At 47.8% G+C, this 72,089-nt stretch overlaps 1 pseudogene; it reads left to right on the top strand.

The window, feature by feature from the left end:
* Positions 1 to 19,900: 19,900 nt before the first annotated feature.
* Positions 19,901 to 38,358, top strand: LOC123039156 (U-box domain-containing protein 18-like; annotated as a pseudogene).
* Positions 38,359 to 72,089: the final 33,731 nt, after the last annotated feature.

Below are 72,089 nucleotides of genomic sequence, written 5' to 3'. Positions count from 1 at the left end.
ATAGCGGAAATACAGAGCGTTCTTTACATGCGGAAGAATATGTGGCGGCTCTAGCAGCCAAACACTGAACGGCCTCTCCAACCAGAATAAATGATCGGCCGTTAAGACCACGGACACGGTTAGACGAGTCCGGTGCACCACCTGTTGTAACAGCCCAGATAAACCTGAGCTTGGGACGATGGATATACCCCCATAGGTGGCGCTAGGGGCTGCACGCATGTAAAAAAGCCCATAGTTCAGCTTGACCCTATTAATACAATAACAGATTGCATCTTCAGTTCAGAATAACCAATTTCTCGCACGAAGTCTTTCACCTAAGATTTTCCTTTTTTCAGATGATCATCGTGCTACAGCCTTCCAGGATACTACACAACGGAGATAAAGGCGCAAACGTGCAGCAGGGCCCCGCTCAAAGGTTTCTTTTTAGATTAAGACCCTGCGTAAACCTTTTTTAATGTCTCTTGTTGCTTCTTCCCCTCTGAACACTTAACACAACCGGGAGGGACACTAGCATTATTGGCATTTCGTCACGCTAGACTAATGCATGTACCTGGATGCTCAGGGCTCATTATCGAGGGCATTACTCAGCCTAGTATATGTTGTAAAGTCCGAATACCTTAGGGAGTGTTCAGCGTCGCGAGTTTGGCCTTATATGCATCAGCTCCGAATCATGTCTTTGGTCAAATGTTGGGTTTGCCCGGCTCCCGTGTTTTGCTACCTTACGTTCCGCTCTATCGGCTAAGATGGCACCGGGAGAACTACTATGATTGTACCCTGGTTCATCTGGATGAGCACCTCAGTAGAGAAAGCCGAAAACTAACTATCATGATATAGCGTGAGACTGGTCAAGCACTCAATGACTCAGCGGAATCTTCGCGATTCCTCCGCATTAACGAAGGACCGGTTTCCCGGTCATGTACAAACGTGCACCATATTCGGATGAACACGGGAGTACCAGGGGCTATATAGTAGCCCCACCATCAAACTCCTATGGCTAAGTGAAAGTGTTAAAGCTATATAGTCCGATTGCATGGTTCGCCGCGCTATCACCTCCTTAATGGACCAAGATGTTGGATCAAGTGTGATTACGCGCTTTTTCGAACACCCCCGCATTATATGCGTGGGGGCTGAAGCCGACGAGTGCAGACTTTTAGGTTATACATATACATAAATGGCCGCACAGGAGGCACTACAATACTTTCGGGCAAAAGTATAAACACAGCCTTTATAATCAAAATAGCATTGTTTTTACAATACATGTCACTCGAACATGGTACTCTTCGAGCACTGAGCCTCTATTAAACGGGCGCCCTCCAGGACTTCTTCAAAATAGTGCTTAGCCGGGTCCTGGCCTCCCGTCGGACCCCGGGTCGCAACAGTGGTGGCCTCCATCCCTGCCCAATATGTTTTAACACGGTCAAGAGCCATCTGTGCGCCCTCTATGCACGCTGACCTCTTCACAGCGTCGATATGTGACACAGCACCAAGGAATTGTTTCACCAAACCAAAATAATTGCCCGGCCTTGGTCCCTTCGGCCAAAGATGATCCACGACAGACCTCATAGCAAGCCCGGACAACCTATGAGGCTCGGCCCATGCGGCCATCTTTTCATTCGACCGCGGCGGACGCGTCGGGGCACTGAACTGCGACCAGAACAACCTTTCTACCTCATGATCTTTCCAATCTTTGTAAAACTCAGTCGCATCAGCAGCACTCTTTGCCAAGTCCGCATACGCGTCTGCAGCACTCCATAACTGATCCAGAGGGGCATACTTCGGATCTCCGAACTTCATCCGCAACAAAAAGGGCCTCCCAGCCGTGATACCTCCGGCTTCACGAAGCTCCTCCCTTATCCCTCTAATTTTAGAGCGAGTTTCCTTGGCTACCTCCAAGGCCTTCTTCAGGTCAGCCACTTTCACTTGGCTTTCCTTTTCAAGGAGCTCATGGCGGCCGGCGGCATCTTTCAGCTCAACAGCCATCTTGGCTATTTTTTCTTCGCTCTGGCGATGAGCAGCATGTTCGGCTCTTAACTCTTTGACCGCCTTCAGGGCGGCCGCATCACTTATTCTGGCTTGTTCCTTGGATCGGGCAAGTTCCGCCCGAAGGGTCTCCACGGCGGCAGCTCCATCTGCAGTCATAGCATATTATAGATACTAGCATCATGCTCCTCTTAATATTTGCTGATAAGCCGAAAATACATACCATGTGCCTCGTTAAGCCGCTTGTTCACAAGCGCGATGTCGGCATCTGCCACGTCAAGCTGCTGCTTCAGTTCGGCAAAATCAGCAGTCCGGTCAGCCGCCGGACCCTCAGCCGCCTGCACATGGAAGCAGCGCGATCATTACCTGGGACTATGATCCTCTGTTTGCCACCTCTGGATGGCAACCAGAGTCTCAGGGGCTACTATCTATACAGAGCACACCTAGCGTGTGCGGTACCGTCAAAAATACATATATTATTTTACGTACCTCAGAGCCTCTTAGCAGGCTCATAAAAACTTCATTCAAACCGCTTTTGGCGGATGAAATCCTCTCAACCACCGTACCCATTAAGGTACGATGCGCCTCTGAGATAGCCGCTCGCTCCAGAAGACCCATCAGTGTGTCCGGTCGTGTGCCGGACAATCCTGGACTCTTTCTGTTGCCCTCCTTGGGAGTCGAATACTCTGGACTTCGGGCAGCCGGAGTATTAACTTCTGGCCTTGGCGGATCAGGAGAAATCCTTTGTAACGACACCTCGGGGTCGTCCGCCCCATGTGGTGGGGAGGCAGGAGGAGGCGTTTTGCTCTCCATCATCTCCGGAAGAAGATCCCCTGAAGACAAACTCTGTGGAGAAGGGCTATGAGCCGGACTACAAGATATATGTCTCGGTTATTATTCTTAGAGATAAAACAGGATATATTTACCAAAGTACTTTTTACTTACAGCTCGGTTGAGGGTTGGCCCCCTTGCGGGCGCTGTGTGGTAAGGACGCCCTCTGGGGCAAGGCCCCCTGGCGAGGGTTTCTTCCCTCATTTGGAAACCTCTGTTTCCATGTCTTCAGAGGCGGCCCTTTTCTTCCCGTGAGGAGAGGGTATTTTAGATTCACCTCCCCGATTATCCTCCTTCGCGGAGGCACTTACTCCCCCGATTTGGATGTGTAAAGTATGAAGCCCGCCTGTGGCTTCTCTATTCCTCCCCTCATCTTCTCCTGATGGCACCTGATACGGTGCGCGCTCAAGCATCCTGGTTAATAAAGGATCCGGCGATCCTTCGGGAAGGGGGGCCGAACACCTGATCCTCTCCGCCTTTCTTATCCAGTCCTGGCAGAGAGCAATTTTTCAGAATGATGTTGTAACAAACATAAAGGACGGCATGTTCGGTAGCGGAATTACTTACTTGGGTATCCGGACGGTTGCAGTTGAGACCCGCATCCTCGGTGGTGTCCGGACACTTTATTCGTGATCCGAAGAACAATCCATACATCTCTTTGAGCGTCACGCCGAAGAATTGTTGAATAGTTCGCGGTCCTTCCGGGTTGAACTCCCACATACGGAGAGATCGACGTTGGCATGGCAGGACCCGACGAACCAGCATTACTTGCATTACCTTGACAAGACTGACATCCCTCTTAAGGAGGTCTCGGATGCGGCTTTGCAGTGTCAGCACGTCGTTAACTAGCCCCCAGTCCAGCCCCTTGTTGACCCATGATGCCAGTTGAGGCGGAGGGCCCGAGCGGAACGCTGGAGTGGCCGCCCACTTTGTACCTCGGGGAGCTGTGATGTAAAACCACTCCCGTTGCCATAAGTCGGAAACCTCCGTGAAGGAACCCTTTGGCCATGGGGCGTCGGCGCCTTTGCTTATTATAGCGCCTCCGCACTCTGCGTAACGCCCACCAATCATCTTCGGCCTCACATTGAAGGTCTTGAGCCATAGGCCGAAGTGGGGGGTGATGCGGAGGAAGGCTTCACACACGACGATAAACGACGAGATGTGAAGGATGGAATCCGGAGCTAGATCATGGAAATCTAGCCCGTAATAGAACATGAGCCCTCTCACAAAGGGATCAAGACTAAAACCTAGGCCTTAGAGGAAGTGGGAAATAAAAACGACACTCTCGTTGGGTTCGGGAGTGGGGATGACCTGCCCTTGAGCAGGCAGCCTGTGCGGGATTTCGGCGGAGAGATACCTAGCCTTCCTAAGGTTCTTGATGTCCTCCTCTGTGACAGAGGAGGCCATCCATCGGCCTTGAAGGTTGGATCCGGACATGGTTGAAGGTCCGAAGCGCTTAGCTTGAGCCTTGGGTGTTAGAACTTGAGGTGGGGGAAGGGAAGGATCGAGCATGGGAAGAAAAGGACAGGCCTTGGCCCCTTTATAAAGAGGACGAATATCAAGCGTCCCCCGCGTGGCCGTTTGGAACTTGCCTAAAATCGAGGAGTCATATTAACATGCGAGGTTGGGTTACCCACACCTGTATTGATGAGAATCCCGTGATAAGGGGAACACGATCTCTGCTTTGACAAGACATGCCAATAAAACCGCCTCGCAACACGTGCAGTGGCAGGCTGGGACAAACGGTTCGTAATGACCGGGCCGCGGCGTGATGTCTCGCTATGAAGGGTTGTCAGTAGATTAGATTTGTGGAATGTTGTGCTCCCTACGGTGGTATGTGGAATTTGTTTTGCAGAGCCAGACACGATCCTTGTGTTCAAAATCTTCTATGGAGTATTCGGAGAAGGAACCCGCCTTGCAATGCCGAAGACAATCTGTGCGCCGGACTCATCGTCATTGAAGCCTTGTTCAGGGGCTACTGAGGGAGTCCTGGATTAAGGGGTCCTCGGACAGCCAGACTATATACTTTGGCCGGATTGTTGGACTATGAAGATACAAGATTGAAGACTTCGTCCCGTGTCCGGATGGAACTCTCCTTTGCGTGGAAGGCAAGATTGGCAATTCGGATATGTAGATCTCCTTCTCTGTAACCGACTCTGTGTAACCCTAGCCCCCTCCATGTCTATAAGCCGGAGGGTTTAGTCCGTAGGACAACAACAATCATAATCATAGGCTAGCTTCTAGGGTTTAGCCTCTACGATCTCGTGGTAGATCAACTCTTGTAATACTCATATCATCAAGATCAATCAAGCGGGAAGTAGGGTATTACCTCCATCGAGAGGGCCCGAACCTAGGTAAACATCGTGTCCCCCGCCTCCTATTACCATTAGCCTTATACGCATAGTTCGGGACCCCCTACCCGAGATCCACCGGTTTTGACACCGACAGGGACCGAGAGCCGTATCGGTGTGACTGAACTGATTCGGGTTTCTAGGAATGGCTATGTCAAGTGAATGCGCCGGATAGATCAAATTGGTGGGGCCGAGTTTGACTTTAGGTTTTGGACAAATGTGGAAATGAGAAAGTGGTTCAGGGCTTTGGAGCATATCACTAACCATTTTCAGCAAGCAAGCCATTAAGCAACACCTCACCCCCTTTTAATAGTATTGGCTTTCCTATGGACTCAATGTGATCTTGGATCACTAAAATAGAAATGAAGTATCTCGAGCCTTTGCCAATCTTTGTCCTTAGAATTTTGAGGGGTCCACATCTCTAGTCCATGCCATGCCAATCATTGAACTTTCTGAAACATTTAACTTGAATGGCTATTAGTTCAATGAGCTATATGTTATGAATTACCAAAACCACCCGGGTATTAGTTGCACTTTCAAATGGAGATGGTGTAGTTAGCTAGGAGCATTAAAGAGAGAGAAAGAGAGGTAGAAGAAAGAGAATAATAGGGAGGAGAAGTGGTGAGGAAGAATCAAAGTGAGGGAAGGAGGAGGTGGGAGCTAGGGGAAAGTGAAAGGAAGAGAGGATGGGGGAGCGGAGGGGGTAGGAAAAAGGTGGTTGTTGCGCCTTAGCAGCAGCGAGGGTCGGGAAAATGCATTGCTCCTAAAATCGTAGCAGCAACGCGCTCCTACAACACGCGCTACTACTATGTGGGGCCCGCCATGTGGAACGGTTCAAACTTAGCAGTAGCGCTTCATACGTCTCCGTCGTATCTACTTTTCCTAACACTTTTCCTCTTGTTTTGGACTCTAATTTGCATGATTTGAATGAAACTAACTCGGACTAACGATGTTTTCAGCAGAACTACCATGGTGTTGTTTTTGTGCAGAAATAGAAGTTCTCGGAATGGAACAAACTTTTTGGAGAATTATTTCATAATAAAAGAGAAATAGTGGAGCCAAGAGCCACCAGAGGGGGGCACCTGGGTGGGCACAACCCACCAAGGCGCGCCCAGGTGGGTTGTCCCCACCTGGTGGCCCCACAGACCCTGAAACCGATGCTATAAAATCACATTTTTCCAGAAAAAAATCAGGGAGAAAGAATTATCGCGTTTCACAAGACGGAGCCGCCGCCACCTCCTGTTCTTCATCGAGAGGCCAGATCTGGAGTCTGATTGGGGCTCCGAAGAGGGGGATCTTCGATTTTCATCATCACCAACCCTTCTCTGTCGCCGATTCCATGACCCTCCCCATCGGGAGTGAGTAATTCCTTCGTAGGCTCGCTGGTCGGTGAGGAGTTAGATGAGATTCATCATGTAATCGAGTTAGTTTTGTCAGGGTTTGATCCCTAGTATCCACTATGTTCTAAGATTGATGTTGTTATGACTTCGCCATGCTTAATGCTTGTCACTTTGGGCCCAGATGCCATGATTTCAGGTCTGAACAGTTTATGTTATCATCATTATATCTGTGGTCTAGATCCGATCTTGCAAGTTATAGTCACCTACTACGTGTTATGGTCCGGCAACCCCGGTGTGAGAATAGTCGGGACACTTCCCGGTGATGACCGTAGTTTGAGGAGTTCCTGTATTCACGTTGTGTTAATACTTTGTTCTGGTTCTCTATTAAAAGGAGGCCTTAATATCCCTTAGTTTCCAATAGGACCCCGCTACCACGGGAGGGTAGGACAGAAGATGTCATGCAAGTTCTTTCCATAAACACGTACAACTATTTACGAAATACATGACTACATTATATTTATGAACTGGAGCTAGTGCTGCATCTCCCTAGGTTATGACTATTACATGACGAATATCATCCAACAAATTACCGACCCAATGCCTATGATTTTCCTACATATTGTTCTTGCTAAGTTACTACTGTTACTATTGTTGTTGCTACTACTATCAAAACTATCATACTACTTTGCTACTGATCACTTTGCTGCAGATAATTAATCTCCAGGTGTGGTAGAATTGACAACTCAGCTGCTAATACTTGCAAATATTCTTTGGCTCCCCTTGTGTCGAGTCTATAAATTTGGGTTGAATACTCTACCCTCAAAAACTGTTGTGATCCCCTATACTTGTGGGTTATCAAGACCTTTTTCTGGCGCCGTTGCTAGGGAGCATAGCTATATTTGTTGAGTCACTTGGGATTATTATCAAATTATCACTATGAAGAATCTGAAGGGCGCTAAGACTAAGATTTTTCCCTCTAAGACGAGGGGAGGTAAGGAACTGCCATCCAGCTCCACTTTAGATTCACCTTCTTTTATAAGTAAACTTGCAACATTACCACATGCTAATAATTCTGATAAGTCGCAAGTTTTTGATGATGCTACTTCTACTATGAATGGTACTCTTGATGATACTAGTACCTTGCTTGATGATGATGTGCCACTAGGTGAATTTCTTGATGAACAAATCGCTAGGTAAGACAGCATGAGATTGTTGAAACTGATGAAGAGCTTGGAACTGAAAATCTTGAAACATCTATTAGAACTAGCCCTCCTAGATATGAATTGCCAAGGGTACTGAAAGGTTATGCTGTGAATGAGGAGGCGACTAGAGATATTCTTGCTTGTAAGGATAGAGATGATCTAGAAAAATTATTATGCAAGTATAAAGAAAAAAGTTTGAATGCAAGAATGAAATGTGATCCTCAGTTTGCTACTTCACCTATCTTTGTTGACAATGAGGATTATGAATTCTCTCTCGACCCAGAGTTGATTACTTTGGTTGAATCTGATCATTTCCATGGTTATGAAACTGAAGCTGTTGTGGCACGTCTTACTAAGTTGAATGACATAGCCACCCTTTTTGCTCATGATGAGAAAATTTGCTATTATTATATTCTCAAATTATTTCCATTCTCATTAAAGGGTGATGCTAAAGCTTGGTACAATACTGTTGCTCCTGGTTGTGTGCGTAGTCCCCAGGACATGATTTATTACTTCTCTAAAAATATATTTTCCTACTCATAAGAAACAAGTTGCCTTACAGGAAGTATTTAACTTTGTGCAAATTGAAGAAGAGAGTCTCCCATAAGCTTGGGGGAGGCTTCTCCAATTGCTTAATGCCTTGCCTAATCATCCTCTTAAAAAATGAAATACTTGATATCATCTATAATGGACTAACCGATGCTTCTAGGGATTTCCTAGATAGTTGTGCCAGTTGTAGTTTCAAGGAACAAACTATTGGGCAAGCTGAAGAATTATTGAATAACATATTGAAAAATTAAGATGATTGGACTCTTCCTGAAGCACCGCCTAAACCCACTCCGAAGAAGAGGGGTATCTTATATCTCAGTCCTAAAGATATGCAAGAGGCAAAGAAATCTATGAGAGAAAAAAGTATTAAAGCAGAGGACGTCAAAAATTTACCACCTATTGAAGAAATACATGGACTTGATACACCACCACCACCTAAGGTGGTAGAGGTAAATTCTTTAATGAAATTCAATGATAGCGATAATCCTCATAATAAACATCCTAGTCAATGCCTTTATGAGTTTGATAATTACATTAGAAAGGAAGATCACTTCAACACAAATGTTATGAAACAATTGAAATACAACTCTTATATGATTGCTTGCTTAAGTGACTTGTTATTTAGAATCTCAAATGATGTTAGAGGTGTAGGAAAGCATGCCTCTATGGTTCAAACTCAATTAGAACAAGTTGCTAAATTTCAAAGAGAGTTGCTTGATGAAATGAACAATAATATAAGTGACTTTGCTGTTAGAGTAGCAACTAGAGGAGGTAAAATGACTCAGGAACCACTTTATCCTGAGGGACACCCAAAGAGAATTGAACAATATTCTCAAAGAATTAACACTGATGCACATACTCCTCCTGAAAAGGAGAAGAAGAAGAAAAATGATAGGACTTTTCATGCCTCTAGTGAACCCAAAGTAGAAAAACCTTCTAATAATGATAATGAAGTTTCTATCTCTGATGCTGAAACTCAATCTGGTAGTGAACACTCACCTTCTGATAATGAAACATATAATGATGAGGTTCATGAAGACACTCAACCAAATAATAAAGAACCAGACAATGATGTTGAGATAGAACCAATTGTTGATCTTGATAACCCACAACCCAAGAATAAAAGATATGATAAAGGAGACTTTGTTGCTAGAAAACACGGTAAGGAAAGAGAACCATGGGTTCAAAAACCTATGCCCTTTCCACCTAAGTCAACTAAAAAGAAAGATGATGAAGAATTTGAATGCTTTGCTGAAATGCTGAGGCCAGTCTTTTTGCGTACTCGCTTGACTGGTATCTTAAAAATGCCTCCTTACGCAAAGTACATGAAAGACATCATCACCAATCAGAGAAAAATACCGGAAGCTGAAATCTCCACCATGCTTGCTAATTATACTTTTAAAGATGGAGTACTTAAAAAACTTGGAGATCCGGGAATAGCAACTATACCTTGCTCCATCAAAAGAAACTATGTGAAAACTCCTTTATGTGATTTGGGAGCTGGTGTTAGGGTTATGCCTTTCTCTTTATATAAAAGACTTGATTTGAATAAACTCACACCTACTAAAATATCTTTGCAAATGGCTGACGAATCAACTGCCATACCTATCGGTATTTGTGAGGATGTGCCCGTTGTTGTTGCTAATGTTACTATTTTGACTGACTTTGTTATACTTGAGATGTCTGAGGACGACAACATGTCGATCATCATTGGTAGACCTTTCTTGAATACAGCAGGGGCTGTTATTGATTGCAACAAAATCAAGGTCACTTTTCATATCAATGGTAATGAGCATACGATGCACTTCTCGAAGAAACAATTCCAAGTGAATGGTATCAATGTTATTGAAAAATCTCCGACAATCACCATTGGAAGTTTTCAGTGACCTCTACCTACTGTTAAAAATAAATATGAAATGCTTATTGTTGGGGACATTCGTATCCCCGTTGAGGTAACTTAGTGATTTACGAAAGTTCTTCAGTTTCATGCTAATCGAAAGTGGTTGTTAGTAAGACTTCATCAATCTTATTAATGAATCATTTTTGAGAGGTATGAAGTTGATGAATTTAGTGAGCACTACCTTCTGTCCCTACCTTTTTTCTGTTTTTATTAGTTAAATAAAATAAAATGCCATGCTTTTCTCTTTCCTGATTTTTTCATGCAATAAAAAGATCACCAGAAAATAAAAGTTCTCAGAATGCTCTGAAATTTTAATACGATTTTTTTCTGAATATTTAAGAATTTTTTGTGTAAATAATACGAGAGGGAGGTGCACCAGGTGGGCACAACCCATCTGGGTGCGCCAGGACCCCCAGGCGTGCCCTGGTGGGTTGTGGTCCCCACGTGGGCCCCCTCACTTACCTCTTCTTCCCACATCACCACTTATCTCTAGAAAAAAATCACCATTGCTCTCTCTCTCTCGTGTTCTTGCTCTCGAAACTGCGGATTTCGATCTCCTTGCTCAAAGCTTCGTTTCTGAAACTGTTTTGGGGGATTGTTGCTTGGTATGTGACTCCTCCATTGGTCCAATTAGTTTTTGCTTTAGTGGTTTATATTTTGAATAATTAGTTACTCTTGGTGCTGCTGTAGATAAACTTGCATGTTGAATTCTTAGAGTTCTGAGTAGTTTGAATGCTTTACATGGCCTCTATGCATGCCTATGAGTAGTTACTATCATTCTTATAAGATTTTGTTGAAAAAAAATTGTGACCCAAAATTTTCAGAAAATTGTATGCAAATATGATGAACCTCTTTGGAAGGAGTTCTTAGAGGAGGAGGTCCTCGGAGGCATCTTCTAGTAGTAGCTCCATTCGTCGATCTTATGTTGAACCAAGTGAAAATTCCATTCGAGATGTTGCCACCAAATCATGTTTATGGCCATGCAATGACTATATGGTGTGTGTGGGCATTAAAGACGGATTTGAGCAATATGTTCACAATGTCGAGCTCGGTCCCTACATTGCAGATAAGTGCGACCAACACCTCAGCCTCACTGAAACATTTACCAAAGAATTTAAATTCCATCCTCGTGAATCAGAGTCTCATTTAAGTATATGGCAATTCATTTAATATACCTCTGGAGACATTTTCTGATCACTGCACAATTCCATTTTGGGGTTCATTAGACAAACCACCAAGGTCGTAGTTTGAGATATTCTTAACTAGCCTTTGCTATGGTGAGACTAGAGGAGTGACTCAAGATAGAATAAAGAGCATTCACTTTCCCGCAATCCAATACTTTGCTCTATTTAATGGAAAATGCCTTGTAGGAAAATAAGATTGTAGTACACTTTGTGCTCTAGGAACTTGAGCCTCATCCGCACCACTCTCAGCGGTGACAAAACCTATAACCTTGGAGCGATAGTGACACGTAGATTGCAACACAACGCTGGTAGTGGATATTTTTCTGGTGGAATTAACGCCACATGCTTAGCAAGGGAGCTGGGTGTTTCACCTTAGCCTTATGACCCCATCCTACCCACACAGTACCTTAACTTCAATGCTATGAAACGGCATAAGATCCTTAGTGGTGAACCCCATAATTTTACTTATAACTTGTTGTTTAATAAAAGTTCCATTGTGTACACCTTTTTGCCTGCACCTGCTCTCTTTGATGTTCACAGCAAGGGAAGATACTATGTTCTTGAGAGCGAGGCCCGAGCGCATAATGCGACAGTTGTGGCTACATGGAGGGCTGAAGCATCCGCACCGAGAGCCTCCGTGAGATATCACTCCGACCATTATGCAGGACACTGACAAATTACCAAGTTAGGCCAAAAGCCTAAGCTTGGGGGAGTACGTATTCCCACCGATATTACTTTCATGTTCAGACATTTCATTCCAGTTGTCGGTGTTCACACTTTTTCATTGTATTACCCATACTAGATTTGTTTTTTCGCCTTCTTCTTGTGTGTTTGAAAAACTTTGAGAAAATACAAAAATAATTCCTGCATCATTTTGATTTTTATTTATAGTGTAGTTAGTTGTAGTATTTAAAAGAAAACTAAAAAAGATTTCCTTGTTCTTTTTTTGCTTGTTGGGAACTTTCCCGTGTAAATAGTTTTTCTCGTTTTTCTTCTCCCTTTTATTTACTCGTTCAAGAAAAACCAAAAACTCCAAAAATATTTCAGTGTGCTTCTCTGAAGTTTTTTTCTTTCTATTGAGCCATACCGAGGAGAAAACCACGATGAAAATGTTGAGTGGTTCTCATATGCATTAGTGTTGATCTAATAAGGAGCTCATATTACCTTGTCTTCTCCTTTTGAATAAAATGTTTGCAGATTCCAGCTTAGTCCACGTCACTCTTGCACTATTATTATTCTCACATTGTTCGGTCGTGCAAGTGGAAGTAATAATGACGATATTTGATGAACTGGCTATGGCAGAGAGAAACGGATATGAACTTGACTTGTTCTATTTTTGTAAATATGTTTAACCTAGTGTCCATGATTCAACCTATTATGATCAAACATGTTTGCAATGACAATTAGAAATTATAGTTTCTCATGCCATGCATAAGTAGCTAGGAGTGGATAATGATTTATCTTGGATGTCAACATTGCATTAAAAAGATTGTGATGTAGTATGATGATATGGTATCCTCCTCTGAATGTTTGAGTGGCTTGACTTGCCACATGTTCATGCATGTAGTTGAATCAAAACCAACATAGCTATGTTCATGGTGTCCATTTCCTACTCATGCCAATATCCTCTGAATTGTTTTCACTCTCTAGTTGGCCACTTCTCGACCTAATTGCTAGCCTTCGCTGTACTAAGCGGGAATTGTGCCTGTGCATCAAAACCATGGAACCCAAGTTATTCTAGATGAGTCCACCATACCTACATATATGCGGTATTACCCTGCCATCCTAAGTAAATTTGCGTGTGCCACCTCTAAAAACTTCAAATAAATATCCTTTTTGTGTGCCTGGATTGTTCATAGAGTGACAGGAGGTAGTCAGTATCTTCCATGCTAAGAGGGTTATTCTCACGATGAGTGTTTATTCACTCATCCTTGCACGAGAGGGGCGGTAATAGGGATTCCCAGTCCCGAATTCAAATCGCAAATAATTAAACAAAACTCCCCCGCGACTATTGTTGGTATGGACGACACCCGTTGTTTCGGACAAGCCGTGGAGTGTGACTGTTGGTGGAGGGGGAGTAAACCTTTACTTTTATCGCTTCGGAACCGCCACTAATGTGTTTAGCATGAAAGATACCGATAACTAATGGTCACAAAGTAAACAAGAAGGGTGCATTTCTCAAAATTTCATTTGCCTCTATTTTAAAAACTTGAGCTCTGGCACCGCTGCAAATCACTGCTTCCCCCTACGAAGGGGCTATCTATTTACTTCTATGTTGTGTCATCGCCTTCTCAAATAAGCGCCAGAACCTGAGAGCACTATTGTCATCCCCCTGCCTTGTGTGTAGCTAATGTTGGGTGAATCATGACTGGATCTTTTCTACCATGAATTACAATGTTTAGTCGTTGCTTGAACTTTGGAGGTGCTCTACATTTATGTTTTGCGGTCTCAAAAAGGGCTAGCGAGATACCACTATTGTCATATTATATCATGGTTGTTTTAACAACGTGTTGTTGTTTGAGATATCTTATTACTGTTTGCTAGTTAATTATTGATATGAGTTAATATAATTTCTAAGAGTTATTGCCGACATGGTTAGTTATAATCTTGGCTGAAAACCTGGGTGCTACTTAAGCTTATTTATGTAAACAAGAGCAAAAGAGTTCATAAAAGTTTTTCTTTTTCACTTTCAGTTTATCAACTGAATTGCTTGAGGACAAGCAAATGTTTAAGCTTGGGGAAGTTGATACGTCTCCGTCATATCTACTTTTCCTAACACTTTTCCTCTTGTTTTGGACTCTAATTTACATGATTTGAATGAAACTAACCCGGACTGGCGATGTTTTCAGTAGAACTACCATGGTGTAGTTTTTGTGCAGAAATAAAAGTTCTCAAAATGGAACCAAACTTTTTGGAGAATTATTTCATAATAAAAGAGAAATACTGGAGCTAAGAACCACCGAAGGGGGGCACCTGGATGGGCATAACCCACGAGGGAGTGCCCCCCCCCCCCTCCAGGCGCACCCAGGTGAGTTGTCCCCACCTGGTGGCCCCGCAGACCCTGAAACCGATGCTATAAATCACATTTTTCCAGAAAAAAATCAGGGAGAAAGAATTATCGTGTTTCACGAGACGGAGCCGCCGCCACCTCCTGTTCTTCACCGGGATGCCCGATCTGGAGTCCGTTTGGGCCTTCGGAGAGGGGGATCTTCGATCTTCATCATCACCAACCCTTTTTCCATCACCAATTCCATGATGCTCCCACCGGGAGTGAGTAATTCCTTCGTAGGCTCGCTGGTCGATGAGGAGTTGGATGAGATTCATCATGTAATCGAGTTAGTTTTGTTAGGGCTTGATCCCTAGTATCCATTATGTTCTGAGATTGATGTTGCTATGATTTTGCCATGCTTAATGCTTGTCACTTTAGGCCCGGGTGCCATGATTTCAGATCTGAACGTTTATGTTTCATCATTATATCTATGTTCTAGATCCGATCTTGCAAGTTATAGTCACCTACTATGTGTTATGATCTGGCAACCTCGGGGTGACAATAGTCGGGACACTTCCCGGTGATGACCGTAGTTTGAGGAGTTCATGTATTCACCATGTGTTAATACTTTGCTTCAGTTTTCTATTAAAAGGAGGCATTAATATCCCTTAGTTTCCAATAGGACCCAGCTGCCACCGGAGGGTAGGACAAAAGATGTCATGCAAGTTCTTTCCATAAGCACGTACAACTATTTACGAAATACATGCCTACATTATATTTATGAACTGGAACTAGTGCCGCATCACCCTAGTTTATGACTGTTACATGATGAATATCATCTAACAAATTACCGATCCAATGCCTACGACTTTCCTACATATTCTTCTTGCTAAGTTATTATTGTTACTATTGCTATTGCTACTACTATCAAAACTATCATACTACTTTGCTACTGATCACTTTGCTGCAGATAATTAATCTCTAGGTGTGGTTGAATTGACAACTCTGCTGCAAATACTTGCAAATATCCTTTGGTTCCCCATGTGTCGAGTCTATAAATTTGGGTTGAATACTCTATCCTCGAAAACTGTTGCGATCCCATATACTTGTGGGTTATCAGCGCTTGCCCCCCAAAACTCGCTACTACTATATACTTAGCAGTAGCGCGTGTTTTGGAAGGTCGCTACTACTATACCTAGCTTGTCGGCAACGGTGTGGCAATTTTATTAGTAGCACGTTTTCCTGGAGTCACGCTATTGCTATGTAAATAGCAGTAGCGCCCTTAGTGACCACACGCTACTGTTAAGTAGTAGTAGCGCCTCATTTTAACACGCTCAACTGATAAGTCTCCAAGTATAAGCTTTTCCCTAGCAGTGTAAAGATAAAACGACGCGATTTGGCCATATTGATTAATCTTATTTTGTCTACATTATGTCATTTTGCTTAATGCATTACTATATTCATATGAACTTAATACTTTGAGATGCATGCTGGCTAGCGGTATTGGGGTAGAGTAATAATAGTAGACATCAGTATGTTTAATGGTCTACTTGTCATGGATGTAATACCTATATAATGATTATGCCTTGGATGATCTTTGTAATTATGTGCAAGTCTGTCAATTGCTCAATGGTAATTTGTTTATCTTTCACTATTATGCTTTTGAGAGAGAGGTCTCTAGTGAACCTATGCCACCCGCGTCCGTTCTCCATATATTTACAAGTCCCTACAATTGCTATCAGCATACTATTATTATTCTAGTTACTATCATCCTTGTTATCTTTACTACTATTTGCTTTTAACATTGTGGCTAGCAAGAACAAGGGGAGTGACGACCCCCCTTGCCTATTGGGTGTAAGCAATTTTGTGTGTGTATGTGTTGCTAACGTTGCACATGTGTTGCCTCCTGCTGGTTCGAGAAACCTTGGTTCTTAATTGCAAGAAATACTTTCTGTTATTGTGCTACATCACCCTTCCTCTTCGGGAAAATCCAACAACCCTTGCGGGAGTAGGAGTGTTCACGTCAGAGCAATAGAGTTTTTTAGTCGGACCTATCGATGCATCTGAAAGTTTATACTTTTACTCACTTCGGAACTACCAAGCGAATCCAGTCGGAGTCCAACCTATTTATACCCTCACATTTCCCAGTAATTCACTTGAAGCAAACTTCATTCCCATCATATGTCCCGAGAGAGAATTACATCTTTTGCTTGAGGTGACATGTGTGGTGAGTCTGGATGTGTGCATGTTGAGAGAGAATATAAATTGCATTTCACATGCATGTCAAGATAAATAATCAGTGAGGTGATGAGGTGGCATATGTGGTGAGGTGACATGTATGCATTTTGAGAGAATTGAGATAGTGGGGATCGGCTATTTAGGTATATAGGATTGGGGCGACCCATCTCATGATCCATCGCCCGTTTCCCTTTGTGATTGCACCAGTTTGCACAAAAGTTGTGTCTCACTTATTGCTGCACCTAGCGCTAATCTTTTTCTTAAGACAGTACATATGAAGACGCTCATACATAACGCATATACCTGGTGCTAACTCTTTAATAATACAGTACAAATGCAGACGTTCATATATACACATATACTCAGTGCCAACTTTTTTTTAATACAATACAGACGCAAACGCTCAGCGCTAACCTTTTAGGTAAGCTTACGTGTTGTTTTGGGAAGGTCCATCAGTTTTCTTCCTTCTCTTTTTTTCTGCGTCTTTCTATACTAGTTAATTGGTTCTCTTTTTCTTATTTGTTTCTCTTTTCCTTTTTGAGTCTTTCTTTTTCTAAGTACACATTGATATTCTTGAAAATAAAGAATATTTTTCTAATGCATGCTAAACAATTTTCAGGTACACGTAAATATTTTCCAAGTACAATTTGAATATGTTTGGAATACATTTTAAACATTTTTTTCTATTACGAACATTTTTAATCCTCCTGGTTTCAGTGTATCTTTTTTCAACGGTGAATTTTTTCTACATTTTAATGAGCATTTTAAACTGACTTACTTTACTTCATACAGTTGCATCAAAATGTTGGAGCTTCGGACAAGGGAGTCACCGAGTAGGCCAGCCCGTCAAAGAAATTGTAGCCAGTCACTCTACTATAGTGAGCAGTTGTTTTGTAGTGCTCGTCTTTTTTCTATTTTTCAGTTCATTATTATATTAAAATGTGAATATTTAAAAAATGTGAGCAATATTTGAAATTCAAACATTTGATTGAAAATTATGAACACTTTTCCTGAAATTGAGAATATTTTTTTGAAACTTGTGAACAATTCTAAGAATCCAACCATATTTTTAAACATAAACAATTTTTAAAATCATGAACCATTTTTAGGATGTGAACATTTTTTAAAAATCCCATTTTTAAAATTTTGAACACACTTTGAATAACAAACATTGTTTTTGGAGAACCTGAACATTTTTAGAAAATTTGACCAATTTTTAAAATTGTGACCATTTTTTGGAAGATACTAACCTTTATTGAAATTTCTGAATATTTTAAAAAAAGATCTGAAGAATGTTTATGACTAGGAACAATTCGATCATATTTTTACAAGTTGAACAAAACTTAAATTGGCATCTTTTTTGAAACTTTTTGGACACTTCCTAAAATTGGTATATTCTAAAATAACATCTGAGCATTTAAAAAACATTTTTTAATAAAATTGAACAATTTAAAAGAAGTCAAAAACCATAAAAGGTATAGCAGAAACCCAAACATAACCTTGTAGAAGGTCCCCAAAATCAGGATAAAACGGATCGGAAGAAGTTGTGGAACCAGGATCATCGACGGGATACCTACATTAGCTAAGGAAAACGTTTGCAGCCGGCAAGCTGGCCCAAACTTGGGTCGGTCCCCTCGCTAGCCATGCATGCACTTCAGGGCACAGGCGTCAGACCGGCTCCTCGGTTACCGCCCTCCTCTTATCTCATCTCTTCAGGACGAACGAGATCCACTCATTGTTCCTCGCCACGAACAACATCTCTTCCGCATGGGGCTCAGCCACCCCCCCCCCCCGCCCCCACTTCCTTCATTTGTGCTTCCCTCTGCCACCGGCGATAGGCGATGCCGACCGACCATGGCTGCCGCCCTTTTTCTTCTTCTTTCTATCCCGTGATGCGCGTGGACACCACCACTTCCTCTTTCCCCTTTGACGAAGGGAAACACGACTTCGGCGAGATACGCGCACGACTGCGGCGAGCTGTGCCTGTGGCAGCGGTGAGCTGGAACCTGAGACAAAGATGCTGCAATGATCTTAGTGGCGAGTTGGAACCGCGCTGTGGGATGCTGCAATGGCACCCCCGACGAGCTGGAATAGGCAACCGTCCCCATGCCATGATCCGGCATGTCGTGCTGCAACCGGCCATAGAGGAGTTGTAAACGCCAGTGTGGCATGTTGCAACATGTGTTGAGAATTGCTACCACGAGCATGCCGCGCACGAGCATGGATCCGAGGATGCTGGAACCAGCAATCTTTTTTGTTGGAACAAGCCATTTTTTGCTGCGGGCGGCCTTTCTTCCTCCGCTGCAACGGGCTCAACGAGCAATATGCTACGCCCAGTGATTCAGTTTGCTGGAACCCAGTGTTTTTTTTGCTGGAACCAAATTTCTTCATGAGTTGCGGTGACGAGGAGCGTTTTTTATTTTTTTTATTGCATTTGTGTTTTTTGCTGGAACCAACTCTTGATTTTGCTGGAACCGCCTGAAGCAGAGCTGGAATCATTCCTTTTTAGAAATTGATTTTTGTTGCAATCATCCAGCCGGCAAGCGGCGGACCCTGCGAGCCGGTGGCCATGGAGCTTCGAGCGGAAGGCCGTGGGAGGGCGACGAGCAAGCATGAGGGCAACGAGGGAAGTGACGCGAGGAGGAAGAAGGAGGCGCGGGGGGGGGATCATGCGGTCTGGAACGCACAAATCGTGTGGGTGTGCGGCGACCGGCCAAAACTTTGGGCCGGCGCGCCGGCGCTTATCAGCACCCGCGTGCTAAACGGGCCGGACAAGTCAGGTCCCTTGTCCACTTGCTCTGTTGGGCGTGGCGACAATTTGCCGCACAGAGCGGCAAATAGGATTTGCCTTCCCGGTGCCCAGCGCCTTTTCGCACTCGTTTTTTTTTCTTTTGTAGAATGCTCGTGGCCAGGTTTTTGTTTGATATATCATCCGATTAACCTGATCTCTAGCCGGCCGCGCCTTTCTACGCCTGCGTGCAGCTCATACACACAAGCGTCGCACCTACGCATGCTCGCCCCTGGACCACCCGCTCCCGCTCCCACTCCAGGTAGTTGTGGTACGGCGTGCCAAGTCGCTACACTTCAACCACCGATACATGTATACATAAGAGAAAAATTCACTACAGGTCCTCATACTCGTCGCATTGGCCGCATTAGTCCTCGTACTTACAAATACCCAAAATACAGTCCTAGAACTTGTCTCAGGTGGTCATCTACGGTCCAAAATACATTTTTCTTCTACGTACGTGATGATTTGGCGGTTGACTGGCGCGTCCACGCGGGCTTTGGCCGCCGGCTCATCACTAGACGCCCTGGGCCGATCGATTCGGGGGAATGCGGGGGTGTTTTTGCAAAATTGTTGAATTTACGTTCTGCCCATCGCGCGACGCCGCCGTCCGGCTGCTGCTGCTCCTCCCGCGCTATCCCCGAGGACATAGGCCTCTTCCGCACCTTGGGGCCGCCGACCTCAGCGACAACGCATTCCACGGCGAGCACCCGGTCTCCATGGCCGGCCTCGCCTCGCACGTGCATAGTGAGCTTGACGATGTTGTGTGTGCTGATGACACTACTAGGAAAAGGGCTATAGATGATATGTCCATGTACTCGTAGACGAGGAGCTTGGTCTCCGCTCGGGAGAGGGAGCACAGGAGCTTGACGATGATGTGTGTGCTGATGACACTACTAGATCTATGTATGTTTGTGGTGTTGCATATGTTTGTGGTGCATATATGTTTGTGTTTGCAGGTAGCAGTATTTGAAATGCAATAGTTGCCAATATTTTGCCGGAATGTTGATTCATTTCCGCTTCAGCGAGAATTTTGGCACTATGCATTCTTTTTGGTCCTATTTTTAGGGAAAGTCATGCCAAATTTTTTCTTGGTTCTAAAATATCGTTTTGCTCTACCCCGCACGCGACCATGGTCCGCACGATGACCGAAGGCATCGTGAATAGGTTTTTGAGCTCCGTGAAGGCCGAGATGCTTCAAAAGAACGAGACGGAGATAAGATGTCCATGTCGAAGATGCAAGCTGAAGAGCCTTATTGTGGACCCAGATTCCGGGCAGGTGCGGGACCACCTGCTCTTGCGTGGTTTCATGGATGGCTATCAGTGGCAAGGTGATGAAGATGACTATGAAGTCGTCCATGGGGGCCAGGCAACAAATTAGGAAGGGCAACAAGACAACCACCGTGGCTCGGGCGGGCGAGAAGGCGAAGAATCTGCAGGACATGATCACGACGGTGATGTTGTACACAATAATCATGTAGAAGATGCAGGACATGATGATGAGGAAGATGTCGGAGCAGATGAAGGGCATGATCATGAAGATGAAGATGCCGGAGCAGACAACGATGGACCATCGATGGGCTGGGTGCAGGACCCTCATATTCAAGAGCTGCTTCTCAAGCAGACGGATAACGCAAGAGCTGCCACCCGAGAGAAAGCCAAGCTGGATCAACTGGAGATAGACGCGGTTACTCCATTGTATGAAGGATGCAGGCCCGAGGATACCCGCCTGAAAGTAACGCTCATGGCTCTGGAGATGAAGGTAAAACACAAAATTACCAACGCATGCTTCGACAAGAACATGTCATTCTGGCACAAACGTCTTCCCAAGGGGAACAAGTGTCCGACCAGTTTCGAGGAGGCGAAGAAAATCGTGTGTCCTCTGGATTTACCGCACGTGAAATACCATGTGTGCATGAACAATTGCATCATTTATCGGGATGAGCATGCGGAGTCTACCATATGTCCGGTGTGCGGCGTCACTCGATACAAGAAGAGGAAGAAAGCTCCTCAAAAAGTGGTGTGATACTTTCCGATCACTCCTCGTCTGCAGCGATATTTCGCGGACCCTAAGGTAGCAAAGCTCCTGCGTTGGCACGCGGATAGGGAGGAGAAGAAGCGAGAAGATGACGCAAATGATCTGGAGATAAATAAAAAAGACAAGATGCTGAGTCACCCTAAGGGTGGGAGCCAGTGGCAAGCATTGAACTTCGAACACCCAGAATTTGGGAAGGATCCAAGGAACATCGTGCTGGGCGCGAGCACCAATGGAGTCAATCCGTTTGGCAGCCAGAGAAGCACACATAGCACCTGGCCTATGTTTGTGTGGATATACAACCTTCCCCTGGTTGTGCATGAAGAGGAAGTACATTCACATGAGTATGCTAATTGAAGGGCTGAAACAACCAGGAAACGACATCAATCTGTATCTGGGGCTGCTGAAAGAGGAGCTAGACATCTGTGGAAAATGTCAGCCAATACGTGGGACGCCGCAGAGAAAGAATATTTCCCTATGAGAGCCGCACTGCTCACGACGGTGCACGACTATCTCGGTTACAGATATCTCGCGGGGCAGGTGGTCCACTGATTTTCAGGATGCGTCAGGTGCATGGATGACACAATGTATCGCCAGCTAGATAGGGATCATGGGTCTTCAAAAACCGTGTTCATGGGACATCAAAGGTGGCTTCGCGACGATGACCCGTGGAGGAAACGCAAGGATCTGTTCGATGGTGAAACCGAACCCCGAAGACGCCCGCGTACGAGGAGCACCGAGGAAATAGACGAGCTGTTGAAAAATTGGAAAGATTGCCCACTGCCAGGAAAGAAGCAAAAGGCACTAGAGCCGGGAAAGAAGCCTTGTCACAGGGCGCCGAGCACAACCTGATGACCTATGAGGCGTACGATATCAACGGCTACACATTCTACACCGAGGACAAGGACATGAAGAGCGATGGTTATCAGAACTCCGGGGTAACAATGGAATCCTACACCGGTAACGACAAGTACAGATACTACGGAAGGATCGAGGAGATCTGGGAGCTGAGCTACGCTGGAGAGAAGGTCCCGATGTTCCATGTCAGATGGGCCAAGAGATAAAAGAAGACCGGTATTTCACCACCATGGTTATATCCGAAGTCAAATCCAAGACCGCGGGCGCGAACGTCACCGCGAAAAATGAGCCATGGGTACTGGCTTCCCAAGTGGACCAATGCTTCTTCATTACCGACCCGTCAAAGCCCAGTCGTGTTGTTGTGAGGAGAGGCAAAAGGAAGATCATCGGAATGGATGGAGTCGCCAATGATCAAGACTTCGACAAGTACGGCGACCCGAAGATGGAACATGACGATGACGATGAAGTATCAGCATACACCACAAGAGGAAGCAGGACCACCCTACCTAAAGGACGTCCTTCAAGAGAAGAACTCCATTTTATGAAAAATAAGGGCAAGAAGATTGTGAATAGATAGCTAGCTAAGATCGATTGTATTTAAATTGTAGCCTTCATTTCTCGATTGTATTTCATGGGCACTACCGGACATGCCGGACATCCCTATGGCACAGGATCCAGACATGCATATGGCACAGGATCCGGACGACGACAACAATGATGATGGTACATTTACCAACGTCGATAAGTACTTTGCCTAACATGGGTACGGTGACGAATTCTGCGGGCCTCCTTCTCAAGAACTCAACCCTGAAAAGGACGACCGCGATCTAGCTGGTACGGCGGAGAAACCCAATTGCAACAGGCGTCGTCTGGCGTTCAGTTCTCAGGAGACGCCTCCAGCTGCCGCCTTCACCGAGCCTTAGATAGCCGAGATGCGAAATATTATCAGCCCCAACACGCTCAAGAAGGCGGTCTGTGAGCAGAACTCGATCCCATTACAACAGATCAAGAAGAAGGGACAGAAATGAAAGACTAACAAGGGCGCCGGCGCGAGCCAGTCGGCACCGAGTACGATCCGTGCTCAGGACGGACCACCTTCACCTAAGGATATCTCGAGGAGGGTGCATGTGGCGGGTAGGGCAATGCTACCGACAAATATGCTCAATGCTGCAACCGGTGCTATGCGGAGTCTGCATGACAGTGTTCTTTCTTTGGAGAAGCAGCGTCTCTCCCAGAATGATGTGGCATACCCGGTTTTCGTGGCCAAGGTGCCAGAGGGCAAGGGCTTTGTGGATAGCTGTCAGGACCCCGACTCGATGTCACATTGATCTAGCCGGTAACACCTCGTATCACTTTGCGGCCTCACGCACGGTATCCCCACGGGTGTCGCCTTACCTTTGCCCGGGACCGTTTGCGCCTTTTGGCTCACGTATATGATAGTGTCGCTAGCATCCATATGATAAGGAGCCCGGGCTGACATGACTAGTCGTAAACCCAAAGTGGCACAGACTTACAGGGACAGGCATCCATGACCCAGCATCGAACGTGTCGGTCATCAGCGAGTGAATCCAGGCTGTAGCACTGGGCTAGCAGGACTCCGGTAAACCGGGCTGTAGCGGGCTAACAGGACTCCGGTATTCATCGCGTGACATTTCCCCGAAGGGACAGACACAGGAACGAAGAAGGACACATGCCGGCCAGCCTAAGTGTTCCGGAGCAGTAGCAAGCTACCATGGCTCGGTGGAAACACTAGGAGACATTTCCCGGTAAGAGAGGCTACCAAGGATAAACAACTAGGTTGTCAGATCCCACACATACCAAGCATTTCAATAACATACACACAATATGCTCGATATGTGCAACTACAACATGGCATCACAACATGACTCTACGACTCAAATATTTTAATCAATAGGCTCCAAGGAGCGAGACATTACAAACATGGGTCTCACGACCCAACAATCAGAGCATACAAGTCAAAGCACAAGCGGAAGCTATCATGTCTGAGTACAGACATCTATAAATGAAAAAGGCTGAGAAGCCTGACTATCTATCAGATCCTGCCGAGGGCACAAGATCGTAGCTGAGGTATCAAGCTAAACGTCGAAGTCCACGTGGAACTACTAGTGAGACTGAAGTCTCTCTGCAAAAACATAAAATAGGCAAACGTGAGTACAAATGTACCCAGCAAGACTTACATCAGAACTATCTACATATGCATCATTATCAACAAAGGGGATGGTGGAGTTTGACTGCAGCAAGCCAGCTTTGACTCGGTGGCTATCCTGAACTACGACTGCAAGTAACTCTTTGAGGTGGCGCACACGAGTCCACATATTCACCATATCAATACACCATTATGGATCCGCTCCCGTCTCCCTACGAGAACGCCATCCATAGCACTCACGCTTATCTTGCGTATTTTAGAGTATCCACTTTCACTTGTCTATGAACTGTACAAGGGGTCCACGTTTCCATATCCGAGGAATCCGGCTATTCGAATAGATGATGTTAACCCTGCAGGGGTGTACTTCTTCACACACGCTTTCGCCACTTATCGCCCTGTACACGTCATGTACCTCGGCAACCTTCAAGCGGAAGCCGGGCGAGGGAGTCGGCCACGACCTGACTAACCGAACAAGTCTCTAGTCCAGGTTTATCGCCTATTCGGGTTCCATCCGCAAGGAGATCCGGCCGGGGTGTCGCTCATGGCCCCAAACGATGTGTGCAGGGTTCCCAAGCCCACCAACCGGGTGCCACTTGGTACACCGTGCCACGGTGCCTAGTCTGTCCCAAGCCCACCTGTACCGGGTGCCACTTGGTAGACTACTAACACTACCTACAAACACCAGAAACTAGTTGCAACTCCTGGACAGAGATCATGTTGATTAATAAGTCGAGAGGGGCACTTAAGCATTCCAATGTGTGGTAGTAGCTGGTCATGGATCACAAACACAGAACTCAGTTCCTGAGGACGGCTGCAATGAGACAACCCACCATGTACTCCTACATGGCCTCTCACCGCTACCTTTACCAAATCGTGTTCACACACTTATCTCACACACAGTAGGACATGTTCACACGCCTCTGATTCATCCCCGATGAATCAGACCTGACTCAACTCTAAGCAGTAGCAGGCATGACAAACAAGCATGTATGAGTAGGCACATCAGGGCTCAAACAACTCCTACTCATGCTAGTGGGTTTCATCTATTTACTGTGGAATGACAGGTCATGCAAAGGATAAAGGGGTTCAGCTACCGCAGCAAGTAACAGATGAATCGATGTTGTCCTAATGCAGTAAAAGAGAGCAGGAGCGAGAGAGTAGGATTGTATCGGAATGAACAAGGGGGTTTTGCTTGCCTGGCACTTCTGAAGATAACATTGAGTCTTCATCAGTGTCAACGATCACGTCATCGGTATCACGTCTATCGAGAGGGGACAAATACCGGCAACACAGAAAGGAACACAATCAATGCAATGCACGATATGATGCATGATCATGACATGGCAAAATGAATGTGTTTTGGGCTAATGCAACTAGCAACAGATTAAATGAAGTTGGTTTGAATACAAGATTCAAATTCAAACTCCATATGTGATTATTTAAATGCCCTTTATATGATTTGTGCTAAACAGCACCTATAAGTTGTTCTAACATGCATGAAAATGGTACATATGGATTCCTTGAATTTTTCTGATAATTTTTCATATATAATTTATTTAATTTGGAGTTACGGTTAATTTTCTATGATTTATTGAAGTTTTAGCTATTTTCTGGAATTTTCTGATTATTTTTTAAATCCAGAAAATACTTATTGCGTCAGCCCCACGTCACAGTGACGTCAGCAGGTCAACAGGGCTGGCTCGGGTCAAACCTGACGTGTGGGGTCCACACGTCAGTGACACAGGGGCTAATCCCGCGTTGACCCGGGCTTTGACCCACTACGGGGCCCACTGTCAGTGGCTGTGGGGGGGGGTGTTTAGGCGTCATTAGTGCTAATTAGGCGTGCCACGTCGGCAGTCGCCGGAGTTCGGCCGGCGACGACCAAAACTGCGGCGGGAGCTCGCCGGAGTGGCGCTGCGAGGGGTTTTGGGCCAAGCCAAGGGCACCAGAGGGTAGCCCGTGCCCGTGCGCATCTAGGGGGGCCAACGGGAGGTGCGGGGGTGGCCGGGGTTCACCGGAATGGAGCCCAAGGCGGCGGCCGGAGCTCGGGTGGGTGCGGGGTTAGCGCTGCGGCTTGCAAACGAGCTAGCTGCCACGCTAGCGTTGCTCCACGGGTCGTTGCGAGTGCAACGGACGCACGCGCGGGGCCGTTTGGTCACTGGGGCTTCGCCGGCGACGAGTCCGTGCGGCGGAGCGTCTCGGCTCCGATAGAGGGGGCGGCTAGAGCTCGAAATCGGGCTTGGGGTTAGGGGGAAACGAAGCAGGGACTCACGGGGATCGTGCAGGGAGGGTCAGCGAGCTCGGGGAAGCGACGATGGTGGCGAATTGACGGTGAAGATCCTCGGCGGCCGGCGATGGAAACGGCGATGCCGGCGGCTTTGTGGCGCGTCCGTAGGGCCGTGGTTCGGTGGGGAGGAAGGAGGGGTCGAGGGGGAGCTCCTGGGCGCATCGGCGAGGCTAGGGGTGGCCGGTGGCCACGGGGAAGCTCGTCGGCGGCGGCGGGTGTGTTCGGTGGCTGCGCGCGAGAGAGCCAGAGGAGGAGAGGAGCTCGGGGAGAGAGTGAGAGGCCTGGGGGGGTGCGTGGCGTCGCGGACGGGGTCCAGGGCGACGAGAGGAAGCAGGAGGTGGCCAGGGGGAAGCAGGAGGTGGCCGAGGCAGCGTCGGCGCGCGCCACGCCTCGCCTCTGTTCGTCCTCCTGGCAGAGGAGGAAGAGGACAAGGGGGAGGAGGTGGGCTGGGCCGGCTGGGGGAGCTGGGCCAGATGGGGCGCTAGGTGGGGCTGCAGGTAAGTGGGCTTCTCTCTCTCTCTTTTTTTACTGTTCTGTTTTATTTTCTTCTGTTTTGTTTTATTTAATTTCGTTTTGCCACTGTTTTGAATTTTTAAACAAATTCAAACAATGCCAAAAACTCCTCTGAATAATTTTATTTGGCTAGATGGACTTTTCCAAAAGCTCATAAAATATTTCAGGGGTATTCGAAATTATATTCTAATTATATGAATATAATTCAAATTCAAATAGCTAATGATTTAAATTCAAAGTCCCAAAAATAAATCCTTAAAAATGTTCAATATTTTGGTTGGGACCAGAACCCTTACCAAAAATTATCAAACATTTAAGAAGAGCCTTTTGGAGCAATGAATAAGATTTCTAGGGTTTTTGCCCCTCTTTTATTTAGGGTTTTGAGGCTTCCAATATTCCTCAATTCAAGTTTCAAAATATAGACATGATGCACACATGAAGCTAGGCTAGAGCAATGCCAGAAGCTAGGGATGTGACAACTCACCCCCACTAAACAAGAATCTCGTCTCGAGATTCAAGCGTAGGGTAAGGTGAAAGGGAAACGCAACTAGTATAATCTTCACGATCCAGGGTGCACTTCAGTTGAACGTTGATTTGAACACCATCTTGGTCTTGTCGTCTTGCTCTGAGAACTTCAGCTAATCATGACAAGAAGAGGAAAGGAAAACTCTAAAAGGATCGGTCTTCTCGAAGGTCGAACAACTCAGGACTAACTCACGGAATGAGACTTAGAACCATCTCTCGGGTTAAGACACGAGATACACATCAAGAGGGGTGGAAAGAAACGGATGACGAAGGTTCACTAGGTAGCAACAATTTCACGCTTAAGAGTGTGGTAATCGATTGTCAACGTAGCGAGGAGTTGAGTTGCCATGAAACCACAACGAGACACCTTCGGAACCGTGACTCGTAGATATCTCCCCTTAAGTGGCAAAATGAATTACCTTTGATTCAGAGATCATTGAAACTCTTTAAACCAGCCTAAGACAATTCTCGAGCGATCGTTTGGAGGGGGTCAGTAGGATGGCATACTCAGACTTGGATGATGTGGATTACCTTGTTGAAGACAACGCAATGGATGAATTTGCTTATCATCGGAAATGGAAGAGACCCATGGTAGAATGGCACATTGGCGGTGCAAGCTGGGAACAAAATGCAAATGCTGGGAATGATTCTGGTGACTGGGGAAGAACCCAACAATAGAGAGCGAATTCACTGTTTGAAAGATCATAGCATTGCCGAGGCAATCTGGGGCAATCCCAGCTAGTGCCGATGATAAGACGTAGCGCTTGTGCGTGCTCTCAAGAACTTGAGCATTTCCATATTCATCAAAGTTTTACCAACATCCGTGTCAAGGATCCTGGCAACACAACTTGCTACCATGATGAATGGTGATGGAGGATGCAGAAGCGAAGGAGGATAACACTTTCTCAGATTTCACCTTAGCGAGGCCAAGCAAATAAAATCTGGATGAACGACCGAGAGACATTTAGCACTCCGCTTCTAATGTTCTCCTTAATGTGCTAGCGTAATACACCCATAGATATGGTTTGATATCTAGAACATCAAGTAAAAGGTCGGACTTCGGGAGCAATAGAATCCATAAGGAACAGTTACGGAGGTAAATCCTACGAAATCCTTATGGGGAGGTGGCCAACTTCCTCAACCAAGATACTACAATAATAGGTCTTCCGGCTGGGTGTGTTGGCCACGACATCCACCTTACCGGTTATCGAGGGACCAATATTATAGTTCTTGGGAAATATTCCAACCATCATATCTGCCTGAGACTCAGACCTGGTTGGTGTCAGGATATTCCAAACTCATCGAGTCTAGGAAGAAAAATGAAAGTTTGCAACACAAATCGACGAGATGACGTTGCGAGATTCTCGGAAAATGAACTACGATAGCAAGCTCCAAAACATGAGCTGGTTCTGCTACAAACATGTGAACACGTTGTTCCAGACAAGCATGCCCACATGGTAGTCTTACAATAAAACACTACCGAGTTCTGGTTGGGAGCCATCATCGAGGATATCGAAGTTCTTTCATAAGTCCGGATTAGCTCTTATGAAGATACTCCTTCTCCTTGAACAAATCAGTCGGTGGCTTGATGTGCTAGGATACACATATGGAATGAAGATGATCAGTCTATCAAACCATAGAATACTTCACACGTGCATAACTGACTTGGGATGGTTCCAGAGGAGGCAAAAACAATCCTTCTCGAGTTCACGACGGCAACTTACATCAAAATGCACGTGAATCAAGGAAGTCACTCCTTTCATTCAAACATATGCTTCATGAACGAAACACGAAGAAATGCTTACACAAGTTTCCAACACTAGGTTGATGTTCAACATGATTCATGGGGGGAGACAAAATGCTACTGATGGGCTCAACAGCAACTCATCGGAATTACCATATCACTGGACTTCCACCATCATGTGAACACGGTGATAGCATTGGTCAGCCCCAAAAGATATAATGGTGTATGCTCGAGGGATCAACCACGAGTAAGACAACATTACGAACATCGTTGGTTCTGACTTGATTTGACGATAGCCCACACTCAAATCAAAGGATTGATAAGACAATAGGTCCAGCAACTGATCACAGGGACCAATCGATGAAGATATCATCTTTCTTCAACACACACTACACAAGAATATCCCTTTGGAACGAACTAAGTCAGGCAAGCTTTTATCTTCCAACTCTCCAAGTTGTTGTCCAGCTTAACCAACTAGCTCAGGGATATCTAACACCGATTCTTGGAAAGAAGGTAGTTCATAAGAAACCAACTTGATCACGGGCTCAACATAACGGTCAGATGACGACCTGGTAGTACTTCCGAGAAGATCTTTGGAAAATCACGAACCACCGATATGTTACTAGGCTCGAGAATAATCTTGCTTTTCAGGGCAAGATGATATGATCAAATGAGCGAGGACTTGACAATTCCTAACTCATCAATCAAAGAGTGCACCAGGAAATAAGGACTAGGTAGCACGATCAATCTTAGAATGGTGATTCAATAACCAACATACTAAGAATAAAATTATTATCCTTTAACTACCAAGCAACGAGGTTGCTAGGAGTATTGATTTCACACATCACAATTCATTTGTCGGTATTCCGGTTGCATCAACACGGAACCGAGGAATGAAAAAGGATGGCGAGAAGTATCACTATGCCAAGAATTCACAAAAGGTGGTGCAATTCTCATGAAATTCCTGTCATAAAGAAGGTAATACTTCAGGGTAGAGCAGACCAGAAGCTGGATTGTAACTTGATCTGCGGAACACAACTACTTTGACCAAATCCTAGATATGGATGAGGTACTGGAGTTTGTTTCTCCTAGTCATTCCGCGATAGAATGGCTTGACGGACCACAAGAGTAATAGGCATCGATAAACGAACGCACGCATACTTTTGACTATCAATTGATAGACGAGGGTCAGAATGCAACTAAAGAGAACATCTCAAAGGAACATATAATATTTCTGAGTTGTGGATGCATAGATTAGTATGTCGAACCAAATTCAACATATTTCTTCCGGATAACCCATGCAGAAGGTAGAACTGGCAGAGTCACGATTTATGAATGGAGAACTCCTCAAGAGTACTCTAATTGTGATCTTTTGATCCAATAAACATCTGCCATAAGCGGTTCATAGTATTTGGAAGAAGGAAATACCACGGACCTCGAGGACTAATGCAAGGGTTACTAATATCCTGAAGGAACTAGCAACACTATCAACATGATTTAAGTAGAGTGAATCTCGGGTTCAAAAACCCAGGGATAGAATACCTACTACTAAGTAGCATCACGGGATGCTTTCGAGAATGATGGCCAGAATCATCACACTGGGAACACAAATCATGGCTAAATTACTAGATGATCCCCTAAGACACCTAGGGTCATAATAATAACTCCAACATAAAGGTCGAGGCAGTAAAGTACCTCAACTCACTGATTTGTGTGATTAATCTGACCAAAGGCACATCGGAAACAGGAGGAAGGGATTTGCAAATGCATCAGACTGTTTGGAAACCTGGGATGACTCGGACAGCATAACGGCTGTAAATGCTCAGAAAAGATTAGAGACATTCACAAAAATGGTGGCATAACCACTCAGAAGCACAATATCAAGGTTTGGAGATCAACAATTAACATACAGAAGATAGTAGGAGCTGAACTGAGGCTTGAATCAACAATCTTATAAGTCTACGGATTAGTAACACGTGATCCTGATAGAAAGAAGAGATAGCCTAGTTCTTAATCCACGTAGAAGATAAGATGATGACTCAGATCAGAAGGGCATAAGGTATAAGGAGTAAAAAGAGCCTTACGTTCCATCCCACAATCAATTCCCTTATATAACTAAAGAATTTCTAGACTCAACTTCGACCAGTTTGGCTTGGTAATCCTACAGGCAGTCAAGCTCTGATACCAACGCTGTCAGGACCCCGACTCGATGTCACATTGATCTAGCCGGTAACACCTCGTATCACTTTGCGGCCTCACGCACGGTATCCCCACGGGTGTCGCCTTACCTTTGCCCGGGACCGTTTGCGCCTTTTGGCTCACGTATATGATAGTGTCGCTAGCATCCATATGATAAGGAGCCCGGGCTGACATGACTAGTCGTAAACCCAAAGTGGCACAGACTTACAGGGACAGGCATCCATGACCCAGCATCGAACGTGTCGGTCATCAGCGAGTGAATCCAGGCTGTAGCACTGGGCTAGCAGGACTCCGGTAAACCGGGCTGTAGCGGGCTAACAGGACTCCGGTATTCATCGCGTGACATTTCCCCGAAGGGACAGACACAGGAACGAAGAAGGACACATGCCGGCCAGCCTAAGTGTTCCGGAGCAGTAGCAAGCTACCATGGCTCGGTGGAAACACTAGGAGACATTTCCCGGTAAGAGAGGCTACCAAGGATAAACAACTAGGTTGTCAGATCCCACACATACCAAGCATTTCAATAACATACACACAATATGCTCGATATGTGCAACTACAACATGGCATCACAACATGACTCTACGACTCAAATATTTTAATCAATAGGCTCCAAGGAGCGAGACATTACAAACATGGGTCTCACGACCCAACAATCAGAGCATACAAGTCAAAGCACAAGCGGAAGCTATCATGTCTGAGTACAGACATCTATAAATGAAAAAGGCTGAGAAGCCTGACTATCTATCAGATCCTGCCGAGGGCACAAGATCGTAGCTGAGGTATCAAGCTAAACGTCGAAGTCCACGTGGAACTACTAGTGAGACTGAAGTCTCTCTGCAAAAACATAAAATAGGCAAACGTGAGTACAAATGTACCCAGCAAGACTTACATCAGAACTATCTACATATGCATCATTATCAACAAAGGGGATGGTGGAGTTTGACTGCAGCAAGCCAGCTTTGACTCGGTGGCTATCCTGAACTACGACTACAAGTAACTCTTTGAGGTGGCGCACACGAGTCCACATATTCACCATATCAATACACCATTATGGATCCGCTCCCGTCTCCCTACGAGAACGCCATCCATAGCACTCACGCTTATCTTGCGTATTTTAGAGTATCCACTTTCACTTGTCTATGAACTGTACAAGGGGTCCACGTTTCCATATCCGAGGAATCCGGCTATTCGAATAGATGATGTTAACCCTGCAGGGGTGTACTTCTTCACACACGCTTTCGCCACTTATCGCCCTGTACACGTCATGTACCTCGGCAACCTTCAAGCGGAAGCCGGGCGAGGGAGTCGGCCACGACCTGACTAACCGAACAAGTCTCTAGTCCAGGTTTATCGCCTATTCGGGTTCCATCCGCAAGGAGATCCGGCCGGGGTGTCGCTCACGGCCCCAAACGATGTGTGCAGGGTTCCCAAGCCCACCAACCGGGTGCCACTTGGTACACCGTGCCATGGTGCCTAGTCTGTCCCAAGCCCACCTGTACCGGGTGCCACTTGGTAGACTACTAACACTACCTACAAACACCAGAAACTAGTTGCAACTCCTGGACAGAGATCATGTTGATTAATAAGTCGAGAGGGGCACTTAAGCATTCCAATGTGTGGTAGTAGCTGGTCATGGATCACAAACACAGAACTCAGTTCCTGAGGACGGCTGCAATGAGACAACCCACCATGTACTCCTACATGGCCTCTCACCGCTACCTTTACCAAATCGTGTTCACACACTTATCTCACACACAGTAGGACATGTTCACACGCCTCTGATTCATCCCCGATGAATCAGACCTGACTCAACTCTAAGCAGTAGCAGGCATGACAAACAAGCATGTATGAGTAGGCACATCAGGGCTCAAACAACTCCTACTCATGCTAGTGGGTTTCATCTATTTACTGTGGAATGACAGGTCATGCAAAGGATAAAGGGGTTCAGCTACCGCAGCAAGTAACAGATGAATCGATGTTGTCCTAATGCAGTAAAAGAGAGCAGGAGCGAGAGAGTAGGATTGTATCGGAATGAACAAGGGGGTTTTGCTTGCCTGGCACTTCTGAAGATAACATTGAGTCTTCATCAGTGTCAACGATCACGTCATCGGTATCACGTCTATCGAGAGGGGACAAATACCGGCAACACAGAAAGGAACACAATCAATGCAATGCACGATATGATGCATGATCATGACATGGCAAAATGAATGTGTTTTGGGCTAATGCAACTAGCAACAGATTAAATGAAGTTGGTTTGAATACAAGATTCAAATTCAAACTCCATATGTGATTATTTAAATGCCCTTTATATGATTTGTGCTAAACAGCACCTATAAGTTGTTCTAACATGCATGAAAATGGTACATATGGATTCCTTGAATTTTTCTGATAATTTTTCATATATAATTTATTTAATTTGGAGTTACGGTTAATTTTCTATGATTTATTGAAGTTTTAGCTATTTTCTGGAATTTTCTGATTATTTTTTAAATCCAGAAAATACTTATTGCGTCAGCCCCACGTCACAGTGACGTCAGCAGGTCAACAGGGCTGGCTCGGGTCAAACCTGACGTGTGGGGTCCACACGTCAGTGACACAGGGGCTAATCCCGCGTTGACCCGGGCTTTGACCCACTACGGGGCCCACTGTCAGTGGCTGTGGGGGGGTGTTTAGGCGTCATTAGTGCTAATTAGGCGTGCCACGTCGGCAGTCGCCGGAGTTCGGCCGGCGACGACCAAAACTGCGGCGGGAGCTCGCCGGAGTGGCGCTGCGAGGGGTTTTGGGCCAAGCCAAGGGCACCATAGGGTAGCCCGTGCCCGTGCGCATCTAGGGGGGCCAACGGGAGGTGCGGGGGTGGCCGGGGTTCGCCGGAATGGAGCCCGAGGCGGCGGCCGGAGCTCGGGTGGGTGCGGGGTTAGCGCTGCGGCTTGCAAACGAGCTAGCTGCCACGCTAGCGTTGCTCCACGGGTCGTTGCGAGTGCAACGGACGCACGCGCGGGGCCGTTTGGTCACCGGGGCTTCGCCGGCGACGAGTCCGTGCGGCGGAGCGTCTCGGCTCCGGTAGAGGGGGCGGCTAGAGCTCGAAATCGGGCTTGGGGTTAGGGGGAAACGAAGCAGGGACTCACGGGGATCGTGCAGGGAGGGTCAGCGAGCTCGGGGAAGCGACGATGGTGGCGAATTGACGGTGAAGATCCTCGGCGGCCGGCGATGGAAACGGCGATGCCGGCGGTGTTGTGGCGCGTCCGTAGGGCCGTGGTTCGGTGGGGAGGAAGGAGGGGTCGAGGGGGAGCTCCTGGGCGCATCGGCGAGGCTAGGGGTGGCCGGTGGCCACGGGGAAGCTCGTCGGCGGCGGCGGGTGTGTTCGGTGGCTGCGCGCGAGAGAGCCAGAGGAGGAGAGGAGCTCGGGGAGAGAGTGAGAGGCCTGGGGGGGGTGCGTGGCGTCGCGGACGGGGTCCAGGGCGACGAGAGGAAGCAGGAGGTGGCCAGGGGGAAGCAGGAGGTGGCCGAGGCAGCGTCGGCGCGCGCCACGCCTCGCCTCTGTTCGTCCTCCTGGCAGAGGAGGAAGAGGACAAGGGGGAGGAGGTGGGCTGGGCCGGCTGGGGGAGCTGGGCCAGATGGGGCGCTAGGTGGGGCTGCAGGTAAGTGGGCTTCTCTCTCTCTTTTTTTTTACTGTTCTGTTTTATTTTCTTCTGTTTTGTTTTATTTAATTTCGTTTTGCCACTATTTTGAATTTTTAAACAAATTCAAACAATGCCAAAAACTCCTCTGAATAATTTTATTTGGCTAGATGGACTTTTCCAAAAGCTCATAAAATATTTCAGGGGTATTTGAAATTATATTCTAATTATATGAATATAATTCAAATTCAAATAGCTAATGATTTAAATTCAAAGTCCCAAAAATAAATCCTTAAAAATGTTCAATATTTTGGTTGGGACCAGAACCCTTACCAAAAATTATCAAACATTTAAGAAGAGCCTTTTGGAGCAATGAATAAGATTTCTAGGGTTTTTGCCCCTCTTTTATTTAGGGTTTTGAGGCTTCCAATATTCCTCAATTCAAGTTTCAAAATATAGACATGATGCACACATGAAGCTAGGCTAGAGCAATGCCAGAAGCTAGGGATGTGACAATAGCGCCATCGGGGGTACGATCGTCCTGCAGTTTGATGACATCTTTGCTATGTTTAACCTTCATCCGTTGCACTACACCTTCGTTCGGCTATTTTCGCTGAGTATGGAGATGCGGATCATTAGAGACAAGACCCCGGACATCGGGATAGTCGACCCCTTCTACATGTGTGCCAAGATCTTGGGCAGCGCTGGGGACCGGCAAGTCGCGAGTTCACACCTCGAAGGCGTCATTCTGGCAAACCTAGATAAGGATAACTTTCTCGTGCCTTACTTTCCCGAGTAAGTCATCCCCTAACTGCCCCGTAACATATGATTTCTTAGATTTTGATCATTCTTTTTTTCTAACATTCCGTGTTCTGTGCAGTGACACACATTGCACACTCATCCTCTTATGCCCAAAATATTCCATGGCCACGTATTTTGACCCGGACCGTGACTCCAAGATAGACTACACAAATATCAAGAAAGTTCTTGATGATGCTCTCCCCGGCTACGCCACATCTGGAGGCACCTTTAAGAGGCCAGTTTGTAGGTACAGCAGGCACGTGTTCACCTACAATACGAAGTTCCCCTGCGTCAAGCAGCCGCCTGGTGGTCAGAAGGATGCCTACTATACCCTCCGTCACATGCGGGCGATCATACGGGGCCATAATCACCTTCTGCTACCAAATAATCTCAAAGATTGGGCCGCAAGCTTGGCAGCAATCCAGGACCCGACAAGAATTCTTCCGCATCCAGTCGGAGTTTGCAGAAATCATTCATCAAGATGTCCTTCGTACCTCGGGCCAGTTCTACCTCAGATATCAACCGTCCAACAGTGATTTAGACACAACGCTACAAATGCAGGCTGACAACACCCGCGACTTCATGACCATCACGAAAGACGGCGGCTTCATCCACGCTCCGGTCCCATGAGTCAAGTCGAAAGTAGTGATGCTATGTGTAGTTCTGAAACATCGATTAGCTCATATTGTAATTAAACTTTAATGAACTTGTATGTCTCTTTGGTTTGGATAGTCGTTCAACTTAGATGTAATCGATGCTATTTATTAGTAGGACCATGAATCATGCTATTAATGTCTTGCTTTTCTCTTCCGATCCTTTTGTTGCATACTTATATATTGCTTATGTATTGTCTGTTGTTTGGCTAGTGCATAGAGATGCCGTCGTATGTCGTGTACAAGGGTAAGGTTCCCGGAGTCTACGATGACTGGGAGGAGTGTTGGAGACAGGTTCACCATTTCAGCGGTAACAGTTACAAAGGGTACACCACTAGGGCGGAGGCGGAATCTAGATACGCGCGCTATCTAGCGGGAGAGAGGAGGGAGTGTTGGAGGAACCGGATGAAGACCAGTTTCATCGCGATGATGCTCATCGTGATGACCGCAGCTCTCTTCTATGTGATGGTAGTTTAGATGATCGATATCAACTTGTAATGTGAAGACAAACTCGCTACTCGCGGTCTCGAGACTTGTAATGTTCTATCTTTGTTCGGTTTTTTGAATTCGGAGACTAATATGATGAATTGTTTTCGGAGACTAATCTTCTATTGTATTCGATGAATCTGCTGTTGTTGTGTTGTGCTGTCTATATTCTGTCCAATAATATATTTTGTAACCTGTGCAAATATCAGAAAAGAAAAAAAATAATCCATAATATTCATACTAATGGCGCATCACTCAGCACTCTAATGGCGCACTGCAGAAAGGATACTAATGGCGCATCACCCCAAAGTGCGCCATTAGTATGCCAAAGCACATGGGTAAATATGGCCCCCTGGGAGGCATACTAATGGTGCATGTTGGGCTATACTAATGGCGCACTGCGTGGTGCGCCATTAGTATTTAATACTAGTGGCGTGGTGCTAGTGGCGCACCAGTAGTGCGCTATTAGTAGGCAAAACTGGTGCGCCACTAGCAGGCATTTTCCTAAGAGTGTGAACACCGACCTAGTCGCCTCCGAGCTCCAGGTGGTCCTCGGCTCGGTGGCCACGGCCATGGACGTGCTACCGACGGACGTGGTCGGGGTGTCCGTCGAGGCCAGAGAGCTCGCGAGGCTCGTGTCCCAGCAAGCATGGCACGTGTCGGTGTGGCCAGACGCGGACCACGGGCTCACGACCCAGAGCGTGTGTTGCGTGCTCGCGCTGTTCAGGAACAGCGACACGCCGCACACGGAGCACGCGAGGATTGTGCTCGGCCGTGTCGGCATCGCCAGCTGGTGCGACTGCACGACGAAGATGAGAAGTTGGAGCGCCTCGAGGACCGCCACGAGTACGAGAACGACCTCGTGTTCATTAGCGGCCTCACGGTGTTCCTCGTGTACTGTCGCGTCGTCTGCCAAGAAAGAAAGGTGACGCCGTAGTGCCCGGGTCGAGGCCCACATCGAGCTGCGCGGCGTCGACCAAGGAGGAGTTGCTGCAATGCCCGATAGTTTGGAGCTAATGACTGACCCGGTGATTGTGGCCACCGGCCAAACTTGCTACTGGACGTCCATCAAACGGTGGATCAAGATCGGGTGCCGCCGACGAACGGTGTCATGAGAGAGACCCCCATGGTTCAGTTTTCCGATGAACGACGAATGCCTGAGATGGCGTTTGAGATGATGTAAACGGTTGACCCGTTTGTTTTCCTGACAAATGTGCAAAAGATAGACATGGTTTGTAAATGGACAGAAAATCCTGACATAAATAAATGTGTTTTTGCGCCGAATTCTACCCGTTTCAGTCTGCCTGTCCTATAAATACCGGATTGCAGGCAGAATGCCGTTGTTGATCTGTTTTGGTTCTGCAATTTATTTACTCCACTAATTATTTACACATGCTTTCACCATCACAAGCCTGACGATACGCAGCACTAGCTGAGCTATCTGTAGTACCATAGGATGCAAATAGCCAGGGGAAACAAGACCATTGGGTTCTTTTAGGGTAAAAACAAGACCATTGTTGCATTGTTGCTAAGGCATCATTATGTGCCACAATCCTCCAGCTGGAGCTAGATTGTAGCTAAGGCATCGCCAATTTTGTGTCAATCATGATTCAGTTACACAACATTTTTCAAAAGCGCAAAAATGAGCAGGGTTTTTATAAAGAATTGAAGCGCAAAAATTATTCAGTTACACATAAAATATGTTTGGACAATACGTGATCGGCATAGCTACGACCTGCCTGCGACTAATTTCACATGAAACAGTTCGATCTCTGCTTCGAAGATAAACAAAATACAAAATCTTGTGGCCTAATGTGGTACTCCTTTTTTGCTGCATTTCTCTTTTTCTCTATCTCTCTATCTCTCTCTCTTTCTTGCTTTGCTTCCCCTTCCCCCCTTGCAGTCGCCGGTCGGCACCGTTGTCATTCGTCAACATTCTTTTCTTCACCAACGGAACGGGTTCTGCTGTTGGAGACAAAATTGTAATGAAATCAGTTTCTAAGATGAGTGCTACACAAGTTCAAGCTAACAGTACCAACTAATGCTGCAAGTGAGTGAGAGTGGCGGCCTTACCATCCGTTTTTTTCTTCTTCTTCTCGATATATGGCAGCACCTCCTCCTACTGCCCTTTCAATGTCTCCAGAAGCTGCAATATACATGGATCCACCATTAATCTAGCCAAGATCATACAAGAATGCGTGTCCTGTACTAGTGCTCCTAATTTTAGACTGCCAAGCGAAAATCCCGCTCGTGGTGACTGAATATCTTTCCGCCGAAAACCAGGGAGAACAGAACAGGAATCTCAAAATCCAAAATACCCGTCGCGATTCAATCATAGATGAGAAAATCGATCCAAACCACATCCTGACGAGCTTATTGAGGCCGGCCTGCTGCAGCGGGACGCCGGCGGGGTCGTCCTTGAGCACGCGGCCGCCGAAGATGAGGCCAACGCGGTCGGGCTCCACGTCCCCGGCCTGCCACGCCACCTCCCCCCGCAGCATCGGCACCTTCCAGGCGCCCAGCTCCACCTCCAGGGGCCCGGCCCACACACCAACCACGCGGATTTGATCCGCCGGCGGGGGCGCCGATTCCGAGGCCACGCCGCATGTCATCGATCGGGTGATGGGGAAGACGTCTGGGGAATAGTCTTGGAGCGCGAGATGTTCTCCGCCAGGAGGCTCTCCAGCCCGCCCAGCTGCTGCGGTATCTTGCCGGTGATGTGGTTGCCCCTCAGGTGCAGCCGGACATTGCCTCCGGGACGGAGCAGGCGAGCCGGTCCTTGGGGTCACCGAGCGAGTCCGACAGGGCGCCTGTAATCGTGTTGTCGAAGAGGTCCAGCCTCTGCAGCGCGGTCAGACCGCCAAGCCACGAGGGCACGTCGCCGGAGAGCTGGTTTGAGGACGCGGAGAGGCGCACGAGCGAGGCGAGGCAGGCCATGGAGACCGGGTGCTCGCCGTCGAATGCGTTGTTGCTGAGGTCGGCGGCCCCGAGGTGCGGAAGAGGCCTATGTCCTCGGGGACAGCATGGGAGGAGCAGCAGCAGCCGTACGGCGGCGGCGGCGCAATGGGCAGAACGTAAATTCAGTGATTTTGCAGAAACACCCCCTGCATTCCCCCGAATCGATCGGCCCGGGGCGTCTGGTGATGAGCTGGCGGCCAAAGCCCGCGTGGACGCCCCAATCAACCGCCAAATCAGCATGTACGTAGAAGAAAACGTATTTTGGACCGTAGATAACCACCTGAGACAAGTTCTAGAACTGTATTTTGGGTACTTGTAAGTACGAGGACTAATGCGGCCAACGCGACGAGTATGAGAACCTGTAGTGAATTTTTCTCTATACATAATGCATGTATGATCGACCACCGGTTGGCAGTTGCTTCCGATTTGCGGCGATAGATTGCCAAAGAACTCCTACAACTTTAATCAATTGACATGCTTCAGTCTCAGCTGCGGGCCAAGTGATGGAGTGATCGCCTCGGTTTCAGCTCACTCATCCAGTCATTCTCCCTGCCCTTTGTCTGAACATGCCACGGCTCGTGGCAAAGTCGGGAGATGAAATCCTCAAACGGCTCACCCACCAAGTTCCAATCCTGGCTCCATCCTTACTATTCAGTATTGATCATCTCCCAAGGACGCACCAATGTAGTAATAGTATTAATCATCATTTCCACAATAGAATCTCTGAACCTTCACTGCTCCACAGTCCGCACTCGAGGAACTCCTCTGCTCCCTTTGCTGCGTTCAGACTTCAGGGCTGCACCTCCTGGCAAAGCTGATAAGAATCTGACATGGAGAGTGAGGGAGTCCTGGACTAGGGGGTGTCCGGATAGCCGAACTATCATCATCGGCCGGACTTCAAGACTATGAAGATACAAGATTGAAGACTTCGTCCCGTGTCCGGATGGGACTTTCCTTGGCGTGGAGGGCAAGCTTGGCGATACGGATATGTAGATCTCCCACCATTGTAACCGACTCTGTGTAACCCTAGCCCTCTCCAGTGTCTATATAAACCGGAGGGTTTTAGTCCGTAGGACAACATCAATCATACCATAGGCTAGCTTCTAGGGTTTGACCTCCTTGATCTCGTGGTAGATCCACTCTTGTACTACCCATATCATCAATATCAATCAAGCAGGAGTAGGGTTTTACCTCCATCGAGAGGGCCCGAACCTGGGTAAGAACATCGTGTCTCTTGTCTCCTGTTACCATCCGCCTAGACGCACAGTTCGGGACCCCCTACCCGAGATCCGCCGGTTTTGACACCGACATTGGTGCTTTCATTGGGAGTTCCTCTGTGTCGTCACCGATAGGCTGGATGGCTCCTTCGATCATCAACAACGACGACGCGGTCCAGGGTGAGACTTTTCTCCCCGGACAGATCTTCGTATTCGGCGGCTTTGCACTGCGGGCCAATTCGCTTGGCCATCTGGAGCAGATTGAAAGCTACGCCCCTGGCCATCAGGTCAGATTTGGAAGTCTGAACTTCACGACTGACATCCGCGGAGACTTGATCTTCGATGGATTCGAGCCACAGCCGAGCGCGCCTTACTGTCCCGATGGGCATGATTTAGCTCTGCTGCCGGACAGTGCCTTGGAGGCCGCACACGAGTCCGCTCCGACCCTTAATTCGGAGCTGACTGCGCAGATCGAGGATGAGTGGCTGGACACCGCCTCGGGGGCTGCTACATCTACGGCGATGGAGCCAAATACCGACCTTGTCCCTTGTGAGGCTCGTGACTCCGAGGTACCGGACTCCTCGCCGGACACCGAACCTCCCGCGCCCCCTCCAATCGAATCCGATTGGGCGCCGATCATGGAGTTCACCGCTGCGGACATCTTTCAACACTCACCTTTCGGCGACATCCTGAATTCGCTAAAATATCTCTCGTTATCAGGGGAGCCCTGGCCGGACTGCGGTCAGGACGGTTGGGATGCGGACGGCGAAGAAATTCCAAACCCACCCACCACCCACTTAATAGCCACTGTCGACGATCTAACCGACATGCTAGACTTCGACTCCGAAGACATCGACGGTATGGACGACGACGCCGGAGACGACCAAGAACCAGCGCCTACTGGACACTGGAAAGCCACCAGAACTCACGACCTATACATGGTGGATACACCAAAAGGAAGCGATAACGAGGAACAACGGGACGCGGCGAAGGATAATTCCCCCGAAAAACAACCAAAATGGCGACGCAAGCGCCGCCCAAAGTCCCGCCTCGATAACAACAGCACCCATACTGACCCAGCCGTAGAGCATGGCGAACCAGTGGACCACGAACATGCCACCAAGCAACCATCCGAACAGGATGAATTGGACGAGCAACCCATCCCCGGCGAAAACAACAATCCAGACGATCTCACGCCGGACACATCACCGGAGCATAAGAACCTTCACAAAAGGCTCGTCGCCACTGCAAGAAGTTTGAAGAAGCAGAAGCGGAAGCTCAAAACAGCGGAAGATGTACTCAGAATGAGAAGGAGCAAAGTACTCAAGACCGCAGATAAATACAGTGATAGTCACCAAGCAAAGAGCTACCCGAAGCGCAAACTGTTGCCCGAATTTGACGAGGAGGCCGTAGAGCCCCCACAGTCAAAAAACAAAGAGGCCGCCTGGCCGGATAGACGACCAGATGACAGGCTAAGAGCGGCAAGCGGCGCCGCACACAAGCCGGCACACGATCCACATAAGGATCCTCGCAGAAAGGATGGCCCGGTCAGGTCCATCTATGGGCCAAAAAAGAAGGCTCCAAGAACCAACACAACACGCCGAGTGTTCGAAGATAACGGCACACCTAAATACAGGGGCGCCGCACACCCGCTATGTTTCACCGATGAGGTACTGGATCATGAATTTCCAGCGCGATTCAAATCCGTAAACATAGAGGCATATGACGGAACAACAGACCCCGGAGTCTGGATTGAGGATTATATCCTACACATACATATGGCTACAGGAGACGATCTCCACGCCATAAAATACCTACCCCTCAAGCTCAAAGGGCCAGCTCGGCATTGGCTCAAAAGACTCCCAGAAAATACCATCGGAAGTTGGGAAGAGCTCGAGGATGCATTTCGAGCAAATTTTTAGGGAACTTATGTCCGCCCTCCAGACACAGACGATTTAAGTCACATAACTCAACAGCCCGGAGAGTCAGCACGCAAATTCTGGAACAGGTTCCTCACCAAAAAGAACCAAATAGTCGACTGTCCGGACGCTGAAGCCTTAGCAGCCTTCAAACATAACGTCCGAGATGAATGGCTCGCCAGACACCTCGGCCAGGAAAAACCAAGAACAATGGCCGCGCTAACAAGCCTCATGACCCGCTTTTGCGCGGGGGAAGATAGCTAGCTAGCAAGATGCAGCACCAGCGACCCGAGTACATCCGAGGTCAGGGATGGAAATGGGAAATCACGACGCAGAAAAGATCAGCGCCGGAATAAGGAAAATGGCCCAAATAGCACGGCGGTCAACGCCGGGTTCAAAAGCTCTCGGCCGAATAACAAAGCACTGCCTCTTAAGGACAACAGTGACGAGCTATCCAACCTAAACAAAATCTTGGATAGGATATGTCAAATCCACAGTATCCCCGGGAAACCTGCAAACCATACCCACAGAGATTGTTGGGTCTTCAAGCAGTCCGGCCGACCTAACGCCGAACACAAGGGGCTCGACACACCAAGCGAAGACGATGACGAACCCCACAAGCAGAGCACCAGAAAACAGAAGACTTTCCCACAAGAAGTCGAAACAGTGAACTCACTTCAAGTGATAGCAAGGAAAAATAGTGCGGCACCTACTAAAATACGCACCGTATGGTCCACCCCAGTGGAGTCCCGAAATTGGATGTCAAAACCAATTACTTTCGACCATCAGGATTACTCCAGAAGTACTCAAAACGCAGGAAGGACTGCTCTGATATTGAAGCCCATAATCGACGGACTACAATTTACACAAGTCCTAATGGATGGCGGCAGCGATTTAAACCTGCTATATCCGGACACAATCCACAGAATGGGGATAGACCCTACCAAAATTCGCCATAGCAACACTTCCTTTAAAGGATTGACGCCAGGCCCTTACGCCAATTGCACGGACTCCTTACTATTAGAAGTTGTGTTCGGTTCATCCGACAACTTCCGTCGCGAAAAGCTAACCTTCCATATTGCCCCATTTTAAAGTAGCCATCAAGTACTATTGGGACGCGAAGCTTTCGCCCGCTCTAACGCAATACCGCATTACGCGTCTCTTACACTTAAAATGCCTGGTCCACGCGGCATCATCTCATTAAAAGGTAACTTCGAGTGTTTCTCGACCACGGAAGAACGTGAGACTGCCTTGACAGCCACACGCCAATCCGGACTTGCTAGTCAAAGCCCCTAAAAAATAGGTCATTCAGACCCCGGACACGGTTAGGCGAGTCCGGCATACATAAACTAGGGGCTTCCTAGCCGCATACCCCTTTACAAGGGGCTGCACGCATAAACAATGAGAGCCAATAAAGCTCAACATTATTCATTTAAAAAAAATCATACTCTGTTTTAAATACATTTTTTGCACGATATCTTTCCAAAACTAAGTTCTTCTCTTTTACAGATGAACATCGTGCTACACCCGTCCAGGATACAACACAACGGAGACACAGGCGCAGACGTGCAGCAGGGACCCGTTGCAAGGATTCTTTTCAGATTAAGACCCTGCGTAAACCTTTCTTACTGTCTCTTGTTGATACACATCCCCCGGTTTCCTACCATAACCGAGGAGGAGGCTGGCGTTTTGGCATCGGCCGCGTCAGAAGTACTCGTCCGTACCTGGACACTAGGGGCTTAGGGCATTGTTCTGCCCGTTATCATAAAGACCGAATACCTCAGGGGAGTGTTCGGCGTCTCGAGTTAGGCCTTATATGCATCAGCTCCGAATCATGTCTTTGGTCAAATGTTGGGTTTGCCCGGCTCCTGTGTTTTGCTGCCTTACGTTCCGTATTATCGGCTAACGCGGCACCAGGAGAACTATTGTGATTGTGCCCCGGTTCGGCCTGGCGAGCACCTCAGTAGAGAAAGCCGAAAACTGACTGTCATGATATAGCAAGAGACTGGTCAACCACTCGATCGACTACAGGAATGACTAGAATTCCTCCGCTTTGACGAAGGGCCGTTTCCCGGTTAGGCATACACGCGCTCCGAATTCGAAAGAGCGTAGTGCCCCCAGGGGCTATATCGTAGCCCCACCATCGAGCTCCTATGGCTAAGTGAAAGTGATAAAGCATTATAGTCCGGTTGCCTAGTTTGCTATGCTACCACCTCCTTCACAGGACCAAGACGTTGGATTAAGTGTGAAAATGCGCCTTTTTGCAAACACCCCCGCACCATGTGCGTGGGGGCTGAAGCCAAAGACTGCCATCTTTCAGGTTATACATACATATACATTAACGGCCGCACATGAGATACTTCAATACTTGAACGCACAAGTATAAAAAGCTGTTACATTATAAATATGGTTTCACAAATCATACATGTCATTTGAACATAACATTTTTCGAGCACTGCGACTCTATTAAACGAGCGCCCTGCAGGACTTCCTCAAAATAGTGCTCGGTTGGTAACCGGCTTTTGTCCGAACCCCGGGATGCAACATCGGTGGCATCCATATCCGCCCAGTATGTCTTAACACGGGCGAGAGCCATCCGTGCACCCTCTATGCATGCCAACCGCTTCATCGCCTTGATATGCGGCACCGCCCCAAGGAATTGCTGCAATAAGCCAAAATAACACTTCGGCTTGGGCCTTTCCGGTCACAGATGAGCCACCACATCCGTCATGGCAAATCCAGACAGTCTATTCAGCTCAGCCCACTCAGCCAACCGATCGGTCAACGGAAATGGACGCTCCGGACTATGGAATTGAGACCAAAAAATCTCTTCCATTTCGTGATCCTTCTAGCTTCGGAAGTGCACGACTGCGTCCGCCGCACTCGCCGCCAAATTCAGATAAGGATCCTCCGCATCCCACAACTGGCCTAACTGAGCATACTTCTGATCCGTGAACCTCCTACGCAGCAGGAAGAGCTTTCCATCCGCAATGTCTCCGGCCTGACGCAGCTCCTCCTTTAGAGCCCTCATTGCAGAACGGGCATCCTTGGCTTCGGCGGTGACCTTCTTCAGGTCCTCTTGCCCCGCTCGGCGTTCTCTTTCAAGAACCTCATAGTGGTCGGTAGCATCCTTCAACTTTACGGCCATTCCGGCCATCTCCTCCCTGCTTCGGTAGTGAGCAGCCTTTTCGGCTTCTAGCTCTTCGGCCGCCTTCGAAGCAGCCGCATCACTCCTTCTGGCCTGCTCCTTGGCTCGAGCAAGCTCTGCCCGAAGGCCCTCCATAGCAGCGGCGCCATCTGCATCAAGCATACATGTTGTAAGGCGTGGGCATCAGCTCCCTTACCAGGTGACCGCGGAGAAACCACTCACCTTGTGACTCGTCAAGTCGCCTATTGACCAGCGCGATGTCCGCATCCGCAACGTCTAGCTGCCGCTTCCGTTCGGCAACTCTATCAGTCCGGCTGGCCACCGAATGCTCCGCCCCCTGAATAGGAATGGCGACATATTAAAACTAAGATTATGATCTTCGGCACGCTGTCACTTCTGACAACGTACCGAGTCTCAGGGGCTACTATCTATACAGGGCGCACTCTATGTGCAAAACTGTGAAAAGGTATGTCATTTTTACGTACCTCAAACCCCGCCAGTAAACTTCTGACGGCATCATGCAACCCGCTCTCAGCGGATGAAATTCTTTCAATCACCGTACTCATTAATGTATGGTGATCTTCTGAGATAGACGCCCTCTTGAGCAGATCCTTCAGCTCCCCCGGCTGTACACCAGTTGGTGCCGAACTCTCTGGACCTGCCAGACTCAGGGAGACCCTCCGCGACGACACCTCAGGGTCGTCCGCCCCGCCTGATGGCGCGGCAGATGGAGGCGTCTCGCTCTCTATCATCTCCGGACGAAGGTCCCCCGAAGATGAGCTCAACTGAGAAGGGCGGAGATCCGAACTACAAGGTAAAAACTTCGGTTATCCTCAGAAATAAAAATAGGGATGTCCCTTATTACAAAACTCCCCTTTTTCTACTTACGGCTCGCTGGAGGGCTGATTCCTTTGGGGAGATAGTGCGGCCGGGGCTTCTCCTGGCGCAGGACCCTCCGGTGAAGATTTCTTCCCCCGCTTTGAGGCCTTAGCCTCCGGGTCTTCGGAAGCTGTCCTCTTCTCCCCCTGGAAGGAGGGATTCTCGATCCCCCCTTTCTTGAAAGCCTCCTTAGTGGAGGCGGTAGTTTCTCTGTTTTCCCATTCGCCCTCTTCTGAAGGCGCAACCTCTAGCATCTTGACTAACACGGGATCCGGCATGGTCTCAGGGAGGGGGGCCGGACACCATATCAGTTTTGCTCGCGCTATCCACTCCTGTCCAAGGGATAGCTGGTTAAAAGGCAAATCCATAATAATTAAATGGACGATATGTCCGGACACAGGGCTACTTACTTGAGTATCCGGGCGATTGCAGCTTAGGCCGGCGTCGTCAAGTCCGGACACATCTCTTGTGATCCGAAGAACAGTTTATACATCTCCACGGGTGTCGTACCCATGAAGTGTTGAAGAGCTCGCGGTCCCTCCGGATTAAATTCCCACAGGCGGAGGGGACGACGTTTGCAGGGCAGATAGCGCCAAATCAGCATAACCTGCACCACTACTACCAGATTGATCTCCCTTTCTTGGAGGTCTCGAATGCGGCCCTGCAAAAGTGGCATGTCCTTGGACTGCCCCCAGTCAAGCCCTTTGTTGACCCATGACGCCAGCCGTTGTGGAGGGCCCGAGCGAAAGGCGGGTGGCGCCACCTGCTTGGTGCCCCGGGGAGCGGTGATGTAGAACCACTCCTGCTGCCACAATCCAAGCTCCTCTTGAAAAGAGCCCTCAGGCCATGGAGCATCGGCCCTCTTACTTATAACAGCCCCTCCGCACTCTGCCTGTCGCCCCTTGATCATCTTCGGCTCCACATTAAAGGTCTTGAGCCACAAACCGAAGTGAGGGGTAGTGCGGAGGAAGGCTTCGCAGACGACAATGAACGAGGAGATATGGAGGATGGACTCCGGAGCCAAGTCATGAAATTCCAGCCCATAGTAGAACATGAGCCCTCTCACAAAAGGATCCATCGGGAAGCCTAAACCCCGACGGAGGTGAGATACAAACACGACGCTCTCACCAGGCTTGGGAGTGAGAATGACTTGCCCTTGGGCGGGCAACCTATGCGAAATCTCGTAGGTTAGGTACCTGGCGTCTCTCAGCTTTAGCACGTCCTCTTCCGTGCATCCACCGGCCTTGTAGGTCGGAGCCGGACATTGTCGAAGGTTCGAAGCGCCCAGATCTGGAGCCTTGGGTGTTGGAACTCGGGGCGAGGGGCGGATTCGGTGGAGGATTGAAGAAAAGGAACATGCCTTGGCCTCATTATAAAGAGGGAGAATACCAAGAGACGTCCCCGTGACCGTTTGGAACTTGCCTTCGATGGAGGGGGCGTGGCAACAGGCGCGGTTGGGTTACCCACGTCCGTATTGATGGGAATCCCGAAATAAGGGGAACACGATCTCTGCTTCGACAAGACGTGCCAAGGAAACCGCTTCGCTAAATGCGCTGAGGTGGTATAATAAAAACGATTCGAGTAAAGGCTTGGTTGTGGTGTGACGTTACGCCATAGAATACGTCAGCAGTTTGAACCTGTGTAAATATTAATCTCTCTACAGTGGTATGTGGAATTTATTTTACAGAGCCGGATACTATCCTGGTGTTCACAATCTTCTATGAATTATTTGGAGGAGGAACCCGCCTTGCAATGCCGAAGACAATATGCACGCCGGACTCGTCGTCATTGAAGCCTGGTTCAGGGGTTACTGAGGGAGTCCTGGACTAGGGGGTGTCCGGATAGCCGAACTATCATCATCGGCCGGACTCCAAGACTAGGAAGATACAAGATTGAAGACTTCGTCCCGTGTCCGGATGGGACTTTCCTTGGCGTGGAGGGCAAGCTTGGCGATACGGATATGTAGATCTCCTACCATTGTAACCGACTCTGTGTAACCCTAGCCCTCTCTGGTGTCTATATAAACCGGAGGGTTTTAGTCTGTAGCACAACATCAATCATACCATAGGCTAGCTTCTAGGGTTTAACCTCCTTGATCTCGTGGTAGATCCACTCTTGTACTACCCATATCATCAATATCAATCAAGCAGGAGTAGGGTTTTACCTCCATCGAGAGGGCCCGAACCTGGGTAAAAACATTGTGTCCCTTGTCTCCTGTTACCATCTGCCTAGATGCACGGTTTGGGACCCCCTACCCGAGATCCGCCAGTTTTGACACCGACAGAGAGCAACTGCCACTGAAGAGGCTCGATAATCACTGAAGATCTCATCCTGGAACTGCAGCGGGCAGAAGTGAAAAAACCAGTAGGAGCCATCTTTGTAATAAACTCCAACTCTATCACCCATGGCCAAAAACGCGTAGGCAGAACAAAAGGCGGCAGTACAAACATAGCAGGAGAACAGAGGATCCTAGCTGAAACAATCTCAGGCAACATCATGCGAAAAGTGCATTCCCAAATCATCCGAGGTGGTAGCACCGGCCCGTAAACCACTCGGACAATACCCAACTGAATTGGGCCAACCACATGCTGATGTAGATTCTGCTGAACCTCCAAATTCAGACCTAGCTGCTCCATCTGCGCAACCGAGCCAGAAGAACCTCCAAAAGACTTTCTGTTATTTAGATTAAATAAAGTAAAAAATAGTATTTTCTGTCTGTTTTCTGAATTATCCATGCAATAAAAAATATCTCGAAAATAAAAGTTCTCCAAATGCCCTGCAAATTTAGTATGATTTTTTCTGGAATATTTGAGAATTTCTGGCACTGAGAACACAACAGGGGGAGCAAGCACCTGGCCACGAGGGTCCAGGGCGCGCCCACCCCTACAGGGCGTGCCCCCTACCTCGTGGGCCCACGGTGGCCTCCCTCCACTTATTCCTGCACCCACACACTTCATCTTCCTCCCAAAAAATCACCATCCAGCTCAAGCACGAGTTCTAGCTCACTTTGCTGCCATTTTCGATCTCCTTGCTCAAAGCTCCATTCACAAAACTGCTTTGGGGGATTGTTCCTTGGTATGTGACTCCTCCAATGGTCCAATTAGTTTTTGTTCTAGTGCTTTATTCATTGCAAATTTTTGCTGCCTAGGTGACCCTGTTCTTGAGCTTGCATGTCAAATTTATGAGGTCCCAAGTAATTCTAATGCATGATATAGGCTCTAGGCACTTGTGGGAGTAGTTGCTATCAGTTTTATTGAGTTTGATTCACTTTTATTTTGAGTTGCTAAAAATTTCAGAAATTTTTCAGAGGAAGAAATATGTCTAGGAAAATGTATCAAGGTGGTTCTTTAACAAAGAAAGGACCCAGGCTCGCAATGCGTGAGCAAGACGATGAACCACCAAGGGAAGCTGACGTGCGGCCTTGTGAATGGCCGTCAGAAGAGTTTATGGTTAATGCAGGCATCAACGATGAATTTGATGCATATGTGCGTAATGCCGATCTTGAGGACTTCATGCAATATAAGTGTCCTCAGTACTACTATTGGACTGATTCATTTGTGAGAAGGTTTAAATTTACATCTTCGCGTAATTCTCAAACTGTCATGTTTGATATTTATGATAAATCATATAACATGGACTTAGAAGATTTCACTACTGCCTGCAAACTCCCGCAGTGGGGTAATGTTAATGAATCCCGTAAATCTGAATATAAAGACTTTCTTGCTAGTATTACTGTGGAAGAATCTAGAGAAATAGCATAAGCTGCCATAGGGAGCATTCATTTTCCTGCTATACATTATTTTGCTCTCTTCATTGGTAGATGCATTAACGGTAAAGATGAAGCATGTCACATGTGTGTACCTGATCTTTGTGTTCTCAAGAGTGTTGTATTAGGTGATGAACAATACAACTTGGGGGCAATTGTTGCACATAGGTTGCATAACAATGGTTTAGTTGGAGATCTGTTTGGAGGGATTTACCTTGTGGCTAATTATCTTGGTATACCTCCACATGAAGATGATAGGGAGTTGCCTTCTGCTTATTTAGATTATAATGCCATGGTCGGCCATCATTTTCTTGAGAGGAATGAACAATTCTTCTAGTATCGACTAATCTTTGACAAACATCGCGCTGTCCATGTTACTCTCCCTGCTCTTGCCCTTTTTGATTATCAGGCAAAAAGAAGATATGTTGTAACCAGGGAGGAGGCAACCGAGAATGAGAGGAGGACAGAGGCAGCTCGCCGCCATGCCGCAGCTCAGGAGGCATTGGCTGCTGCATCTTAGTACGGCCCCAGTTATAACTTCGAATATCAGTCAGGCTACCCATGGCCATAGACCAACTTAGGCCAAAAGCCTAAGCTTGGGGGAGTACGTATTTCTCACCGACATTACATTTATGTTCACACACTCATTCTAGTTGCCGGTGCTCATACTTTTTCATTGTACTATCCATGCTAGTTTAATTTCTTTTTCTAGCTTTCTTCTTGTGTGTTTGATAAACCTTAAGAAAAAACAAAAAAAATAGTTAGTTTAATTCCCATGTTGTAGTAGTAATTAAAAAGAAAACCCAAAAAGATTTCTCGTTCTTCTTTTTGTTGGGAGCTTTCCTGTGTAAATAGTTTTATTTCTTTTCTTTCCTTTGGGGGTCGAGAGGAGAAGACCATAATGAAAATGATTAGTGGCTCTAATATGCATGATTGTTGATTTAACCAAGAGCCCATATTACCTTGTCTTCTCCCTTGAATTGAATGCTTGCAGATTCCATCTTAGTCCAATGCACGTGCACTATTATTATTATACACATCATTCGGTCGTGCAAGTGAAAGGCAATAATAACGATATATGATGGACTGATTGAGATGAGAGAAGCTGGTATGAACTCGACCTCTCTTGTTTTTGTAAATATGATTAGTTCATCATTCCTAATTCAGCCTATGATGAATAAACATGTTTGTAATGACAATTAGAAATTATAGTTGCTTATGCCATGCTTAATTAGCTAGGAGCTTATAATGGTTTACCTTGCGTGCCAACATGCTATTAAAATGGTTGTGATGTGGTATGATAGGGTGGTATCCTCCTTTGAATGATTCGAGTGACTTGACTTGGCACATGTTCATGCATGTAGTTGAAACAAGATCAACATAGCCTTCATGATATTTAAGTTCATGGTGGATTATATCCTACTCATGCTTGCACTCGATGTTGATTAATTTTAATGCATGTTCATGACTGTTGTCGCTCTCTCAGTTGGTCGCTTCCCAGTCTTTTGCTAGCTTTCACCTGTACTAAGCGGGAATACTGTTTGTGCATCCAAACTCCATAAACCCCAAAGTTATTCCATATGAGTCCACCATACCTTCCTATATGCGGTATTTACCTGTCGTTCCAAGTAAATTTGTATGTGCCAAACTCCAAACCTTCAAATGAAATTCTGTTTTGTATGCTCGAGCAGCTCATGTATCAACTAGGGCTGTCTGTATCTTCCATGCCAGGTGGGTTATTCTCAAGGGAAGTGGACTCCGCTCCTCATTCACGAGAAAATGGCTGGTAACCGGGATGCCCAGTCCCATGATCAAAAGATCAAATCAAATAAAAATAATTAAACAAAACTCCCCCAGGATTGTTGCTAGTTGGAGGCACCCGTTGTTTCGGGCAAGCCATGGATTGATGCTCGTTGGTGGTGGGGGAGTATAAACTTTACCATTCTGTTTGGGAACCGCTTATAATGTGTGTAGCATGGAAGATATCGAGATCTCATGGTTGTTGCGTTGACAGTGAAAGTATACCGCTCAAAATGTTATTCATCTCTGTTTTAAAATCGAGCTCTGGCACCTCTACAAATCTCTGCTTCCCTCTGTGAAGGGCCTATCTATTAACTTTTATGTTGAGTCATCACCCTCTTATTAAAAAGCACCCGTTGGAGAGCACTGCTATCATTTGCATGCATTACTATTAGTCTATATTGGGTATGACTTGACTGGATCTCTTTTACCATGAATTACAATGTTTAGTCAGTCCTTGATGTTTAAAGGTGCTCTGCATTTATGTTTTGCGGTCTTAGAAAGGGCTAGCGAGATACCATCTTGTTATATCATATTATGATTGTTTTGAGAAAGTGTTGTCATCCGAGTTTTATTATTATTGCTCGCTAGTTGATTATGCCATTGATATGAGTAAATATGTGACCTAAGTGTTATTGTGAATATGGTTAGTTCATAATCTTTGCTGAAAACTTGAATGCTAGCTTTACATATTTGCAACAACAAGAGCAAACAGAGTTTGTAAAAGTTTTTCTTTATCACTTTCAGTTTGTCAACTGAATTGCTTGAGGACAAGCAAAGGTTTAAGCTTGGGGGAGTTGATACGTCTCCATCGTATCTACTTTTCCAAACACTTTTGCCCTTGTTTTGGACTCTAACTTGCATGATTTGAATGAAACTAACCCGGACTGACGTTGTTTTCAGCAGAACTGCCATGGTGTTGTTTTTGTGTAGAAATAAAAGTTCTCGGAATGACCTGAAAATTCATGGAGCAACTTTTCAGAATTAATAAAAAATACTGGCGAAAGAAATAGCGTCAGGGGGCCCACACCCTGTCCACGTGGGTGGGGGCGCGCCCCTACCTCGTGGCCCCCCTGGACGTCCACCGACCTCAACTCCAACTCCATATATTTGCTTTCGTGGAGAAAAAAACATAAAAAAAGTTTCATTGCGTTTTACGATACGGAGCCGCCGCCAAGCCCTTGTCTCTCTCGGGAAGGCTGATTTGGAGTCTGTTTGGGGCTCCGGAGAGGGGGATTCATCGCCGTCGTCATCATCAACCATCCTCCATCACCAATTTCATGATGCTCACAGCCGTGCGTGAGTAATTCCATCGTAGGCTTGCTGGACGGTGATGGGTTGGATGAGATTTACCATGTAATTAAATTAGTTTTGTTAGGGTTTGATTCCTAGTATCCACTATGTTCTGAGATTGATGTTGCTATGACTTTGTTATGCTTAATGCTTGTCACTAGGGCCCGAGTGCCATGATTTTAGATCTGAACCTATTATGTTTTCATGAATATATGTGAGTTCTTGATCCTATTTTGCAAGTATATAGTCACCTATTATGTGTTATGCTCCGACAACCCCGAAGTGACAATAATCGGGATACTTCTCGGTGATGACCGTAGTTTGAGGAGTTCATGTATTCACTATGTGTTAATACTTTGGTCCGGTACTCTATTAAAAGGAGGCCTTAATATCCCTTGGTTTCCATTAGGACCCCGCTGCCACGGGAGGATAGGACAAAAGATGTCATGCAAGTTCTTTTCCATAAGCACGTGTGACTATATTCGGAATACATGCCTACATTATATTGATGAACTGGAGCTAGTTCTGTGTCACCCTATGTTATAACTATTACATGGGGAATCGCATCCAACATAACTATCCATCACTGATCCATTGCCTACGAGCTTTTCACATATTGTGCTTTGCTTATTTACTTTACCGTTGCTACTGTTACAATTACTATAAAACTGTTATTGTTACTTTTGCTACTGTTACCGTTACTATCATACTACTTTGCTACTAAATACTTTGCTGCAGATACTAAGTTATCTAGGTGTGGCTGAATTGACAACTCAACTGCTAATACTTGAGAATATTCTTTGGCTCCCCTTGTGTTGAATCAATAAATTTGGGTTGAATACTCTATCCTCGAAAACTGTTGCGATCCCATATACTTGTGGGTTATCATACATACACTACACATATACTCAGTGCCAACTTTTTTTAACACAATACAGACGCAGACTCTCATACATACGCACAAACCTAGCGCTAACCTTTTAGGTAATCTTTCGTGTTGTTTTGGGAAGGACCATCGGTTTTCTCCCTTCTCTTTTTTTATGCATCTTTCTATACTAGTTAATTGGTTCCCTTTTTCTTATTTGTTTCTCTTTTTCTTTTTGATTCTTTCTTTTTTAAATACACATTGATATTCTTGAAAATAAAGAATATTTTTCTAATGCATGTTAAACACTTTTTAGGTACACGTAAATATATTCCAAGTACAATTTGAATATGTTTGGAATACATTTTAAACATTTTTTCTATTATGAACATTTTTAATCCTCCTGGTTACAATGTATCTTTTTTCAGTTGTGAAATTTTTTCTACTTTTTAATGAGCATTTTAACCTGACTTACTTTACTTCATACAGTTGCATCAAAATGTTGGAGCTTCGGACAAGGGCGTCATTGAGTAGGCCAGCCCATCAAAGAAATTGTAGCCAGTCACATTACTATAGCGAGCAGTTGTATTGTAGTGCTCATCTTTTTTCTATTTTTCAGTTTGTTTTCGAAAACTGATGACAGTGAGTTTCTCTCACTGCCTCTATATTAAATATATAAGGTTAGGGGTTAGAGTGTCCAACACTATACAAATTACATGGTGGGGGGGAGGGGTGGTTATCTAATCAACCAGAAAAAATAGCACAATCAAAGCAAGTGAACTATTGAAAGAATGTAGGGGCCTTGCTCCTGCTTTGATCGATGAACCAGCATAGCAAAGTCCTTCTTGAATCTGTTCCTCCAGGACACAAAAGAAGGTTGTATCCCTCTGAAGTGCTTATCATTCCTCTCCTTCCAGATCCCCCATGCAGCCACTGCAAAAACTTCTAAAAACATCAGCCTTGCCCATCTATTCTGCCCCTCATGCAGCATTCTAATCTAGTCAGTGTCATTTGGCCAACGTATGCCCAATGCATCCCAGCATCTCTGACTGAAGGGGCAAGTGAAGAAGAGATGAACAATGTCTTCCTCTGGCGGGTGGTTGCAGAGAAGGCAGGTATAGTCATCATTATGGATTCTGAAATGCCTTCTCCTGAGCATATTCCTGGTGTTCAATCTATCGGACAACAGCAGCCACAGGAACACCTTCCATTGCATGGTGCATTTGGTTTTCCAAATCGAGCCGAAGATCACATCAACCTGTATCTGACTAAAACAGTGTGCATAGTATTTTGCAGATCAAAAGTCTCCACCTCCCCAAACACAAGACCACACATCTTTATCATTAGTCATCGAGATCCCCAGGGTTTCTGACTGCAGATCAACCACCTCATTCTTAGCCTCCAAAGATAGAGGCAAGAAGAACACATCTCCCAATCTCTCAGAGGACAGAAGATGTCTCAAAGATATGTCAGGGTCTTTAGCAAAAGAAAAAGCTCTCGGGTACCTGTCCTGGAAAATGTCTGTATTCCAATTGTCCTTCCAAAACAGTATCGTGTCACCAGCGAACACCTCTGATTTGGTGACCCCTCTGTATATATCAGATAAATACATGAGAGCTCTCCACCAAAAGGATCCACATGGGTCAGAAGCATGCGGTATTTTATCCGCATAGTAGGTATCCCAAATCAGATTGACCCACGGAACATCATGTTTGTTATAGAACTTGTGGAGTTGTTTCAACAACAGCCCTTGGTTTTGGGTCTTAAGATCAATGATCCCTAAACCACGCTTAATTTTGGGTTTGCACACCATATCAAAAGCAGCCAGCGAGCTGCCCTTGACCCCATCATCTGACTTCCTCACCCAAAGACATGATCTGCATAGTTTATCAAGGTGCTCAATAATCTTAGGGTTTATTTTGATGGAACACATGGCATATATAGTCAAAGAGGTGGCCACCGAGTTGAGCAAAGTTAGCTTGGATCCATAATCCAGAAGTGAGGCTGCAACAGGCACTGAGGGAGTCCTGGATTAGGGGGTGTCCGGATGGCCGGACTATGACCTTTGGCCGGACTCCTGGACTATGAAGATGCAAGATTGAAGACTTCGTCCCGTGTCCGAATGGGACTTTCCTTGGTGTGGAAGGCAAGCTTGGCGATATGGATATGTAGATCTCCTACCATTGTAACCGACTCTGTGTAAACCTAACTGAGGGAGTCCTGGACTAGGGGGTGTCCGGATAGCCGAACTATCATCATCGGCCGGACTCCAAGACTATGAAGATACAAGATTGAAGACTTCGTCCTGTGTCCGGATGGGACTTTCCTTGGCGTGGAGGGCAAGCTTGGCGATACGGATATGTAGATCTCCTACCATTGTAACCGACTCTGTGTAACCCTAGCCCTCTCCGGTGTCTATGTAAACCGGAGGGTTTTAGTCCGTAGGATAACATCAATCATACCATAGGCTAGCTTCTAGGGTTTAGCCTCCTTGATCTCGTGGTAGATCCACTCTTGTACTACCCATATCATCAATATCAATCAAGCAGGAGTAGGGTTTTACCTCCATCGAGAGGGCCCGAACCTGGGTAAAAACATCGTGTCCCTTGTCTCCTGTTACCATCCGCCTAGACGCACAGTTCGGGACCCCCTACCCGAGATCCACCGGTTTTGACACCGACATTGGTGCTTTCATTGAGAGTTCCTCTATGTCGTCACCGATAGGCTGGATGGCTCCTTCGATCATCAACAACGACGACGCGGTCCAGGGTGAGACTTTTCTCCCCGGACAGATCTTCGTATTTGGCGGCTTTGCACTGCGGGCCAATTCGCTTGGCCATCTGGAGCAGATTGAAAGCTACGCCCCTGGTCATCAGGTCAGATTTGGAAGTCTGAACTTCATGGCTGACATCCGCGGAGACTTGATCTTCGATGGATTCGAGCCACAGCCGAGCGTGCCGCACTGTCCCGATGGGCACGATTTAGCTCTGCTGCCGGATAGTGCCTTGGAGGCCGCACACGAGTCCGCTCCGACCCTTAATTCGGAGCCGACTGCGCAGATCGAGGATGAGTGGCTAGACACCACCTCGGGGGCTCCTACATCTACGACGATGGAGCCAAATACCGACCTTGTCCCTTGTGTCGTGACTCCGAGGTACCGGACTCCTCGCCGGACTCAGAACCTCCCGCACCCCCTCCAATCGAATCCGATTGGGCGCCGATCATGGAGTTCACTGCTGCGGACATCTTTCAACACTCACCTTTCCGCGACATCCTAAATTTGCTAAAATATCTCTCGTTATCAGGGGAGCCCTGGCCGGACTGCGGTCAGGACGGTTGGGATGCGGACGGCGAAGAAATTCCAAACCCACCCACCACCCACTTAGTAGCCACTGTCGACGATCTAACCGACATGCTAGACTTCGACTCCGAAGACATCGACGGTATGGACGACGACGCCGGAGACGACCAAGAACCAGCGCCTACTGGACACTGGAAATCCACCAGAACTCATGACCTATACATGGTGGATACACCAAAAGGAAGCGATAACGAGGAACAACGGGACGCGGCGAAGGATAATTCCCCCGAAAAACAACCAAAATGGCGACGCAAGCGCCGCCCAAAGTCCCGCCTCGATAACAACAGCACCCATACTGACCCAGCCGTAGAGCAGGGTGAACCAGTGGACGACGAACATGCCACCAAGCAACCATCCGAACAGGATGAATTGGACGAGCAACCCATCCCCGGCGAAAACAACAATCCAGACGATCTCACGCCGGACACATCACCGGAGCATAAGAACCTTCACAAAAGGCTCGTCGCCACTGCAAGAAGTTTGAAGAAGCAGAAGCGGAAGCTCAAAACAGCGGAAGATGTACTCAGAATGAGAAGGAGCAAAGTACTCAAGACCGCAGATAAATACGGCGATAGTCACCAAGCAAAGAGCTACCCGAAGCGCAAACTGTTGCCCGAATTTGACGAGGAGGCCGTAGAGCCCCCATAGTCAAAAAACAAAGAGGCCGCCTGGCCGGATAGACGACCAGATGATAGGCTAAGAGCGGCAAGCGGCGCCGCACACAAGCCGGCACACGATCCACATAAGGATCCTCGCAGAAAGGATGGCCCGGTCAGGTCCATCTATGGGCCAAAAAAGAAGGCTCCAGGAAGCAACACAACACGCCGAGTGTTAGAAGATAATGGCACACCTAAATATAGGGGTGCCGCACACCCACTATGTTTCACCGATGAGGTACTGGATCATGAATTTCTAGCGGGATTCAAACCCGTAAACATAGAGGCATATGACGGAACAACAGACCCCGGAGTCTGGATTGAGGATTATATCCTACACATACATATGGCTAGAGGAGACGATCCCCACGCCATAAAATACCTACCCCTCAAGCTCAAAGGGCCAGCTCGGCATTGGCTCAAAAGCCTCCCAGAAAATACCATCGGAAGTTGGGAAGAGCACGAGGATGCGTTTCGAGCAAATTTTCAGGGAACTTATGTCCGCCCTCCGGACACAGACGATTTAAGTCACATAACTCAACAGCCCGGAGAGTCAGCACGCAAATTCTGGAACAGGTTCCTTACCAAAAAGAACCAAATAGTTGACTGTCCGGACGCCGAAGCCTTAGCAGCCTTCAAACATAACGTCTGAGACGAATGGCTCGCCAGACACCTCGGCCAGGAAAAACGAAGAATAATGGCCGCGCTAACAAGCCTCATGACCCGCTTTTGCGCGGGGGAAGATAGCTGGCTAGCAAGATGCAGCACCAGTGACCCGAGTACATCCGAGGTCAGGGGTGGAAATGGGAAATCACGACGCAGAAAAGATCAGAGCCGGAATAAGGAAAATGGCCCAAATAGCACGGCGGTCAACGCCGGGTTCAAAAGCTCTCGGCCGAATAGCAAAACACTGCCTCTTAAGGACAATAGTGACGAGCTATCCAACCTAAACAAAATCTTGGATAGGATATGTCAAATCCACAGTACCCCCGGGAAACCTGCAAACCATACCCACAGAGATTGTTGGGTCTTCAAGCAGTCCGGCCGACTTAACGCCGAACACAAGGGGCTCGACACACCAAGCGAAGACGATGATGAACCCCACAAGCAGAGCACCAGAAAACAGAAGACTTTCCCACAAGAAGTCAAAACAATGAACTCACTTCAAGTGATAGCAAGGAAAAATAGTGCGGCACCTACTAAAATACGCACTGTATGGTCCACCCCAGCGGAGTCCCGAAATTGGATGTCAAAACCAATTACTTTCGACCATCAGGATTACTCCAGAAGTACTCAAAATGCAGGAAGGACTGCTCTGATATTGAAGCCCATAATCGACGGACTACAATTTACACAAGTCCTAATGGATGGCGGCAGCGATTTAAACCTGCTATATCCGGACACAATCCGCAGAATGGGGATAGACCCTACCAAAATTCTCCATAGCAGCACTTCCTTTAAAGGAGTGATGCCAGGCCCTTACGCCAATTGCACGGGCTCCTTACTACTAGAAGTTGTGTTCGGTTCATCCGACAACTTCCGTCGCGAAAAGCTAACCTTCCATATCGCCCCATTTAACAGTAGCCATCAAGCACTATTGGGACGCGAAGCTTTCGCCCGCTTTAACGCAATACCGCATTACGCGTCTCTTACACTTAAAATGCCCGGTCCACGCGGCATCATCTCATTAAATGGTAACTTCGAGTGTTTCTCGACCACGGAAGAATGTGAGACTGCCTTGACAGCCACACGCCAATCCGGCCTTGCTAGTCAAAGCCCCTAAAAAATAGGTCATTCAGACGCCGGACACGGTTAGGCGTGTCCGGCATACATAAACTAGGGGCTTCCTAGCCGCATACCCCTTTACAAGGGGCTGCGCGCATAAACAATGAGAGCCAATAAAGCTCAACTTTATTCATTTAAAAAAAATCATACTCTATTTTAAATACATTTTTTGCACGATATCTTTCCAAAACTAAGTTCTTCTCTTTTACAAATGAACAGCGTGCTACACCCGTCCAGGATACAGCACAACGGAGACACAGGCGCAGACGTGCAGCAGGGACCCGTTGCAAGGATTCTTTTCAGATTAAGACCCTGCGTAAACCTTCCTTACTGTCTCTTGTTGATACACATCCCCCAGTTTCCTACCATAACCGAGGAGGAGGCTGGCGTTTTGGCATCGGCCGCGTCAGAAGTTCTCGCCCGTACCTGGACACTAGGGGCTTAGGGCATTGTTCTTCCCGTTATCATAAAGACCGAATACCTCGGGGAGTGTTCGGCGTCTCGAGTTAGGCCTTATATGCATCAGCTCCGAATCATGTCTTTGGTCAAATGTTGGGTTTGCCCGGCTCCTGTGTTTTGCTGCCTTACGTTCCGTATTATCAGCTAACGCGGCACCAGGAGAACTACTGCGATTGTGCCCCGGTTCGGCCTGGCGAGCACCTCAGCAGAGAAAGCCGAAAATTGACTGTCATGATATAGCGAGAGACTGGTCAACCACTCGATCGACTATAGGAATGACTAGAATTCCTCCGCTTTGACGAAGGGTTGTTTCCCGGTCAGGCATACACGCGCTCCGAATTCGGAAGAGCGTAGTGCCCCCAGGGGCTATATCGTAGCCCCACCATCGAGCTCCTATGGCTAAGTGAAAGTGATAAAGCATTATAGTCCGGTTGCCTAGTTTGCTATGCTACCACCTCCTTCATAGGACCAAGACGTTGGATTAAGTGTGAAAATGCGCCTTTTTGCAAACACCCCCGCACCATGTGCGTGGGGGCTGAAGCCAAAGACTGCCATCTTTCAGGTTATACATACATATACATTAACGGCCGCACAGGAGATATTTCAATACTTGAACGCACAAGTATAAAAAGTCGTTACATTATAAATATGGTTTCACAAATCATACATGTCATTTGAACATAACATTTTTTGAGCACTGCAACTCTATTAAACGAGCGCCCTGCAGGACTTCCTCAAAATAGTGCTCGGCTGGTAACCGGCTTTTGTCCGAACCCCGGGATGCAACATCGGTGGCATCCATCTCCGCCCAGTATGTCTTAACATGGGTGAGAGCCATCCGTTCACCCTCTATGCATGCCGACCGCTTCATCGCCTTGATATGCGGCACCGCCCCAAGGAATGGCTGCAATAAGCCAAAATAACTCTTCGGCTTGGGCCTTTCCGGCCACAGATGAGCCACCACATCCGTCATGGCAAATCTGGACAGTCTATTCAGCTCAGCCCACTCAGCCAACCGATCGGTCAACGGAAGTGGACGCTCCGGAATATGGAATTGAGACCAAAAAATCTCTTCCATTTCGTGATCCTTCTGGCTTCGGAAGTGCACGACTGCATCCGCCGCATTCACCGCCAAATTCAGATAAGGATCCTCCGCACCCCACAACTGGCCTAATGAGCATACTTATGATCTGTGAACCTCCTACGCAGCAGGAAGGGCTTTCCATCCGCAATGTCTCCAGCCTGACGCAGCTCCTCCTTTATAGCCCTCACTGCAGAACGGGCATCCTTGGCTTTGGCGGTGGCCTTCTTCAGGTCCTCTTGCCCCGCTCGCCGTTCTCTTTCAAGAACCTCATAGCGGTCGGTAGCATCCTTTAGCTTTATGGCCATTCCGGCCATATCCTCCCTGCTTCGGCAGTGAGCAGCCTTTTCGGCTTCTAGCTCTTCGGCCGCCTTCGAGGCAGCCGCATCACTCCTTCTGGCCTGCTCCTTGGCTCGAGCAAGCTCTGCCCGAAGGCCCTCCATAGCAGCGGCACCATCTGCATCAAGCATACATGTTGTAAGGCGTGGGCATCAGCTCCCTTACCAGGTGACCGCGAAGAAACCACTCACATTGTGACTCGTCAAGTCGCCTATTGACCAGCGCGATGTTCGCATCCGCAATGTCCAGCTGCCGCTTCAGTTCGGCAACTCTATCAGTCCGGCTGGCCACCGAACGCTCCGCCCCCTGAATAGGAATGGCGACATATTAAAACTGAGATTATGATCCTCGGCACGCTGTCACTTCTAACAACGTACCGAGTCTCAGGGGCTACTATCTATACAGGGCACACTCTATGTGCAAAACTGTCAAAAGGTATGTCATTTTTACGTACCTCAAACCCCGCCAGTAAACTTCTGACGGCATCATGCAACCCGCTCTCAGCGGATGAAATTCTTTCAATCACCGTACTCATTAATGTACGGTGATCTTCTGAGATAGACGCCCTCTCGAGCAGATCCTTCAGCTCCCCCGGTCGTACACCAGTTGGTGCCGAACTCTCCGGCCCTGCCGGACTTGGGGAGACCCTCCGCGACGACAACTCAGGGTCATCCGCCCCGCCTAACGGCGCGGCAGATGGAGGCGTCTCGCTCTCCATCATTTCTGGACGAAGGTCCCCCGAAGATGAGCTCAGCTGAGAAGGGCGGAGATCCGAACTACAAGGTAAAAACTTCGGTTATCCTCAGAAATAAAAATAGGGATGTCCCTTATTACAAAACTCCCCTTTTTTCTACTTACGGCTCGCTGTAGGGCTGATTCCTTTGGGGATATAGTGCGGCCGGGGCTTCTCCTGGCACAGGACCCTCCGGTGAAGATTTCTTCCCCCGCTTTGAGGTCTTAGCCTCCGGGTCTTCGGAAGCGGTACTCTTCTCCCCCTGGAAGGAGGGATTCTTGATCCCCCCTTTCTTGAAAGCCTCCTTAGTGGAGGCGGTAGTTTCTTTGTTTTCCCCTTCGCCCTCTTCTGAAGGCGCAACCTCCAGCATCTTGACTAACACGGGATCCGGCGTGGTCTCAGGGAGGGGGGCCGGACACCGTATCAGTTTTGCTTGCGCTATCCACTCCTGTCCAAGGGATAGCTGGTTAAAGGCAAATCCATAATAAATAAATGGACGATATGTCCGGACACAGGGCTACTTACTTGAGTATCCGGGCGATTGCAGCTTAGGTCGGCGTCCTCGGTCAAGTCCGGACACATCTCTTGTGAACCGAAGAACAGTTTATACATCTCCACGGGTGTCGTACCCATGAAGTGTTGAAGAGCTCGCGGTCCCTCCGGATTAAATTCCCACAGGCGGAGGGGACGACGTTTGTAGGGCAGATAGCGCCGAATCAGCATAACCTGCGCCACTACTACCAGATTGATCTCCCTTTCTTGGAGGTCTCGAATGCGGCCCTGCAAAAGTGGCACGTCCTTGGACGGCCCCCAGTCAAGCCCTTTGTTGACCCATGACGCCAGCCGTTGTGGAGGGCCCGAGCGAAAGGCGGGTGGCGCCACCTGCTTGGTGCCCCGGGGAGCGGTGATGTAGAACCACTCCTGCTGCCACAAACCAAGCTCCTCTTGAAAAGAGCCCTCGGGCCATGGAGCATCGGCCTCTTACTTATAACAGCCCCTCCGCACTCTGCCTGTCGCCCCTTGATCATCTTCGGCTCCACATTAAAGGTCTTGAGCCACAAATCGAAGTGAGGGGTAGTGCGGAGGAAGGCTTTGCAGACAACAATGAACGAGGAGATATGGAGGATGGACTCCGGAGCCAAGTCATGAAATTCCAGCCCATAGTACAACATGAGCCCTCTCACAAAAGGATCCATCGGGAAGCCTAAACCCCGACGGAGGTGAGATACGAACACGACGCTCTCACCAGCCTCGGGAGTGGGAATGACTTGCCCTTGGGCGGGCAACCTATGCGAAATCTCGTAGGTTAGGTACCTGGCGTCTCTCAGCTTTAGCACATCCTCTTCCGTGACGGAAGAGGGCATCCACCGTCCCTGTAGGTCGGAGCCGGACATTGTCGAAGGTTCGAAGCACCCGGATCTGGAGCCTTGGGTGTTGGAACTCGGGGCGAGGGGCGGATTCGGTGGAGGATTGAAGAAAAGGAACAGGCCTTGGCCTCATTATAAAGAGGGAGAATACCAAGAGCCATCCCCATGACCGTTTGGAACTCGCCTTCGATGGAGGGGGCGTGGCAACGGGCGCGGTTGGGTTACCCACGTCCGTATTGATGGGAATCCCGGAATAAGGGGAACACGATCTCTGCTTCGACAAGACGTGCCAAGGAAACCGCTTCGCTAAACGCACTGAGGTGGTATAATAAAAACGATTCGAGTAAAGGCTTGGTTGTGGTGTGACGTCATGCCACAGAATACGTCAGCAGATTGAACTTGTGTAAATATTATTCTCTCTACGGTGGTATGTGGAATTTATTTTACAGAGCCGAACACTATCCTGGTGTTCACAATCTTCTATGAATTATTCGGAGGAGGAACCCGCCTTGCAATGCCGAAGACAATATGCGCGCCGGACTCGTCGTCATTGAAGCCTGGTTCAGGGGCTACTGAGGGAGTCCTGGACTAGGGGGTGTCCGGATAGCCGAACTATCATCATTGGCCGGACTCCAAGACTATGAAGATACAAGATTGAAGACTTCGTCCCGTGTCCGGATGGGACTTTCCTTGGCGTGGAGGGCAAGCTTGGCGATACGGATATGTATATCTCCTACCATTGTAACTGACTCTGTGTAACCCTAGCCCTCTCCGGTGTCTATATAAACCGGAGGGTTTTAGTCCGTAGGACAACATCAATCATACCATAGGCTAGCTTCTAGGGTTTAGCCTCCTTGATCTCGTGGTAGATCCACTCTTGTACTACCCATATCATCAATATCAATCAAGCAGGAGTAGGGTTTTACCTCCATCGAGAGGGCCCAAACCTAGGTAAAAACATCGTGTCTCTTGTCTCCTATTACCATCCGCCTAGACGCACAGTTCGGGACCCCCTACCCGAGATCCGCCGGTTTTGACACCGACACTAACCCTCTTTGGTGCCTATATAAACCGGAGGGTTTTAGTCCATAGGACAAACAACAATCATACCATAGGCTAGCTTCTAGGGTTTACCCTCTCTGATCTCATGGTAGATCTACTCTTGTACTACCCATATCATCAATATTAATCAAGCAGGAGTAGGGTTTTACCTCCATCGAGAGGGCCCGAACCTGGGTAAAAACATCGTGTCCCTTGTCTCCTATTACCATCCGCCTAGACGCACAGTTCGGGACCCCCTACCCGAGATCCGCCGGTTTTGACACCGACATTGGTGCTTTCATTGAGAGTTCCTCTGTGTCGTCATCTTTAGGCCCGATGGCTCCTCCGATCATCAACAACGATGCGGTCCAGAGTGAGACTTTTCTCCCCGAACAGATCTTCGTATTCGGCGGCTTTGCACTGCAGGCCAATTCGCTTGGCCATCTGGAGCAGATTGAAAGCTACGCCCCTGGCCATCAGGTCAGATTTGGAAGTTTGAACTATACGGCTGACGTCCGCGGAGACTTGATCTTCAACGGGTTCGAGCCACAGCCAAGCACGTCGCACTGTCACGATGGGCATGATCTAGCTCTGCCGCCGGACAGTGCTCTGGAGGCCGCACAAGTGTCCGCTCTGACCCTTAGCTCGGAGCCAACTATGCCGATCGAGGACGGGTGGCTGGACACTGCCTCGGGGGCTGCTATCTCTATGGCGATTGAGCCGAACACCAACCCTGTCCTTTGCGAAGCTCGTGACTCCAAGGTGCCGGACTCCTCTCCGGACTCCGAACCTTCCGCGCCCCTGCCAATCGAATCCGATTGGGCGCCGATCATGGAGTTCACTGCCGCGGACATCTTTTAGCACTCGCCCTTTGGCGGCATCCTGAATTCTCTAAAGTCTCTCTCTTTATCAGGAGAGCCCTGGCCGGATTATGGTCAGGAAGGTTGGGATGCGGACGACGAAGAAATTCAAAGCCCACCCACCACCCACTTCATAGCCACTGTCGATGATTTAACCGACATGCTTGACTTCGACTCCGAAGACATCGACGGTATGGACGACGATGCAGGAGACGACCAAGAACCAGTGCCTACAGGGCACTGGAAGGCCACCTCATCATACGACATATACATGGTGGACATCCCAAAAGATGGGAATGGCGATGGAACAACGGAGGATGACCCCTCCAAGAAACAGCCTAAGCGCCAGCGTCAGCAGCGCCGCTCTAAATCCCGCCACAACAAAAACGGTGATTCTGGCATGAGAGACAATAACACCCCGGACAGTGCTGAAGACAACCCCCTCCAGCAGGATTCAGCGCAGGAGGATGGAGAAGCCAGCCCTCATGAGAGAGCGGCAGACAGAGAGGTAGAGGACGATAATTACATGCCTCCCTCTGAAGACGAGGCAAGCCTCGACAACGACGAATTTGTTGTGCCTGAGGATCCCGTCGAACAGGAGCGTTTCAAACGCAGGCTTATGGCCACGGCAAGCAGCCTCAAGAAAAAGCAGCAACAGCTTAGAGCTGACCAAGATTTGCTAGCCGATAGATGGACTGAAGTCCTGGTGGCCGAAGAGTACGAACTCGAACGCCCCTCCAAGAGCTACCCAAAACGCATGCTGCTACCCCGATTAGAGGAGGAAGCACCTAAACCTACATCACCAGCGCATCATACGCCCAACCGGCCACCTCGTGGCCGCGACAGAGAGGCCTCTCGGCCCTCCACTCAAGCCGCACCCCGGCGCCGCTCAAAAAATACCAAGGCATGGGGAAGTGTGCCAGACCTGCGAGATATATTGGAGGACAGGGCAAGGCAAACAAGATCGATCTACGGATCGCGTGGGCGCCCCACTACACGTGACAATAATCGTCATGCCGGATATGGCAATTCCAGCCGGGCCGAACACAGTAGACAAAGCTCATTTGAGCTGCGTCGTGATATAGCCCAATACAGAGGCGCCGCACACCCACTATGCTTCACAGATGAAGTGATGTATAATCAAATCCCTGAGGGTTTCAACCCCGTAAACATCGAATCATACGATGGCACAACAGATCCTGCGGTCTGGATCAAGGACTATCCCCTTCACATCCACATGGCCCGCGGTGATGACCTACACGCCATCAAATACCTCCCACTCAAGCTTAATGGACCAGCTCGGCATTGGCTTAACAGCTTGCCAGCAGAGTCAATTGGTTGTTGGGAAGACCTGGAAGCCGCATTCCTCGACAATTTCCAGGGCACTTATGTGCGACCACCAGACGCCGATGACCTAAGCCACATAATTCAGCAGCCAGAGGAATCGGCCAGACAATTCTGGACACGGTTCCTAACCAAGAAAAATCAAATCGTTGACTATCCGGATGCAGAGGCCCTTGCAGCCTTCAAACATAACATCCGCGACGAGTGGCTTGCCCGGCACCTAGGACAGGAAAAGCCGAAATCCATGGCAGCCCTCACAACACTCATGACCCGCTTTTGCGCGGGAGAGGACAGCTGGCTAGCTCGTAGTAACAACATGACCAAGAGCCCTGGTAATTCGGATGCCAAGGACAGCAACGGCAGGTCGCGTCGCAACAAGCACAAGCGCCGCATTAATGGCGATAATGCTGAAGATACGGCAGTCAATGCCGGATTTAGAGGCTCTAAACCCGGTCAGCGGAAAAAGCCATTCAAAAGAAATACTCCGGGCCCGTCCAATTTGGACCGAATACTCGATCGCTCGTGCCAGATACACGGCACCCCCGAAAAACCAGCCAACCACACCAACAGGGATTGTTGGGTGTTCAAGCAGGCAGGCACGTTAAATGCCGAAAACAATGACAAGGGGCTGCATAGCGACGACGAGGAGGAGCCCCGGCCGCCGAACAATAGAGGACAGAAGGGCTTCCCCCTACAAGTGCGGACGGTGAACATGGTATACGCAACCCACATACCCAAAAGGGAGCGAAAGCGTGCACTTAGGGACGTATATGCGATGGAGCCAGTCGCCCCAAAGTTCAACCCGTGGTCCTCCTGCCCGATCACTTTTGATCGAAGGGACCACCCCACTAGCATTCGCCATGGCGGATTCGCGGCAATTGTTATAGAGCCAATCATTAACGGATTTCATCTCACCAGAGTCCTGATGGACGGCGGCTGCAGCCTGAACCTACTTTATCAAGATACAGTGCGAAAAATGGGCATAGACCCCTCAAGGATTAAACCCACAAAGACGACCTTTAAAGGCGTCATACCAGGTGTAGAGGCCAACTGTACAGGCTCAGTTACACTTGAAGTGGTCTTCGGATCCCCGGATAACTTCCGAAGCGAGGAGTTAATCTTCGACATAGTCCCGTTCCGCAGCGGCTATCACGCACTGCTCGGACGAACCGCATTTGCAAAGTTCAATGCGGTGCCGCACTACGCATATCTCAAGCTCAAGATGCCAGGCCCTCGAGGAGTCATTACGGTCAACGGAAACACCGAACGCTCTCTCCGAACAGAGGAGCATACGCAGCCCTCGCGGCGGAAGTACAAAGTAGCCTCTCAAGGCAATTCTCGAGTCCGGCTGTTAAACGTCCGAACACCGTCAAGCACGCCCGGAGTAACCTACAACAAGACCGCCTGGCACGTTCCGAGCACGCGTAGAAATTCGGCCCCAACCCCAGCCCTCGCGAAATTGCGAAACCAGTACTACGCGTACATAATTACGCTTTGAAATACCATGGGCATAGGGGGAGGGGCGCGACCACGGCAGGCCCAGAATGCGGCTCAATTGCACCAGGGGCTGCATATTGTGTCATTCTTTTTTTTTCTTTTCAGGACTCCGTTCTCAAGAAGCCCTGTCTGGCAGTAGAATCGCCGAACACACGATGCAACAGCCAGGGAAGCAGAAAGCTACGTCGAGTGTCCAGGTGGTCTCTATAACAAGCAGTATACTTGTTTCACATATCATCTCGCAGCTCGCTCCTGGAGGGGGACATGTCAAATAGTCCCGTCCCTTGCTTATCGCACTATTTGTATCGTTCTGCTTTTACCACAACCTTTTTGAATAAACAATGCATAGCTTTTGCCTATTATTGCATTCCTTTTTCTATCCATATATGTTCATTTATGACATGTTGCACCCGTACACTTTGGTACGGCCAAATACACCAGGGGCTTAAGTACCCCAAAATATGGTGTGATAAGTCCAAACATTTTCACAAGTGCGGCACCCCAAACTTATAGCATTATATGCATCAGCTCCGAATCATGTCTTGGGTCAATAGTTGGGTTTGCCCGGCTCCCATGTTTTGGTACCTTACGTTCCGTTATATCGGCTAAGGTAGCGCTGGGAGAACCACTACGATTGTGCCCCGGTTGAGCTGGGTTAAGCACCTCAGTGGAGAAAGCTAAAACTGACCGTCATGGTAGGGCGAGAGCCGGTCGCTGTTTGAGAGGTTTTCGAGTCCCTAATGACTTATGCCGCTTAGAGCGAGGAGTCGGCTTTGTCCGGCCCAGGCGTGGATAGCGCCCCGAATTCGGTCTTCCGAATACTAGGGGCTTCACCGAAATTTAAAATTATAGAATTCTATGGCTAAGTGAGAGTGTTCAAGCATTATAGTCCGGTGGCCTTGTTCGTTGCGTTGAGCGCCTCCCTCGAAGGACCCAAGAATGGGAAAAAGAGCGCTCAAGTTTATCCCAAACACCCTAGCACTCGTGGCATGGGGGCAGAAGCCGACGACTCGCCATCTCTCAAATTTAATAAACGGCCGCACAGAAGGTAATATTTTAAATTCACAAGCGTTGCTTAGCGCATATGAACAAGTTTTCAAGCGTACAGGATAACAAATGCGAGTTTACTCAAAAATTACATCTTTGGAGCATTCACCCGCTATAAGGTGGGCACCCTTCAGGACGCCCTCATAATACATCTCGGGCTTGCGATACTCCCTGCCCGGTGGTGGTCTGTCCGTCACAAGCTTCTCAACGTCCATCTTGCCCCAGTGCACTTTAGCACGGGCAAGGGCCCTACGGGCACCTTCGATACAGACGGAGCGCTTGACGACTTCAATCCATGGACAGGCGTCCACCAGCCGCTTCACCAGCCCGAAGTAGCTCCCAGGCATGGCTTCCTTAGGCCACAACCGAACTATGAGGCCCTTCATGGCCTGTTCGGCCACCTTATGGAGCTCGACCAGCTGCTTCAGCTGGTCGCTCAAGGGAACCGGGTGTCCGGCCTCAGCATACTGAGGCCAGAACACCTTCTCCGTGAGCTCCCCTCCTCGGCCCGGTAGAATGCGGCAGCATCGGACACACTGCGGGGCAGATCTGCGAATGCTCCTGGAGAGCTCCGGATTCGGGTGAGTAACAAGTAATTCACTTTATCGTGCTTGCTTTGCATAAAGAATGCCTTACCTGCCGCTATCTTCTTCATTGCCTCAATTTCCTGGAGGGCTTTTTGGGCTTCGGCCTTAGCAGCTTTGGCGCTCTCAAGGGCCGAGGCGAGCTCGGACTCTCGAGTCTTTGAGTCACGCTCCAAACTCTCGTGTTTTTCCATGAGAGCCTGGAGCTCTTGCCGCACCTCCGCCACCCACGCCTCCTGCTTCTCTCGCTCGATGCGCTCTGCAGTCGCATTGCTTTCGGCCTTGGACACAGCTTCCTTCAGGGTCGCCACCTCGTTCGTGGCCCCTGCAATACTCACGTTATTCCTGTCATTTTTTGCAACCACATCTTTTATATACTTCCATAAGGTATTACTTACCTTCCTTGTCCTCGAGCTGCTTTTTGGCAAGGCCGAGCTCGCTCTCGGACCGCTTGAGGCTCTGCTTCAATGCATTGACCTCCGCAGTCAGTGCGGCAGAGGTCAGCAGCGCAGCCTGCATTCCCATATTGACATACTTATGTTAGACTCCTGCGTACCTCTTTTTAGATCCTCAGTTCGGCTTTTCTTTCCGAACACCAAACTGAGCATCAGGGGCTACTGTCTATGCGGTAATATTTTTATATATCTTAAATACATACCTCAAAGCCTGTTAGAAGGCTGGCACATGCTTCAGTCAGCCCGCTCTTGGCGGACTGAACTTTCTGGATCACCACACTCATAACAGTGAGGTGCTCCTCGTCGATGGAGGCGCCGTTAAGCGCCTCCAGCAAATTATCCGGTGCCTCCGGTTGGACGGAGGTCACCGGTGTCGCAGTCATGCCCTTCTT

The sequence above is a fragment of the Triticum aestivum genome, chromosome 2B, assembly GCF_018294505.1.
Source record: "Triticum aestivum cultivar Chinese Spring chromosome 2B, IWGSC CS RefSeq v2.1, whole genome shotgun sequence".
Classification (NCBI taxonomy): Eukaryota; Viridiplantae; Streptophyta; class Magnoliopsida; order Poales; family Poaceae; genus Triticum; species Triticum aestivum.
Note: the sequence above shows the minus strand (reverse complement) of the source record. Positions and strands in the feature narration are given on the sequence as shown.